We start from the raw sequence: 72,089 nt of genomic DNA, 5'->3' as shown, positions 1-72,089 counted from the left end.
CTCTTGTGTACGCGCGTTTCTGTTCAAATGCTTGTACACCAGCATATGTTCACTGTGTGTGTAACACAGCGGCGAGCACGGGATTCATCCCCAAAGCAATGGGAGTGCTACAGCCTGCATGGCTCTCTGGTGAATTTGAGTGCGCTGCTGAATGACTGTAAAGGTAGCGGAGAATAGAGTACATTCTCACGCACTTGGTCTCCTGGGCTTCTTAATATCTGCGGGCGAACACTGCACCATCTGCACTGCTCTGAACACAGAGAAAGAGGGTGGGAGGGAGAGAGAGAGAGAGAGAGAGAGAGAACATTCTCATGGAGAGATAGTAGCAATGCTGAGCAGTGACCTGCCACTCTGTTTCCAATTTCAAATGCGGAACTCCTCCTTGGGGACCCTTACCTTTTCCCTCCCCCCCTTCCCCCCCCCCCTTTTTGTCTCTCTTCTTCTCTCTCTCTTCTTGGCTTCCCTCCTTCGCTCCCTCTCGCCTTTCCATCTCATCCCATCCGCTGCTCTCAATTCGCTTTTTCAATTTCGAAAACGCTTTGAAGCCAATGCCAGCCACGAGATCCCCCCCGCTCCCCCACCGAGAAAGAACTCTGAGACTCCTTACCTTTTTTTTTTCTCCTCCCTATATTTCTCCTTTACTGTGTCATCCATCCTCCACCTGGCCCTGCCTTATTCGCTCCATTTCTTTTTTTACTGGATGTATTGTTATTGCTTGAAAAACTAGTTCCTGGACAGGGGTGAAGTAAATCTTTTGTGACCTGGTATTCCCTGCTGGGCCTCTCCCTTTCTTTCTCTCTATCTCTCTCCTTCTTTGACTTTTTTGGTTAAGCCTCTCTCAGCCGACACAGGCACCGAGCTGTAACACGAGACAGATGGAATATTGTATAAACAAAAAAAAGACTCCCCTAAAAGAGAATGGCCTTCTCCCCCATCCTCCCCCATCTCTGTTTTTCTGCCCTAGCTGCACCCTCTCTTGATCCTTTCTTCGTCAACAACCAGGTTTTTGTTTCAACTGCTTTGTAGTTTCCTCTGAGATGAGTCAGTGACCGGGGAGGGCGTTTTCTGTGAGGTCTACGTGTCCTTGTACACTGTGTCTCACAAACAGTCCTGCTTGTTCTACACATGTTCTGTCCAGTCTCAGCCGCTCCATATATTTGGTGTTTTACAGCAAATATTTCCTCACTTTGGAGTCCTTCATGCACCTACTTTGGCAGCTCTTCTCTGTGGACCAAACAATGCATAATATTTAAATGAGTTCAATATTTTGCATTGCTTCGACACAAAATACATTCAGAAAAAAACTAATTTATATTACTCAGGTGTTGTGCATTTTTTCAGCGCAGGTTCCAAGCGTTTACAATTTCCAAACTGATTTAAGGGCAGTACCACCCCTACATTCATGGGGCTATCCCAGCATGCACTGAGCAAAGGGCAGGGCTCACCCTAGAGAGGTCCCCAATTTACATTGTCACTGGGCTACATCAATATCAATGTCAAATATCAGTGGCATATTAACTTTAGGTGGATATTTATTCAAAGACAAAGACAATAACCGCTGATTCAATTTATGTGAATACATCAGTCAATGTTGATTTCTTAGTTATTTTATTTTGTTAGAAGAGGGAAAAAAGTTTATGGTTTGCTGAAACAGCAAGGCGGATAGATGGAAAGGAGTATAATTCATGGTGGCATTTACCACAGAGGAAGACCACAGCCTGCTGTCTGAGATAAGACCCACCACAGCAGCTCTTATCTCACTAACTATGTCATATATTTGCACTAAACAGATACAGTATTGTGTTTTCTGTTCTGTAAGAAGAGTGGTGATACGATCGGTGGAAAGACATAAAATAGTAAAAGGACCCTGTGTGTTTGAGGTGTGTGCAGGTAATAAAGCCCCACTGACCAAAGACTTCCCATCCACATTGGTCTATAAATTACTCCGGTGGAGGGGATGTCTATCCCATGGTCAACTTTAACAAACCTTTTTAGTTTTTAAATCTGCACAATGGGGGTGGTGATGGTGCAGTGGCTATTACACATGCCTTTGGTGTGGGAGATGTGGGTTGGACTCCCACTGTGAAACATCAACCAATGTGTCCCTGAGCAAGACACTTAACCCCTAGTTGCTCCAGAGGCGTGCACCCTCTGATAAATGTGTATATATCTACTGTATAGCACAATTGTAAGTTGCTTTGGATGAAGGTGTCAGCTAAATGACATGTAATGAAACAATGACATGCAGCATTGGATTCGCATGTAATAATTTACACATAAATAAATGCATTTTTAAACTTATCAGCCACTGTGGCCAAAGGCTCTGTTAGGGTTTCAGAGGATGTAGGACCCACTGCAGACACTGACAGGTAGTGGAGGTTTGCCAGAAGATTGAAATGAATCACAGTCCATACCAAATGGAAGGTGTCCTGATTACAGCAGGCAGAGTAACAAGCAGGTACAGGCCGAATCCACAAACTGGAACAGGAATCACAAAATACCAGGAACACCAAGAACAAAAGAGCGAGACGACACGCACTCTCACAAAGAACACGGTGAACAGCAAATACAATAATCCGTACAATAATCCGACAAGAGACAAAGACAGATCAGAGACTAAATACACAGGGTCCTGAGAAAATAAGGAACAGGTGACACTAGACTTATAGAATCATAGGATGAGGACGCATTGTATTTCACTACATTTCTCTTCAGTCAGCTTAAAGTCCAACCAAAATCACATCAATTTCTGTAGTCCAAATAATGTTGTGTTAAATTTTCCATCTAATCATCATAAATGACCTGTAACAGCAAATGTGAAAGAAAGTTAAATGAACGCTATGTCTAGTTTTTATTTAGTTTTTATCCGGCAAGTCACAAAATGATTTACGGCAAGTAGACGCGCTTATGTCCCCCCCCTGTACTTGTGTAAAGCGTCCTTGGGTTACATGAAACGCGCTATATAAATCTAAGTTATTACTATAATGTGTCTCATTGCTTTGGCTTGTGACACAGTGACAGTGATAACGTTGTTACCCGCTGTAGCTCCCGATACATCGAAAGTAGGCTGAGTATGCACCGTATGCAACAAATGAAATGCAACGATGTATCTGTGATGTATTATTTTATTGTAAATGAATGATTTCCTGTCTGACCAAAACATTCATCGCAACTATATAACCTCCTGGTAACGCTAACTCCTAGACCTTTGCAACAATGGGTGTGGTAAAAACACTACCGCTTTTGTCCAAAGGGGACGCTGAAATCATTACAAATGGAAAGTTACATATAGCCGCTTTAAATGTATTGGTAGTAGTATTAGTGAAAGGCTGAAAAAAAGGTTAAGGGGGAAATATCAGAAAATGCTACTTGTCATTTTAGCCGGCTGGTGTTTGATTGACGTGTACGGTGATTTGTTATGGCTTCCCTTATAATGTCCTACAACACCATACACAATTCAACACCACTTCACTAATTGTGTTATTTTCAGCAACAAAGAGAGGTACGTCCTTTAAAAAAGCTGAGCAAACTTTATCTCTGTAGAGAATACATATTACAGCTGTCTTCCCAGACGTCCTGCACCTCGCAGCATTCTTATTTACGCTGTGCGCTGTTCCCAGCAGAGGACACACACATTCAATTCACTTGTTTGGTACTTGTCTCCAACTGAGTGGGAGAACGGTCCTACTTCTGAATCAATGACCAATTCAATTTCATGCACCATGCTGACATTTAACCAACAGAGCCAGAAAGGTTAATGGAATTCCACATGTACGCACAGACGGCCCGTACAGTGGCTGATTGTATCACAATGCTACTTAGCAGAAAGCCAAACTAAAAGGTGGAAATCCTCCTCCAGCTAAGCCCTATATCAGCACATTCTCACACAAGGCACACTGGATGGCAGGGCATTGCATAATCATCTGTCTGTCTGTCTGTTATCTAATACTCATGTTTGGTTTTAAAATCTCTCTCTCCCTGACTCCCATTTTTCTTCTGACTGCTTTGGTAATGGTTCATTGTTATCTCACTTTGGACAGCTACAAATTCCTGGGAGTGACAACACCACTATTCTCAAGAAAGCACACCAAATACTTTTTTAAGGACAATGGCGCCTCTGCAAAACCGCCTCAGGAAGGAACTTGTTAAGTTAGCACATGTGTACATTCATAGTAGTAGATAGTCTAGCTAGCTGTCTGAATTTACCCTGCAGAGATCTGAGGACCAGGTAACCATAGTCCTCAGATTGGACAGATAGTCTAGCTAGCTGTCTGGATTTACCCTGCAGAGATCTGAGGACCAGGTAACCATAGTCCTCAGATTGGACAGATAGTCTAGCTAGCTGTCTGGATTTACCCTGCAGAGATCTGAGGACCAGGTAACCATAGTCCTCAGATTGGACAGATAGTCTAGCTAGCTGTCTGGATTTACCCTGCAGAGATCTGAGGACCAGGTAACCATAGTCCTCAGATTGGACAGATAGTCTAGCTAGCTGTCTGGATTTACCCTGCAGAGACCTGGGGAGCAGTTAACCACAGTCCACATGAATCCACCAGAGTTTAGAATGCCCATATTTTTTCATAATATGGGCGCTTTAAGACCCAGGTTCCAGAAAAGGACAAATCCTGAAGCTGTGTGCCTTCCTTAACACTAAAAACATAGCACTGCAGGCCACTTGGCAGGTTCAATAATTATGCAATAGGCCAGATGTTTTCAATGAACAAGAAGCAACCTGTCTTCCTCGCTGCCTTTCTGTTTGTTTTTCTGCTTGCGTGTCTTCCTTGTATTCAGTCTGTCTGTCTGTCTGTCACCTCCCTGCCTCTAGAAGACCTACTCTAATATGATCCAATTATACGACCAACGTCCTCCTCCGTCATTCCCCTCTCCACTCCAGCTGTTCTTTTCTCAGTGCTATAATATGGACTTTCCATAAAGTGTGAGACTCCTGAGAATGTCTCTGATCACCTGATACCCCTGAATTCAAAGCCCTCCTGTCAGCCGCTCTGCTCCCCTTCTCTGGAACTCATCACCACCCCAACTTAGAAACATTGATTAATTCCCCCCCCCATTTCAAATACCAACTCAAAACACATCTGTTTAAAACTGCCTATTCCACTCAAATGTCCATTGCTCTGCCTTTTTCTGTTGTTGTTATTGTTGTGTACTATTTTTTTTGTTGCTGTTTTTAAAATGTCTTATGTATCCCTGTACGGTGGCCTTGAATGCTGAGAAAGGCCCCTTTAAATAAAATGTATTATTATTATTATTATACCCCTATCCTGGCCTTTTTGCACTGGCTACCTGTTAAATTCAGGATCAAGTTGAAGATTTCAGTAATTACGTACAGAGCCATCACTGGTCGGTCTTCATCAGTGATCTGCTGGACCTTTATGTTGTCTGCAGAGCTTTGCTCGTACTAAACTGAAAACTAAAGGTGAGATAGCTTATGGACCGCTAATGTCACAATGTTTTAGGAGTGACAGTCTCTGTTGAAATATTTAAAAAGCAGCTAAAGATACATCACATTCTCGGTTCACATTCTCAGTTCTGTATTACTGTGTATCTTATATGTAACAAATTCTGTATTGGTTTTCAACAGGAACACAACATACATACATACATTTTGCCATCATGTCAGTGACAGAGATAGATAAAGGAAAAGAAAGAGAAGAAAATAAATAAATGTATATGTATATATATATTGCCGTCCATCTATTCTTAGCAAGAATGCACTATGTGACTCCGTCTGGTGTAAGTGCCATATAAGTAAACTTTACATACTTACATACTACTGATGTGATTTCAGCCCCAGCTCACGCCGATGGCTTGAATCACCGTAGCGAGATGGACGCGGTGTTTGCCGCCAACACTGCCGAGCCCCAGTAGCCCCAGTGATGGGAGCAGGGTGGACACTGGGTCCCGGCTACGGTAATGCATCCAGACAGCTTGTACAAAAACACAATTACCCCAACACAAGGGAGGGGTGCTCGCCCTGTTGCTCTGATCCGTGTGCTGGCTGGAGAACGTACAGGGCACAGACAATACAGTGTGAAGGGCGGGGGGGGTACACACACACAACCACATGTGCTACACACACATTAACAGAGTTACATTTAGCAATGCGTGAACACCGGTACACAAGCCAGTTTGGACAAAATAAGAGATACCACACATGATTAAAGCAGAACTTTCGCCAAAATGCAACCTAGGGTCTTTTTGTGAATGTACCCAACTCAAACTTTAGTTTAAAAGCATAATTAGGATGGAGAGTCCACCTTTAAGATTTATCGTATTCTCAGTTTTAATCAAATGGCCTTTTTAACGGGAAAAGACCCTAGGTTGCATTTTTGCGAGAGTTACGCTTTAAGGATTCAATTAAAACCAATTCATTTAACCCAAATAAATAATACTTTGAAACGCAATTAAGGCAAGCAAAACTCAAAGGACAACCCAAACCAAAAACAAGCCCTGCTGGCTGTGAGAATAGAGAGACAGAACTGTTTCTCCAGCCCTCTTAAATAAGAAACATGAGGGGAGGATTCAGGTGTGCCACACCTCTACCACTCGGACTGCATGGAGACATACCAGAGAACCCCCCACAGAGTGGGAGGGGTCGTCACAGTTGCTCATTCTATTCAACTTTTACTTAAACATACCTGTTAGTTGTTGTCAGAGTTACCAGAAACTTCAATCTCCAGTGAAGACGTTCATTTTAAACAAGCATTCCAGATAATGTTATTACATAATTAGCAAATAAAGTTTCAGATTCACCTTCCTCCTTCTCTGCGGAGCCTACGCTCCATTTCTAGGGCTTGCTTGCCCACACACATGACCTTTCTGTTTCTGTCTTGTGCTCACGCTCTATGGCTATCTCTCTCGCTTTCTGACTGAAAATAGCAAGTATTAAAGTAAGTTAATCCTTTTTTGGGAGTCTAAAGGATGAGGGTTGAGACCCAGTCCTGCTGACTTGGGCGGACTTTTTTTACATGACTTGATTGCCACCATAGTCTTGCATTGCCAGACGTATCTCCATAGCGCTGTGGAGTAAGGTCTGGCTTCCCCACACATAGGATAGGAGAAAGGAACGCTCTGTGTTGGTGGCAGTTCACAGTGGTCTTAGGCGACGCTGAGCTCTGGACGCAGCAAAAAGAGTTTCAGGAAGGAACTCATGTAGGTGGAACATTCGCACATACCCCACATACATTAGTAAATTAAGTTATCTGTTCACACTATAGAGTAACATAAGCTATTTAAATTATCTGGATACATGGTTTAACAGAATTTGCTCTTACCGCATGTACTTCTTCTAAAGCAATTCTCAAAAATCTTTAAAACTTGCCATTTTTAGCATGCAGCTTGCTAGCTCAAAGTTTGTTGTGGTTTTCTGAAGGTAGGTGAGGGGGGCAAATATGCTGGAAATTGACTTCCGTTGATCAAGGCTACTGCCCACATAATCCAGGTCATCGTATCTGTCTTTGCTTGCTTCACATGCTTCATAGTTGTAATGTCCTGCTGAATGTACTGTTCACATAGGCTGCAGATTGATATGCACTCTCTGCTTCACAAGTGTATTTAATAGCTTCATTAAGGCCAGTGGCCTTTGAGTGTCTGATTAGTGTAACACATGTTTGTAAAGAATCTGCTGCACCTGTGTGAGAAATTTCAAGTCAATCAGGCTTACGGTGTGGGGGGGGGGGGGGGCGTGGCCTTTCAAAGTTTGCATTTTGAAGTCTTAGTTACAGTGTCACCATGGGACCGATTGCGTTCATATTTCTAAAGAGGCACATGCACACCATTTCCAGTTATTCCCCCAAGTCCCGCCAAGTTGGCGCAGCAGACAACAAATTATAATAATAATGATAATAATAATAATAATGATAATATCCAAAACAGACAAACATAGAAGAGTTCTGCCGCTCTGCGTTTTGAACCCTAACAAAAGAAGTAGGTGAAAAATGCATTTAGAAATAGCACATTAGGAATATTGGACATTGGTTTAAAAAACATTCAACTTGTGAGTTTTGGTCCAACCATAGTTGTGATTGCTGTGGGGGAGAAACTGGGTTTGAGTCTGTTTATCCGGGTTCTGAGTGATCTGTAGTGCTTCCTAGAGGGAAGCAAGCAATGTATTTGTGATAACTCAAAAAACTTGAACTAGTGCTCCCAAAACAGCATAGGGCTGAATTTGAAATAATAATAAGAATTTAATGCAAGCAGTAACTGTACACAGTAATGAAAAGATGGTGTATATTGTGAAAAGGGGTCAAAGTATTTTCCAATTGACATTTGCCTGTTTGGCTAAGTAGATGCACGCTACAGTCCTGCCGGATGCACAGACAAATCCTAACCTTTGTACTCAGTGTTAATGGCTGAGGGGCAGAACAGGAGGGCTTTAGGAATATATAGGAGCTCACGCTAAAACAATAAGTAGTGGTAACAATCCTGCAGCTCAGGAGGTCAGTGGATCGATGTGCAGGGATTACATGGTGCGACGTGAATGTCGATAGGTCAAGAGACAAACTCACTAATGAAGCTGAGTTATGACTCATTCATTTGGCTGCTGGACACACACACTATCTGCTATTGTACAACTTTGTTTTCTCTCTCTCTCTCCCTTTCTCTTTGCTAGGAGGTGAGGTGGAGGTGTGCAGAGCTCTGTGCTACCTTTACCCAGCTTTTCCTTCTTAAAAAGCTTTTCTTTTCTTGTCTTTCATCACAGCGAGGTGTAGAGCTAAATGTTCTTGGAAAGTTGTTTAAGGGGTTAGATCTGGAGCAGGGTCGGGGAGGGAGGCCGTAGCCGGCCAGCATGGCCTTGCATGTGGAGAGGAGGAAGGAATGCTGTTTTGCTTCCCCATGGAATAAGGTGTGAGCCTGGAAGCAGGGTTATGGTGGAAGAAATCCTGAAAGCAGTTGGTGAACAGGTAGGATGTGAAAACCTTGGGCATGCATCATGGATGAATATGGCCATTGTAGTTTTACTAAAGAAGGAAAGTTTGGTTAGCAAGGCAGGCTTAATGGCTAGTGTTGTTTGGGTGAGGGGAGCGATGATACCCATTTTGTTGCTGTTTGCACCTGTTATGAGAGTTGTCGTATGAAACGTCCCCCGTGTATCAAGAACGAGGCTGTAATGTCATAACTATCCTGTTTTGGGGAGTCTGCAAGTGGAGATAAATCCAGTGCCCTCAGGTGTAAAGACCCACGGCTGAAGCATGTTCTTTCTTTCTGTAAACAAGTCTTTATGTATTTTGAAAAGCTCAGCCCAAACTCTAAGTGTGAGTTTCAGGGTGAAGGTTGGAGACGGTTTGTATGTTGTGTATGCCAACACGGACAGTCTTTAATGTTTTGAATGTGGAGATTCAAAAGGGCGGGAACTTAGCATAAGAGAGATTGAGGAAGAGCTGGTAGAACGAGCAAAGTAGGACTGCAGCAGAATTTGTCTGAGCTGCGTAGAGACCTTGTAGCCAATCAAAAAGGAAGCTCGGGAGGTCAAGGTTCTCCATGCTGACGGAAATGGATGCTCCCAACTCCTTTTTCTTTGGGCTAGAGAGGAAACAAGGGGAGAAGCAACACATGCAGTGTTTACGTAGATGTTGTCTTGTGTGTGAAATGCGGGAGGAGGCCGCCAAATTTGGTTGCGGTCCTTCAGCATCACAGAGGAGAACAGGAAGGACATGCAGCGGGTGGTGCAGGCAGCAGAGTGTGTCATTGGGACAACACTACGCGCCCCCCACCCCACCCCCCCTCAGAGACATATATATATAGGCCAACTCCAAAAGAAAGCCAGCTGTATCATAAAGGACCCCACTCACCTTGGACATTACCTGCCCCCCCGCCCTCTGGAAAAAAGATACAGGACAATCCGACCCAGAACCGACAGACGGAAAAACAGCTTTTTCCCCCCAGGCAGTCAAAAGCACAAACCCTCCTCTCCATCTCCTCTTTCTATAAACACTTACAATAAACCCTAAAACGTGAAAGAGCAATAACGTAAATAATAATTATGTATTTATGTGCCACCTTATTGTGTTTACTATTGAAATTCTTGTTTGTTGTTATTTTATATTTTATATTTAATTAAATTTTATATTTCTGTTTGTCTGAGATGTAACTGTCATACTGACAGCTGCTGAATTGCATTTTGTTGTTGAAAACAATGACATTAAAGATCTATTCTCATGGGGATTTAATCGTTGAAGAGTGTAATGATATGTGTACTGGAACTTTGCAGAACCTACCCTGGATCTCCATGTCCCAAAAGGACTTGCCCATATTGTTCAGGAGCTGAGTAAGGGCGTTTCCAAAATGGCCTCTGGGTGGCCCCCAGGGTGGGCGGCCTGCCAGTGGACTAATGTTCTGGGGAACAGTTGGTCTAGTACTAAGCAGATTAACAGAGACAGGGGAGCTACCGCAGAGCTGCCGTCTAGCGGTTCTATCTCTTCTGCTGATAAAAAGATATGAGTGAGATTTAACAATGTTCTAATGAGTATGTTAATAAAAGGCTGAGTCTGTTGCTCTTGTCCAAAGTGTAAAAGAGTCTTGCAAACAGACCTGTTTGGATTCAATTGTGCAGAAAGATCAAACATATTGTGGACCTGGTAGATCAATATTGGATAATCTTCACTTACTGCGGGACATGATGGACTTAGCTGTTCTGTCAACCAGAAATGTTGGCCTGCTAGCATTAGATCAAGAAAAAGCTTTTGACAGGGTGGATCATGGGTAATTGTTTGAATCGTTTTTGGTTGTGGCAAAGAATGTATTGCAAGAGTAAAAATCTTGGGTATGTTGGGGCCTCTTGTTTAGTCAAGGTGAGGGGCGGGCTGAGTAGGCCTGTCACGGTGGGGCCAGGGGTCCAGCAGGGACGCCCTCTCTCAGGGCAGTTGGATACGCTGGATATTGAACCATTACTAGCACTGGTGGTGAGAGGGGTGAGAGGGACCGAGCTGGGTTTTTTATAGCTTCTCTGCTGCTGATGACGTTTTAGTCATAGGTAAAGATAAGTAAGTTGTACAGGCTTTGGAAAGTAGCCTTCATTTATTTGAGAAAGCCTCCTACCAAATATATATTGAGCGAGGCTTTATGTGGTAAATGGAGGCAATACATGGTACCTGATTTGGACGAGAGGGGCTAAAAATTTTGGGAATACACCTGGGCTAGGAAGGATGGTTCTTAAGATCTGGGAAGAAATGCTGAAGGTTGTGAATGGAAAGCTGTTCAAGTGAAAGGTGTCTTATCGATAACAGGTGCTAATTGTTAACAACCTAGTGGCATCACCCCTGTGGCACCGACTGGCCGTCTTGGTTCCTCCTCAAGGGGTATTAGGGGGTCCAACCCCCATAGATGAGACTTGGACCCTCCCAAAAGGGAGGAAAATAATAGTTTGGGGGTACTAAAAAAATGTAATGAAATATAATATAATAAGCATATCCAAAATTGTATGTATTTAAATGCAGTATTACCATCACATGCCAACAATTTAGGAACTAATATAGAGAAATGTGATTTTCAAACCCTCACTCCCCACATTCAATGTACCACATTCAGACTATGTTCTTTGGGATGGTTCTTGGTTATCACTTATCACTTGGGTATGGAATAAACTAATTTTCTACAACCGGCTGATTCCAGTGCAGTCAGGCACTGTTCAAAGGTGCTTAATGGCAGGTGGCGCATCCCACTTGGCCAATTAAAGGAAATGTTTTGTATGCTGCGTTGGTGACGATTAGGTACCTCTGGGCTTTGAAAGATGTAAGGGAGCATCAGTGGCAGGCAGTGCTGAGAGAATGGCAGGATAGGCTACAGGTGGAGGAAAGAAAGATCAGGGGATCTGTGGTGGCGGGTTGGTGTGTGGTAGAGCAGGGAGAAGTGAGAGAGTGATGGCGATTAGCTTCGGAGCGAGTAGCGACTCTAGAGTCCGAGTGAGAGAAACAGAGTGTCTCCCCTGTTCTTTCGGACCACGCTGGGAGATCGGTAGCAGGAGAAGTTAACCCTCGCCTTGGTTTCATGACGGGAGAACCAGGAAATGAGTTGGGGGAAATCAAGGCGGTAAGCCTCTCCTCTCTAAGCGGAGCTCCTATGGCGCCATTTTGATGCTAACAAGCCATCACCCGCCGTTAGCATCCCATTGACTCCCATTCATTTTGGCGCCACTTTGACAGTGAATAACTTCACATCTGAAGTGTTTAAAGACTCTATTTGTCCGTTGTTTTTTTCTAAAGAAACACAGCAATATATAACAAGCTGCTTTACCTTGTAGCTCACGTTATGTGGTGTGGTGGGGTCGTTGGGGAGGGGGGGTTGTCTATATAAACTGTCACGTCAGGCTAATGGGGCTGCTTCGGATGAAACTGCCGTGTCATGTTTTACTGTGTGTTGTGTATGGATATGGGGGCTGGGTTGTGAGTTTCTCAGTGGGTGGTTGTGGTGTATGCAAGTGAGCGTTTGTGACTGTATGGGCCAATAATATATATCATAATTATTATAATAACCTGTGTTCATGTTAAATGTAGAGGTTGTAATTTAGCTGTAACGGTGTTTTTATAAAGGAGATGTTTCTCTAAAGAACTCCCAAAGCGTTTTATTCTTTCTCTCTTTTTCTTTGTTTCCCATTTTCTCTCTTTCTTTCCTTCTTTCTCACTGGTTCTTGCTTTGCTTTTTTCCTTCTTTCTGAGTTTTTCTTTCTTTCTTCACTTCTCACGCGCTTACTCTTTATTTGTCTGTATTCCTCTTCCTGCAGCTGTCTCCGTCACATTTCCACATTACCATCAAGCTCTCCCTCTTTTTGTTTTTATCTTCTTTCTTTCTCTCCTGAGCTCCCTCACAATGTTCTCAAGTTACTTGTAACCAAATCACAGGGTTCTCCATTTCCTTCCTGCTAATACCCACCTAATACCCCTTCCCACACACACATGCACACACACACGCACACAAACACGCACACCACACACACACACACACCAGTCTAAGCATCCACACAAAGTTCAATCTATGAACAAGCGGTCCAGATTTTCGCAGCAGCCCCCCTGTCATGTCTGTGGTACAAAGCCCTGTCATCTCAGAGCCATTGATTCCTACTGAAGGCTTATTCCTGACAGCTGATGGGGAAAATGTCATTCCAAAAGATATCACAAAATCCTCGCTATTTCTAACCAACTGCACCAAAGTTGAGAGGAGGACTCTTGAAGATTTTTTACTTATTTGACTTCTGCTATATATTTCTCAACAGACTGCAGTCTGTATGTCTACAACAGCGGCGACAATGAAATAATGTGACAGGATTGAAGCACTTTGACTTTTTTCAGAGAGATGCAATGGAGGATTGTAGGGGGAAGCTGTCATCTGTGTAATACTGGGCCAAATTGCCGCTTTTAGCACTGCTTTCATAACCACTCTCTCACTAGGCTCTAAAACACTCTAACTCTTTCATCAGCAAATGGTGAGTTTCTCTTGTTCTTAACCTTTATTTTGCCTTTCCACTCAGCAGCATTATCAGGGTCTGCTCACATAAACACCTGCCAAGATGGTGATAGAGTGGTTGAAATGTTCCTCCCTTTTAGTCGTGACCCATTTGTGTATGTTTTTGCATTAGCCTGTGTGTTTTTGCTGGCTCGTAGGATTGTGGAGTTGTGTGTCGGACTAGGAGTTTCAGGTTTATGTTACAAATTGTATGTGTGCTGTATTACCCAGAGCCCAATTTCCATGCATGCTATGAAGAGAATAAATGGACAGGCAGAGGGACAGAGAAGGACAAAATGGCATTTCCAGCTGAGATTTAAGCTTTTGTTAAGGCCATTAAAAGTGAACACAATACTTTATCCTCCAAACAGTCAGCCCACATGCTGGATTTCTCTGAAATCATAGCAAAGCAGAAGAAACAGAGGCATTTTACAGGATAATAATACGCAGACTGGAGACGAAGGAAAAGAAAAAAAACATTAGGTGTTTGCAAGTTGTTTGTAAAGTATTTCCTTGTTTCGATGGTGGTAATTTTACATTTTTAGCCAAAATCGCCTCTTTTTTCTTGCATTTGTCTCATCTGTGCGTGTGCACGTGTGCGTGATCTAAATTATGCTAGAACAGAAATTAGAAGATCAAGAGAACAAATGAACTGAATGGAGTAATGTCCACTTTAATGTTAGGTAATGATAAAGAGAAGCCAGCTGTCTTTTTTTGTGACTCACTGAAGTTGGACATTGACCTGAGCCTGGTCAACTGGGAGGCTTTGCATCCTGAAGCTTTCCATGTGTTTCTACTGGTCCCTCCCTCTAGGGGCAACCAACGCAGTCTGAAGACCAGGTGTGTCATGGTCCCTTTCAGTCCCTTTCTGATGTGTACATGTCTGGAGACAGTAACTTCAAAATAAAAGACAACACCTTTTTAAAAAAAAAAAAAAAAAAAAAAAAAAAATTGAATCGTTCTAGAGAGAATCTAAGAATCAATTTTTTTTCTTATAATGAATCAGACTTCTTTTAGCTCCTCAGCAGTAGGGTTGGGTACCGTACTACGGGAATAGTGGGCTTCAGACCGGATTAGAAAACAAAAATAGAATAGTCCAGGAAGAGAGAAAGGCACGACTTGTACAAAATCATTTGAATCCCAAAGTGACACCAAGGTAACACCGGTGACAACCAACGTTACATAACAGGGCTGGACAATATGAGCTAAAATCTAAATCACCATTTATTCAAATCACATTGTTACATTTCAATAAGGTGTGTACTGTAACTGTAACTTTCCAAAGCGGCATATTTTTTTTCAAATGAAAGACTGCATATCTTATCTTTGGGATTTTAAAAACAATTGAAGGAAACACACAGATGGACTACTAACATGTATGTTTTTTTATATTGAATCTGAGAGGTTCTGAGTTACTTTTCAATGAATTGTCCAGCCCTATTGCAATAGTACATGTCAAACAGATATATAAAATGTTTTGTTGTAGGTTATTGCTCTGATTTGTGATTTTAAATCAGGACTGGTTGCTTTTTTGACCGCACCGGTATTTACCACCAGGAAGACAAATTCTTTGAGAAGAAACAAAACCCTCCCAACGTTTCCCAATCAATGTGTGTGTGTGTGTGTGTGTGTGTGTGTGTGTGTGTGTGTGTGTGTGTTTGTGTGTGTGTGTGTGTGTGTGTGCACGTTCGGTTGAAGGCCAACCAGTGCCGCCCTGCAAGGCCCTCTGGGACTGATGGTGGACCATGCACAATAGAGTGCTGACTTGATTTCCTATTACCTGCGCTGGAGGGACTCTTTTGTCTGTGGATGGCCACCATGATGGAGTGTAATGAGAGAATCGAGGTGTTTGCGGAGGAGTAGTTCCGTGCAACAAGAGGTCCAATTTCTTCTCTCTAAATTTGTTTGTGCCCCCCCTCCCAAACCCGTTTCCTCTTTGTCTCAGCTCCTAATAGTGTCAACACATAAAGAGATAGCCAGAGAGATTATGTGTGTGTGTGTGTGTGTGTGTGTGGTGTGTGTGTGTGTGTGTGTGAGAAAGAGAAAGAGGGTGTAGGCCTACATGCAAATGTGTGTGCGTTGGTGTGTTACTTTGATTTTTCTGGTCTCTCTTGTCTCTATCGGTTTCTGAGATCAAACCACATTTTCTCATCTCCTCCTCTTTTCCACGCTATCTCCCTCTCCCTCTCTCTCTCTCTCTCTCTCTCTTCATCCTCCCACTGTCTCTGTCTCTCTCTCTTTTTCCACTCCATTCCTGTGGGGCTTCTTTGGGTGTATCTTTCCTGTTTTCCTCGCCCCCATCCAATGCAATTTTCTCTTTATCAACATTTGATTTCCACCGAGTGAGTTGTCCTCTGCACAGGCAGCAACAACAGAGACGGGGGCATGGCAGAGCAAATACTGTTTATCTAACTTCCCTCTCCTCTTTTTCCAGATCTTCGATTTCTTTTTATCTCCTTCCACCTCTCCTTTTTTTTCTCACTCCCTCTGTCTCCCTACCACACATCCTCCCGCCAAATGTGACCCCAGTGTGTGACCACATCACCATCCTTCATCAGATCAACAAGCCCCGCCCCCTCTCAGTAACTCTTGCCACCATAGAAATAATCATTGTAGCAGAATTGTCAGAGAGGCCGCCATTATAACGTGTACCATTGCCGTGGCAACGTATACACTTCAGTATGAACCAGAGTCCTTGTGTTTTCTCGACTGCAGTTCTCTTTGGATTGGGGCGCCACCTAAATCGTTCTGCAGCTGCTCGTCCTGCTCCACGCCCTGCTACACCCTGCACTGCTACAACTTTTATTTCTAGTCTTAGTTCTGAAGAAATGGACCAACAGACCCCGTTGCTCTGGACGGAGACCGGTGGAGTCTGTTAGAAGCTCTTTCCCGGTGATGCTGAGCGTTACTGCGCAGCCTCCAACTGAGCTTGAAGACGTAGATGTGACGTGAGCAACCTGTCTGAAAGCTGTAAGTCTTCTGGTAGCTGTGCAAGAGAAATCTCAGTCATTCCCAAAGTATTGTTTGGTTTTTAACTAGCATGCCTCTGGTTTTTCCTCAGTTATGATGGTTTCCTCAGCTTGGTTTCTGTTTTTAATGAATTCTTTTTTGTTGAGTTTGGATGGATGGATTGGGTTAGGGGTGACGGTGTGATACTGTGTTGTGTATATCTGTGTGTGGGGGGGGTATTGTATGAAGCACTTTGTGCTATATTTACATGTATGAAAAGATTGATTGATAGGTAGTGTAGGAATGAGAATGAGTGTGTGATATAAGATAGTCTTCCTGACTGAACTTACGCTACCGTCATTCAAATTGTTGTCATGGTAACAACATGGTAACAATGAGGGAAACATCACGGTCATGGTTAAAAGAAATCAACATTGACTGTCAGCAAATGGGAGAGAAAGTTTTGGGTGTTTTCTAAAACGAGGGACGCTGTCAGACCGGACCGGCTTCCACACATTGGCTCGGCTATTGTTCTTACATATGCATACACAACATTTTGTTATTTTACCTTTATTTAAAGAAAGAGAAAGATACTCATTGAGATTTAAAAAATCTCTTTTTTCAAGAGTGTCCTGGCCACTACAGGCAGCAGTACAACCACACATTCATACAAATACAAAATACACAAAAACACTAAAGACATAAAACCACTGAAACAGCAAATCCCTCAAAGTCAACCACAATCCTAAACACATCAGGCAAAACATCTGCAGCCAGATGTGGCTCCCTCCAAGTCAATCAACATCCTCTTAAAAGCGACCAATGAGAGCAGCTCAGTGAGCTTCATGGATTTCTGTATCTTGAACGCCTTCACCCAGCTCAGTTCTAATCTTTGGAACAGACAGAAGGAAAAGATCCTGGGAACCAAGATCATAAGTCCTGGTACTGTTTACACTGATATGGGTCAGAAGGTAGGATGGAAGGAGATCTAAAATAGCCTTGTGTATGAAGATATGCCAGTAAACTGGGGTTAGGTCACTATGCAGAGCTAGTTAGCCGGGCGTGCTAACGTTTGCAGCTGACATTAGAGACAGTGACTACACTGCTTAATTACAACATGCAAACCAATTTGGCCGGCTCATAGATGCTCTTCAGGGGAGGGGTTTAGGGAAAATTTAGGGTTTATGGTTCATTTTGATTGCTGTTTTTAGGTCTATTTGCCATCCTTGAATCCCCCCCCAACACACACACACACCCACACACACTGGCTGCTGAGCAACGGCCCTCCTTGGACTCATTCTTCCAAAAAGAAAATGTCCCTCTCTCATTTTGCTCGCCTAAAGACATCCATTGTGACAAATTCATAATTCAAAGTCCTTTTAATGATGTGATTAAAAAGTCATTTTGAGCTTCTTTGCAACCCCTCCCACTCCCACCCTGATGCACACACACGCACACACACATCACACACACTCACACACACGTTATTTTAAAATAACAAAAAAAATTCTCTATCCTCCCTTCTCACCCTCTACATCTGGTCCGCAGAATAAAAGTTTCTAATTTGCTCTTAATGAAGGCTAACTCCTAATGAGGCCCGTCTACCCCTCCCCCCGCTTTTGCTCCTCTCCTGAGCAGCTTTGACGTTTTGCGGGGGATCGTTTGTTGCCCCATGTTTGGAGACAGAAGTCCTCCAGGAGAAAGGCTAATGGTGGCTGCCCATTGGAGTTTTTGTTATTAGGCTAGGTTATGGTTTACATTTAATCAACTCTGATTTAAATTCCATCAATCCTTAGAATATAATACATTCACAGCTGCTCTGGGAGAAATTTATGAAAGAGCTGTGGTTGTTTAATGCCAGTAAATTAACTTTTGCTGTAGCTGGAAAATGCAGTGATACCGGCAAATTGCGGCTCCGTGTTGTCAATAGATTACGGTTGCTTTCACTTCTGTCTGCCCACACCCACCCAGCAGGCAATAGAAGTTTCAAAGGAAAGAAACTTTTCAATTAAAGCTCCCATGGCATGAAAATGTTAACATTAATATGAGTTCCCCCAGCCTGCCTATGGCCCCCCCAGTGACTAGAAATGGTGATAGGTGTAAACCGAGCCCTGGGTATCCTGCTCTGTCTTTGAGAAAATGAAAGCTCAGATGGGCCAATCTGGAATCTGCTCCTTATGAGGTCATAAGGGGCAAGGTTACCTCCCCTTTCTCTGCTACAGTACTAGGGGACCACTTACCTGTCTATATAAAGAGACTTCAGATACAGTATTAGGGGACCACTAAGGTCTATATCCGGGCTATTCAATTGGCGGCCCCAGGGCCGGGTCCGGCCCCTGAGGGATTTTGTACAGGCCCGTGGAGTGAAGTGTAGTTATTACATATGGGTAGTCTCATACATCGCATGACTATGGTTAATTGTACATTCTTTCGTACGGTAGGAGGCAGTAGCGGTATGCACCCCTTTCAGCCATGGTGGCAAAACAGGTAGAATATCTACCTGTTTCGGCCGGCATATATTTTGGGGAACCACACATGACCAATCAAAGCCGCCCAATTCGCGCTCTAGTGCCGCGCTCTGACTTTCTTTCAAGCCAAGCGCAAAGTTTGGCTAACAAGAAAATGTCTCTCACTACCTTAAAAAAAAGAAAAGTTGACTCAGAGAACAGGCAGTTCAACAGTGAATGGACAGAGAAATACGCGTTTATTGCCGTTGATGCGAATCCTGTGTGTTTAATCTGCAACGAGTGCCTTGCCGTGTGCAAAGAGTAAATTGAGAAGGCATTTCAAGATAACGCATGCTAACTTTGATGCTACTTTCCCTCCGGGCTCTGCTGCTCGGGGGCAGAAGATAACGGGCTTACATCTTGTTACGAGCAAAGACGTCGCATTTTGTTTCGGGCCTGTACAGATCAAGAGAGAGCACTGCGGCGTGTTACGAGTGGCATGGATATTGGGCAAAAAGAAAAAGCCGTTTACAGACTCAGAGACAGTCAAGGAGTGTATGCTGGCATCCATTGAGGAGGTGGTAACAGATGAGAAAACCCGAAAAAACATTACGATTTGATCAAGCAAATTCCAATTTCTGACACGTAAAATATGAGGAGAGTCGAGTCCCTTGCATCGGACGTTTTCGAGACGCTTTGGACAAGCTGAGGAAGGCCGAGGTGATGTCTTTGGCCGTGGATGAGTCGACTGATAACAGTGATGTTGCACAGCTGGCCTCTATGTGCGATTTTTGATGGGGAATGTTTTCGTGAGGATCTGCTTGGTCTAATTCCCATGGAGGGGCACACTACCGGTGAGATTATCTTCACTAAAATTGCTTCATTCTTTGAGGAGAACAACTTGGATTTGGCACCGTCAACATGTTTTATTTTTTAGAAGGAAAAAGCGTGTGTTGTATTAAGTTTCCATTTAGCTGCATTTCTATTTTCAACCAGTGGAGAACGGGGACAGTTTGATATTTCTGAGGATTATTTCCCTCTTTACTTGTAACACTGAAATGTATCTCTTCATTGTCAATTGAGGATAATGAGCTGTAAATTTTGTACAGTTATGTGCAATTAAGTGGATGTTTTCTGTTAGTTAACTGCATTTCTCTAATTGTCTGTCTCTGATTTTCAACATTGTATTGTCTTTTGAATGGAACAATGTCATGGACCTGTGTGTCTTAGTGTACCACAATATGCATACGTTGTTCTGCATTTACAAATAGAATATATTGACTCCTTCAGTATGTTGTTGTAATTTCTTTATTTGTTACTATATTACTCATATTCTCCGGCCCCTTATTTTGCCTCAGTTTCATGAACTGGCCCCAATTCCAAATTAATTGAATAGCCTGGTCTATATAAAGAGACTTCAGGTACAGTGTTAGGGACCACTAAGGTCTATATAAAAGAGACTTCAGATACAGTATTAGGGACCACTAAGGTCTATATAAAGACTTCAGATACAGTATTAGGGACCACTAAGGTCTATATAAAGAGACTTCAGATACAGTATTAGGGACCACTAAGTTCTATATAAAAGAGACTTCAGATACAGTATTAGGGACCACTGAGGTCTATATAAAAGAGACTTTAGATACAGTATTAGGGACCACTAAGGTCTATATAAAAGAGACTTCAGATACAGTATTAGGGGACCACTAAGGTCTATATAAAGAGACTTCAGATACAGTATTAGGGGACCACTAAGGTCTATATAAAAGAGACTTCAGATACAGTATTAGGGGACCACTAAGGTCTATATAAAAGAGACTTCAGATACAGTATTAGGGACCACTAAGGTCTATATAAAGACTTCAGATACAGTATTAGGGGACCACTAAGGTCTATATAAAAGAGACTTCAGATACAGTATTAGGGGACCACTAAGGTCTATATAAAAGAGACTTCAGGTACAGTATTAGGGGACCACTAAGGTCTATATAAAAGAGACTTCAGATCCAGTATTATGTGACCCCTAAGGTCTATATACTGTCTGGATGTGTGTCTGTCTAGGTCGGTTGTTCAGGTTTCCGTAAACCGTCAAATGTAGACATATTTTGTGACGGTTCTTATTGAGTTGGCTGCTTACAGTAAATAAATAGGACTGAAACTACATAGACAGACTCTTTCTTCTTGCATGAAACTATTTTTGTGCAGTTATTACATCCATCCTGTCTTTTTTACTCTTTTAGCTACTGTCTGCTACATTACAGAATGACTCTTGTTGACACACACATAACCGTGATGTTGTCAGAAGAGCCACAGCTTCACACTTCACTTTGATTAGCATACAACCCTTCATATGAATCAAGGCCACAACCTATATGTATGTATGTGTATGCTAATGACAAATCTTTCAAATTAACACTATTAAGACAATATATTGTGTCACAATGGTGTCAGCAGACATATCACAGCCCAGTGAACAAAACCAATAAAAAGCTAGACTATCTATAGTGTATATTTCACAGTTGACAAGAACTATGCTGTGTGTGTGTGTGTGTGTGTGTGTGTGTGTGTGTGTGTGTGTGTGTGTGTGTGTGTGTGTGTGTGTTGTGTGTTGCGTGTGCGTGTGTGTGTGTGTGCGCGCTAAGGTCAGGCACCTAGGTTTGGATGAAGCAGTCAGGGCAAATTTTTTAGATTGGGAATTCATCAGCTTCTCTTATCACAAACCAGCCTCCTGACTGTCACTTGTGAATGGTGTGTGTGTGTTTGTGTTTGTGTGTGTGTGTGTGTGTGTGTGTGTGTGTGTATACATAAGGGTGTAACAATGTGCATCACTATCTAAGGTAGCATCAGTCCCTGCAGCCTACTGTACAATTGTATTTCTATATTTCTGTATCGCTTTTCCATCTGTGTGTATCTCTGTGAATATGAGTGGCTGTGTGTTGAGAAACAGATCCGTGGGCACAGTAGCTATTATGGAGCCGACAGAGCCAGGGAACTCCATTAATAAAACAGGCCGAGGCAGCCGGAGGTGGGTCCCTCGATAGCTGGCCTGGCTTTTTTCCACTGTGTGTGTGTGTGTGTGTGTGCGTGTGTGATAAAAGCAGATCTGTCATTGAGGGAAGACCACATTGGGTTGGTTGAAATAATACAGTTACTGCAACCCCCTGCTACCAGCACCACCCTGCTGTCCCTGTGTGGTCCTCTGACTCATCTTGCACACTCTCTCTCTCCACACACACACACACACACACACACACACACACACACACACACACACACAGAGTGACTGGTCATATGCCAGCTGCTGGCAGAGGTGTGTTTGTATCTAAAGAAAGATTGTGGTTTGCCAGTGTGGTAGAGAAGGTCTGTGTGGGCATGTCAAGGTGAATTGTGTGTGTGTGTGTGTGTGTGTGTGTGTGTGTGTGTGGGTGGGTGTGAGAGAGAAAGAAGTGGACAGTTGTGTATTTGTGTGTTTCCTGCATCCAGTCTTGCTGAGGGGTTAAAATAAGACGAACCAGGAAAGGGATGAGGAAACAATCCATCCTGCAGGATGTAGCGCAAAGGACGAACACACACACACACACACACACACACACACACACACACACACACACACTCACACATACGTTGAAGCACACATGGAAACTGTGCGTGTGCCCAAAAACTTGGACTCACAATATCTTCTCCCGCTTCCCACCCACACATCAACAAAGACATTTATTCCTGTCTTCCCATAATGATCAATAGATGTCGAGACGCGCATATAACGTACGCTAACACAAAAACACATTGCTTTGTAACTCTGACTTTCACCCTCTCTCCACTGCCAAAAACAATGTAGCAACTTGTCCGACATAAGAGGTGAGCATCGGGCCGTGATGGAGCACTGCAAAACAACACCATTAAAATAAATGGTCAGGCTGTCACAGCATCAATTACCTAAACTGACAGCCTCTCTCTCTCTCACACACACACAGATCAAGCTGACTTTATTCCTCCTCCATCTAAACTCAACTGCTCATTCTCCACCTCCTCCCACCTCCCCATTGGTCCTCTCTCTTTCTCTCTCTCTCTCTCTCTCACTCTTTCTTTCTCTCTTTCTCCATTTTATTTTATCCTCTATGGTTTGCTCATTATCTCTCTCAGGGAACAGTTGTGTCTGTCTGATCAATCCCTCCTGTCTTTTTCCTTTATCTTTCCCTCCTTTACTCGTCTTTTTTCCCTCTTTCAATCTCCAACACGCCCATTTGGCCTTAGACATGGACTAATTGCTATCACAGCTTATCAGACCGCTGCTTTGGCCCCACTGTTCTGGTCTGGCCTGCCCGCTGCGTGTGTTTCTGTCTATATGTGAGTGTGTGTGTGTGTGAGAGAGTTGCTTGGTTGGTGGGAAATAGCCTCAGTCATGGTTGAAGTGATGGTGCCAAATCTAAACATGGGTTTTTAAAGATGAAGGCCACAGTAGAAGCAGCACCTGGTGCCAGCTGTTTTACCCTCTCTCTCTCTCTCTCTCTCTCTCTCTCTCTCTCTCCTTATCTCACACTCTCTTTGGCCTCCAGTTTCATGGCGGTACTGTAGAGGTAACAGTTCTGAAGTGTACGTTCACTCTGGTCTCATAGGTGTGTTATGAATATTCCACCTGATCCCAATCTGGATCATAATACTCATATTTTAAATAAACAGAAAATTCTCTGTATGCGTAGAAATGAAGGGGAAAGTTTCAGGGCTTTACTCGCAGTTAGAAGTGGGCGGGCTCACTTTGATCACACAGTGCTTTGCACCAATAAGAGTCTGGGGCACAGCATCGCAACTACAATTGCATAAATATCCTGCATATTACATCGCATTTAAAAAAAAAAGTGCCGCATAATCAAGGAGTTTTACCCGCAACAATCACAAAAAAACTCTGAATACAGTAGTAGAAAAGTAGCAAATCCTCACTTTGGACAGGAACATTAAATGTGATTGTATCTTATTTAGTAGTAAATATGGAATGGTATACTGTATAGTAATATTGGTGTTTTAGGCGCAGTGTTCCCCATCAGAGCTGTAGTTACACATCTGTTTGTCTTCTTGTCTGGAGGCTAATGGATCTCAATGGTGGAGATGTTCATGACATCAGTAGCTGATTTAGCTGGTACAGCACAGACACACACTTTTTTGTTATTTAACCTTTTCAGTCCTATTACTGCCGTCTTTGCACATAGTGTTGCTGGTCTTCCCTCTTGGACCACACCATGAAACCAGAGGACCACGTCTTTCTGTCTGTCTCTCCAGTAACCCCGTCCTCTACCAGCTGCAGCTTTTACTGTACTCATTCAACATGATGTAGTCAGCAGCACAATGTGTGTTTGTGTGTGAGCTTGTGTGACGGTGACCTAATTGCAGGGAGCTGGGGTTGGCCGTTTCCTCTGTTTATTTTCTTGTCATTAGCAGTGCACAGAGGGGAAAGGCAGTTCCTACTCTTGGTCATTTGGAGAGTCAGTTGACCGGGCCTTTCCATCTCACTGGAGACAAGGTTAGAGGAAGCAAACTAAAAGCCCTCTTTACTGGGATTAGAAAAACAGGCTAATAGGCTAATAAAATATTAGCCACGCTCCTCTCTTAAATCACTTGTTGCTTTTCGCTGAGGCCCAATACCAGGCGGGAGTGTGTTGGAGTTATCTCACAATATACTCTATATGTTTTTAAATCCTTAAATGTGTTCTAATAAGACTGAAAAGACATCTTAAATGTGTTGTAAATCTGAAATATAGTTTTTTTTAAGGTGTTGTAGGTAGGATTGTGAAGATCAACAACTTCTCAGTCCATTGACAGTGATTGACAAACTTAATTACATTCTTATATTATTATAAGTAATAACGTATCATAACATAAAACATAATTTGTTAGGGCTAAAGATATGTGAAAATGCATCAGAACCCATGAATTTTTTTATGTTTTATTGTGCTTTGGTGTAACAAAAAGCGCCCCCTACAAAAGAAGTAGCCCCTGCAGTGCGTTGTTATCCATAGATAGATGTATGAAATGTGGTAGGAATATGTATCACGTCCAGACTTAAAAAAGCCTCTTACAGCAACCCAGGAAGTCAGCCAATGTATTGTGCATTTTCTTGACGTTTTAGAAAATTTGGTATCCACCTGCTCAGCAGATACACACTCACACACATTTACACTCCGATGGGGCAGCATCGGGGGGGCAACTCGAACCACCAACCTTCTGATTGGCAGGCGCCCCATTGTACTTTAACAAACTCCTACAGATTCATCACAGCTGTCTTAAAAATTGGTCAGCACAATCTAGACATTAATGTTGATGTTTAATTTTTAATTTACTTCTTCTTTTATTCTAAAACTAATGTGTTATGCTCTAATTGGCCTTGGAAGAAACACTCAAATACTATTTTCGGCATACGCTAGTTAGCTTGACATGCTAATGATCGCGGGTTACATTATAGCAGGCTGATTTAAATAGATCAAACTAACTGAGAAAACGTTAGGAGATAAGGAAAATAAGGAAAATCAAGTGCTTGACAGGCCTGCTGTGCCTATACAGTTGCTGAGCGATGATTGGAAAATCCCTGTGTGGGGGGGATAGATAACAAACTCTTGCTCAGATGATGAAACACGTTGTAAACAACCCCACCATGGCCAATGATGGCCAACATCAAGAAAATACAGCCCAAGTAGAAGCACAAATTACTTCAGGAAGCAACTTTAAATTAGGAAAAGACTCCTCACATGCTTCCATGCTAGCAGGAATAAATGAAAACTGTCGACTCGCACCAAGATCATCTGCAAATGATACACAAAGAGGACTCTCTGTGGACAGGACTAGAATTATCAGGCTACAAGTTTGCTGAAAATTGCTGGATAATTGGGGCCCTCTCAGGTTGAGGGGGGAAGTCATTGACATGGTTGAATAACAATTGAAGGGCTTTTCCACTGAAAATACAATTTTCTTTCTGGGTTAGCTGGTGCCTGTTAAGTGGCATGAATGAATAGTGAAAATGAGGGCTTGGAATAAATGTGCTTACAGATATGATTATCATCATTTAGTTGGGTGGTTACTAACATAAGCTTATGTTTCCTGTAGTTGCAGGCTAAATACTTTTGAGAAGTGTATGATTAAGTGTAAGATTTTGCTAAAATCATTAATCGAACATGGCAGACAGTGTCAACCAGCACAACGCCCTGGAGGAAAATATGCATCAAGCTTTGGTTTTTAAATTATTTGACATGTATGTGCCGGCTGCATTTTGATCAAGTGTTTCTGAGCAGTGTGCATTTCCAGTGGGACTGAAATCGGATCTGGACTCACTCAACGTTAGACGGGCACACCAGGTGCCGGTGGCACCAGCTCTTCTGAGATGTATGAATCACTTTATTAAAACATGTTGCACAACACAACTACTTCTTATGTAACGATGTGTTGCTGCTGAATACATACACAGTAAATATATACACAGTCTGTCACGGTCACACAGCTAGCTGAACCAACTGACAAAACTAATTAGCTTGCTAATACATGAACCGGTTTACATTACATTATGTAAAATGGGAATATGTTTAATTATATTTCACAAAAAGAACACATTTTGCTTAGGTTAATACAATCTGATATTTCTTATAACAAAAAACATCTGTCTGCAAGAAGTGATTGTTTCAGTTGACAATGTTAACTTAGCAGTGCATAACAACAGTTGTTGTGTAGTGTACCTGCACGTGATTGGCCAATAAACTTTCAATCAGAGCCCTGGTTGGTTGACAATTTTCATGGCAAAAAAAGAATTACTCATGATTCCATTTTATCCTTGTTCCATCTTTACCTTCTTGACTATTGTTTCATATCCCTGCTGACTTCCCTCCATTTCCTCTTTTTCCCCTTGACCTCCCCTGTCTTTCCTGCCTTTCTACTCTTTATTCACTTCCCCAAAAACTCAGTTCTCAATCTTTTCCCCGCTTTGTCACCATAGACGGTAAAAATATGATAGACACAGCTTCCGGGTCTGAAAATGAGCCTACTTCTCACTTCATTTCTTATCTTAATAAACATTTTCATAACGACGTTACGGTTTCAATGTTCTTCAATAGATCATGATCATTTCGTTAATCACTGTCCCATTTTAAAAAAAATCAACAATAATGCAGGAGATGCTTCAGCGTGGCTGTCGCCGTCCGAGTCGAGTGCAAATAAATAATTTCCCTCTTCTGTCATTGTTTGGAATGAGAAAAGTTTATTATTTTATGGATTTCACAAATTTTAGTATGACAAGTTTAGCAATGCTAACCATGGCACCGTGCACATTAACTCGTTTTGTGGTGTTGTCCATGTTTCTGTCTTAAACTTTCACTTTGTCCAAGTTGATCGTAACATTTTGGTCGCCTAAAAAGGTCTTGTTCAGAGTTCTGCCAACCAAGCTAGCTACCACTAGCGTTAACTGGTAACTTAAGGAAAAGATTGCCAATTTAGTGTGTATTGCCATCCATGCAGATTAATGGACGTCAGCATATCCTGCTCCATCCGCTCGTCCAAAAATGTGTTACGTCCGGTTTCAAAAACCAAGATGGCAACAGCCAAATTGCCAAATGTTAGCCTTTAAAACAGTAGACCACACACTGGTGAGTGACGTCATGGCTGCTTTGTCCATCCATTTTTCTATCCTCTACTGCTTACCAGCCAAATATCTTTCAATCACCCCTTACTATCCATCTTGCATCTCTATTCCTTATTTCCTTATTCTTATTCTTTCCTGGCCATTCTTCCTCCCCCCCCCCCCCCCCCCCCCCCCATGCGTCACATTTTGGCTTCCTGTCTTTGTCAGTCTGAGCTTCCAGGAATTGATTTGGAGGAAGTCTTGCTTTCCGGACTTGATGACACCTCACCTACTCTCAGCTGTTTCACTCCCAATCCAAATCGAGCCAATATGGAATCCAAGGAAGAGGCTGTACATGCTGCATGTTAAAGGAATAGTTCAACATTTCGGGAAATACACTGATTCACTTTCCTGCAGAGTTACATGGGAAGATCGATGCCACTCACTAGTCTGTCAATGATGCCACAGCCGGCAGCTGCTTAGCTTAGCACAGAGACTGGAAACTGGGGGAAACAGCCTGGCTCTGTCAAACCGATCGGCACAGTGTTTTTTTCACAGGGGTGTGTGTGTTGTGTTTTTAGTACTTCTTGACCAGGCACAGTGACTTCCTGGAGTTTGGAGGTTACCAGGCGGAGCCTGAGGTGGAGCCATCTGGGAATTTACTGCAGTGACACTTGTAACACTGCAATTTACTTGTTGTTTTTAAAAGGTCCCATGGCACCTTGCCCCTTATGAGGTCATAAGGAGCAAGGTTACGTTCCCTTTATCTGCTTTGCCCACCCAGAGAATTTGGCCCCCCATGAGAGAGAGACAATATGGCTTTCAAACGAGCAACGTGGCAGTTGGTTTAACGTGTTGGGCGTATAGGTCCCGGCACCGGGATTATCTTCGCCGTTTTTCGGAAGTGCTGACTTCCGTCATAAATTGCAAGCATTAAACCGTCATAAACACGCTCAAGTCATACATCGTTAGAAAGCTAAGTCTCATGATTCCATCGAGCCCACACACAAGCAATAAGGTGACTCACAACGGTTACAATCATGTTCTGAAGTACAGCAAGACAGACATATTCGAGTCTAAATTGAGTGTGCTTTCCTACCTGTCTGCTCGTGTCTTTAATCACAGCGGTGGAAAGATCGCCGAAAACGTGGTATCCTCCTTCGTAAACATGTAAAACTATTAGAATATCCAAGCCTTGTAATCCATAATTATCTGGTCCCCTCACAATCTTGTAGTTTCTGGCCAAGTTTCGACATTCAAAAATCTAGGTAGTGCATCATTTCTCGGTTTTGATGGCGTGTAACTTTTTCCCTGTGCGCGCTAGAAATCATGTCGACACATCATTGTAATCTGTGGTGCCAGCACGTTCGAATGAACCTGGTTGCCAACCAATAGCATGATTCTATCAAAAGATACACTCAAACTAAACCAACCCTATCGTTCAGCTCCCATTGGGCCCTCGTGGGAAAGAATGACAGTTGAAGCCACCAATTAGAAGGACCGGCCATAAAACTGGCATCGCTGTGTAGCTAGTAAAAAGACGAGTTGAATGGTACCAGACTGGCCAACAAAAACCTATCCCTGAGTTCACTCCAGCTGTCTGAAAGCCAAAAATAAGGCTGTCTATGGCATTTCACCATTTCATCAAATTATGATTACTTATTCCTATAAATCTATGTATCTACTTATTTTAGGAATGTGTGTGAGTGATGTGGATGTGTTTTTGTATTTCAGAAGTTATGTATTTAGCACTTTTTGGGCTTTTTAGAAATAAGAAATTAGACAACGCACAGACATATCTGTAGAAAAACATTCATATAAAATCCATTTTATAAGCAATTTTCTTCTGGATTTTTTCTGTTCAAAGTTGAGACATGTGGCTAGGGTACTATTTTAGTATATAGCAGTTGTAATATGCTTACAGTAGTGATTTTTATTAATTTTTTAGATGATTTACTTGGACGGAAATAGAAATTCTGTGTTCTAACCTCTGTAGCTCTGTGTCAATAAGGCCTAGTGTCACAATGCCACTAGAAACAACAAGCTGAGAGTGTTAGCTTCACAATGAACTCAGGGTCATCACAGAGGGCCAAAGCAATGTGGAAACTGCAGCATGTTTTAGGGGGAAAATTTAGGCGAGGAAAATCATATATTTCCAGTGTGCTTCAAAGAGGTTAAGGCCACACCCCCAGCCTCGTCGATCTTGTCAAAAAACGATGTCTCATGGCTTCTTCTCCCAGTGTGGGGTCTGAACACGTCTGAGGCTGTTGATGTGGTCTGATCATGAAGAATCAAACAGATCCTAGTACAGACAAACCAGCTCTTCCAAGCTGACCCTGTTGAACTGAAAGTGGACACGTAGTTAAAAAACATTCAGAGGTGGCCGACCATTCATATTTATTGTATAATGAGAGAAGTATCAATCTCCTCATCTAATTCTCTGTACAAAGCAAATGAGCAAAACTTCCCAAAATGTCAGACCTTTAACCGGGTATGATGGGTAAATAAAGGTAGGCGAGTTGATATTTCCAACACCTGCCTCTCACATTTAAAATAGAGTCTGCATGTAGAATACCATTATTATTTATCTTGAATTTGCAACACATTCTCAGTTTTTCCTGTTTGAACATGCGTATATTACCCCTGTTTAACCCACCATGACTTTTATGACCTGGGAGTTTTCAAACTGGGAAAGTAATTAATTGTGAAGTATATTTCATTAAGTGTCTCCCTTAATATTCAAACTGTTTCATCAAAGTGTCATTGTTTTGCAAGTAAAGATCTGAAGATGCTTCAGCTAATTAACTTTAATGACGCTCCGTAATAAGGTTTAATTGTCATGCCCGCAATCAATTTGTCAGAGTAGGTATTGTAGTCTTTGTTCTAACGGCAGAGGGTCTATATATGGAAAGAAACGGCACACTGAGTGAAAATGTGGAGCACACGCACGCACGCACGCACGCACACACACACACACACACACACACACACACACACACACACACACACACACACACACTGGCCATATGTTTATAATCTCATCTTCTCTCTTAGCAAGCTCTTGTAGGGCAGATCTCGTAGGGCAGTTCGATAGTTCCTAAAAACTGGAATCTGATCTTGCACACTGACTCGCAGGCATGCTAGTAATCATCAGTCTAAAGAGCTTAGCTAAGCTGCTTTTAACACATGATCAGTGCTACAGCGAGCTGAGAGAAGCAACCACACACCCACTTCCAGCAGTTCATCCAATTCCCAACTCAAATGCTGTACTGCCAACTCCTAACAAGCAACACCATCACGTATCATTCAGCCCACTCTACATCTCCTGCAGTAAGGTAGGAGCACGTTACCATTGTTTTAGTGTAGTTCAACAAGTCGTCAAACAAGTGGATCTGCCATACTCCTCAAGGCAGCAAACAATTCAAATATAACTTCATATGTGAGGAAATGACTTGGTGATAGCGATGAACGTAGCTTTACTTGTGCCTATTATCTGTGTTTTTTTCCAGGCCATGTTGCATATCTTAAGAGGATTACATTTTAAACTCACAACAAGGGAAGATTACCCAGCAGCACAACCCAAATATGAAGACTAATCTGTTCCCTAGCATAACCCGTCAGCGGGATGCAGGTGAAAGGGTCCAGGGTGATGTTTTCTCCAAACATCTTTACTGAGCCGACACAACAACACCTTTGGGTCACACAGCCCTTTCTTTCTAATGAAAAATAGATGTAGCAAATAAAATATAGATGCCCCTGAAATGGTACAAGTGTTTATTACAAACAAGTCTTGTCGACCAACATGAAGCAGCCTTTGAATAAAACTGATAAATAATAAAAAAAAAATAACGATAAGATGTTACACATATGGACAGGAACATTTTAAATATATTTTTGAGACAGCATGGTGCACACCCTCGCCTGTTCCCATCCTTTCATTCTCATTCTCGAGCTCTGGCTCATCAAATTTGTGTAAGTAGGTATTTTGGTGACACTGTACTTGAAGTGTTCTACATAAGAGTGACATGACACTGTCATGAACACATGACACTTACATGACATGGTCATGACACAGTCAATAACAACAATAACAGTAACCATAACCTGTCATGACAAAACCAAATGACACTTACTAAAAAAGCGTTCAGTCATAACCGTTTATGACTTGTTTTTAATGTTTTATGACACATTCATGACAGTGTCATGTCACTGTTATGTAGAAAACTTCAAGTAAAGTTTAACTGGTATTTTCAACCTCAACAGAAGCTCTTGGGTCCATCTTTGTTTTTGTTGTAACTGAACTTAATCTGCCCTTTTTCCCCTGACATACAGGTATTCACATATTCCCCATACTGCTTTTCACACCATTGCAGAATTAATTCAGTCTTCTAACGTCTTTTTTTACTTTGGTCTTACCATGCATATTGTTTTGTGTTACATTTTGTGGTGGTGTGCCAGCTGTTGTTTCTCTGTGTATCGAGGCGTACTCCACCCCATCTGCCCTGGTTGGAAAGCTCTTTGGATCCTGTTATGCTGTTTTAAATGTGCTATGTAAACAATAAAGATACATTGTAATTTCTATTTTTTCAGGCTAACATGGTTAAAATATCTGTTTAAAAAATAACACAATTTTTACTTGACCTTACCAATAATGAATTAAGTTGGTAAGCCAATCAAACTGGTCTCTAAAAGGTTCATTTTTGGCGATACCAATCCTAGTTTCCCACAATGAGAAATTGTAGTATGTACAATTACAATTTGAAATTCAGTCAAATTCATCTTTCCGTCTGTCTGTCTGAGGACAGATTTTGTCACGGCAATAGTGTCCCAACCATGCAATAGGTGCAATATGAAGTCATAAAACTGTACGGGTGTAGTTTAGATCAAAGTGATAGCTCAGTTCGAGGTAGGGAGGGGCAAGTGCCCCGGAAGGAAATGGATAGAAAGTAGGGTGTGTGAACCCAAGGGCTTCACTGGACTTCACCTTGACTGGACTGGACTTCCTTCCTTTGACACTCTGAGCTGCTCTCACCTTTATCTTTCCATGTGTGTGCATCCTGTCCCAGGAATGCCTGTTACTAACCCAGTTCTGGGGAGTTTACTCCCCGGACATGGGGATCCATATGCTATGTTATGTTATTACTAGAATAGTTGGTACTTTAAACTTTATGTATATGCGCTTTTTGGTCTCATTCAAAGTTGTAGCACAGCAAAATTGCAATTGGACTAACGAGAGAAAAAACTACAAAACCACGGAATTAAAAAAAATTAGCAATAGACGTAGAGTTGCATGGAGGAAACCAAGAGCTGTTTAAAAGGATTTAAGACCTAGAACACAATACTTTTTGTTAGAATTTCAGACTTTTTAAGGCCTAACATTTTGATTTTGAAATGTTAGACTTTTTAAGACCCTTCGGAAACCTGATAAAACTCCCCAGTGAAGGCCACGACCGGAGGGGAAAACAATGACACCCTGTGACACTAAAGTAGCACAAGTACTGATTTTGCAGTTACAGTGTTATCAAAGCAGACCTTGGCTCAGTGCAACAGCAGGGGAAGTGCCGTGACCTTGGCACGGTGACACTAGACTGGTATCTTAAGTGGGATATCCCGGGTCAAATGTCACCCAGCGCTGGCAGGATATCCTTCCCGTCCACCGCCCTCACAGTAGTCTACTTGATCACGTTTAATTCTCTTTTCAATGTTTAAAGCCTGACCGATTTCAATTCTTTCCACTATTGTCTCATGTGTCACATAACGGTATGAGGCACATTGCTCCACTTGTTTCAGGATAAAGCAAACTGAACAAGTGAAAAGGTCTCAGCCCAGTGGCACATATTTTCAAACCATTTCACAAAAATCCAATTGTATGACTTCTACATTAAATATCTTGAGATGTGAGATGAATACTTTTTCATTCCCAGTCCCATCTGGATCATGGGGCCTAAGCCTTGAGAACTGAGAAATGCTGACACAGTGTTGCGTGTGTGTGGGCAGAAGTGTGTACTTTCTTATCAGCATGCAATACTTGCAATTTCTTCTTTTTTCCACCTCTTCATCAAGAAATAGTCCAGATCTCTGTGATCCAGGCTATGTGCTGGCCATAGTAATGGACAGAGATAGGGGCTCAGCCAAAACTTAAGGAGGTCGGGGCAGGTTTTCTTCCCTGTTTACAGCAGTTATTTCCACTATTTTTAGACATTTGATTATATAAATCTGTACATCATCTGGGAAAAACATGATAGTTGCAAAGGAAATACTGCATGGGATTATCATAAAGTGGGGTTATCTGTAAGTGGGTGACTTTTGGGTGCCCACAGAACCCATGTTTATTCAGATATGATGGGGTGGGAGGTCAGGGGTCCCCTTTAAATGCCAGTATTTCCATAATCATACCAACCTTTGGAGCATTATTTCCACCCATCCCAACAAGTTAGCACAACATGGAACCAATGGAATTCTTAGATTTTATATATTTGATATGATACCAATATATTTATATTTGTTCTATATTTAAAACAGAGCCCACTACAGCCTCTGACAGTCAGACTAAATGTTTCGGGTTTTTTTGAGAAAACATTTTGGTCTAGGGCCCTCGAAGCTCCCCACCTCTGGCTCCACCCCTGGACAGAGATAGCTTTGCCTCCTCCAATCACGGGCCTGTCTGCTGTTGTTTTTTGTCTTTACTCTACAACCCTATGGATGACATGGACTCAACTGCCAATTCTGAGTCCTGATAACTGTCTTTCATTCTGTCCAATTCTTCCTTTCCTGGACAGACACAGCGGCCTATGATTACAGCAAGCGGCCGTAAATCACCACAACTCTGTCCCCAAACACACTCCCATGGAGCTACTGTTCTGCTCACCATTGCAATAACCTTTATTGCCATGAAATATGGAGCCTACATTCATAACTGCCATCAGCAGAAAACAGAAAGGGCCAGAAAGAAGGCATTAAATATTGAAGTGTAGACCATTAGGAGTTTCCTTTCTGCATTCTGATGCGCCATTACTCTCCATGACAGACTGTGAGCCAATCCCTTTCCCTTTGCCCAACGCATTTCCTGAAAGTCTGCCGGATGACGAAATCATCGCATTTAATGAGCTCTCAGTCGCAGCCCTCAGGATCCCGGCTCGGGAAACTCTTTCACTTCAACTAGGAAAAGTGTTTGAAATGTTAGGATTACACTATGACCAGCAGGGGTGGGGAAAAAGTTGTAAAATGTCCTTTTCATCTACGCACTGTAGTATAATACTGTAAGCCTGACGTAAACAATCCTTCTATGGGCCAATCAGTGCTAAATACCCTACACTATGTCACCTTGTTTTGACCTGCAATTGCATATTCACAAGTGGCCAACAAAAGGCAGCTTTATTGAGGTGCAATCTAATTTTGATGATTTGTAAACAACTCTTGACCCTGACAGACTGACAACAGCACTTTAAACCTGCTGAGTAGAGGCTTCACGTATTGCAAGCTGGCCGGAAGGGAACGTTTTCTTCATTGTCTGTGAGTTAGTCTAGAAGTGCCAGCACAAAAGCACTTAACATGCAATAAGCTCAACTTTTTTAATGTCTCTCAATAGCTTGGATGTATGTGTGCATCTATTTAGATAAAGGGTATACTGTATCTGTATGACTGGGGACATTTAAAATTCACTCAGACTAAAATATGCAGTGTGATCGCTCCCATGCAATGCAAAAATAATGAGAAGACAGAGTTTGAGCTAAATTCCGTTCATTATAAAACAGTAGGGGGGGAAGTTCATGGTGGTTTCTGTACAGATTGTCCCGCTTTTCTCCGCTCCAAATCTCAAAGGGTCAAGACTATAGGTGAGGGCTGCGGAACTAATATGGATATGATGACCTTCTCAGACTCGTATCACCCATAAAACTTATGTAAATCGGTAGTTTCTGTACTTAAGGAGAGCCGACAAAGTGACACATTCTCTGCACTGGAGTAGAACACCAAAATAAAAGTAATACAAGTCAAACTACTAACAAGTAGTATTAACAGCATAATGGTATTTGTTAAAATGTTGTATAACAGTAGCACACTAGAAGTGGAGAAGAATTAGAAAGTCAGCAAACCGAAGCAGTAATGACATGCTTATCTAAGATTTGCTATATAGATTGTATCAATTTTTAGTGGATTTTACATTTTATGTAAAAAATACACTGTTACAAATACATTTCAAGGATGGTATCATCACAAAAAATTTGCACACAATAGAGCTACAGTCAGTGGCGCTTACCCAGTGCTAGAGCCAGCTCGCGGTGCCCCGCCCTCCTTTTCCATTGCAGATGTAGCAGAGCGTGGCTGGGCGTCACATCCAACATCGAAGGTGTGTTGGTTTGGATTCTCGGCATTTGGCTGTTTGCCAGAAGACAAATGTTGTTCCAAAAGAAGCTGGAGGCAACAAAAAAAAAAACGGACAGCCCCCCCCCCCCCCCCCCCCCAGTCATTGACAATGAGGACACAGTGATTAGTGACGATTCTCTCCGACCAATCAGTAGTCTGCAGCTCGCTTGGAACCTCGACTGAGGTGGTACTAAAAAAAGTTCTTGTTAAGGGGTACCAGGACTTTTTTTCATAATGGGAAACCAAAAAAGGCGAGTAGAGTCGAGGTGAGGCCTACCATGAAATAGAAAAATGTCTTAAAGGGTTAAAACGCTAACAAAGTGCCTGTTGCTAGCTAAAACCACCAGATTAAAGCAAGAATTATTTTTCACGTTTCTGAAAACATTTTCAACAATTTCGTCAGATTTTGAGAGACTCTAGTCACGCTCATCCCTCTCTTCGTTTCCGGGTTAGCACTCCACCAATCAGATTGGTTATTTGAGTCCAAGCATGTCGGGTCGGCCAACAGAAGGCCGGCGGCCCCTCCGACAGACGACAGCATGGAACAGACACGAGTCACCGACCTCGCCAGACTGGCCGATGGCCGATTGTTAACCTACAGAAATATAGTTAGCCTAAAACTGACAATTTGGACATTTGACTAATTTGGTAACAAAATGCATGCTGCATACGTAACGTTAGCGTAGTGTGAGGATCCCACGGTCGTCCCGTCTTCCTGCTGATTCCTCTTGTCTGCATCCACCTGTATCCAAGGCTCAATTTTTTGGTTCAGCAGCTTCCTAAATCTTAGTTATGGCTTCTTTTTAGGCACTTTTCTGTTGTTTGCTTGCAGATGGAATTGACAAGGAGGCACCTTCACGCAACACAAGTCAACGGAGACCTGAGAGCTGTTTCCCCTCCAGTGGGGGCGGGACTTAAATGTGCTTTGTCTCCATAGGTTGGGGTGAGACTTTCATTTTATGCTTTGAAATTTGAGGGTGGAACCAATTTTCAACTAAACAACAACTTGTTTGCTTTCTCACGTCGAGATGTAATTTCATGGATAGGGAGAAGCACCTCTTTGCACCTACAGGCATGCATGTATCTTTTTATTGAATCATGAGAGGAAAATTATCCATTCATGTTTCTTAACAGAGGCACTGCTGGCTAAAAAAGTATATATAAAATATAATAAGGAGGTAATGAAAAAGAAATGGCAAAGAGTGAAAGTGAGGCAGGGAGACAGATAGAAGTTAAGGACAGAGAGAGAAAGACAAGCAAAATTAGAAATGCAGGGGCAGACGACTCTGAAGCCGGAGAGAAGGGAGAAGCCGGAGAGAAAGATACCTAGAGCAATTTCCATGTTGGTACACAGTGCCGTATCCCTGCAATGCAGACAGCTCTGCGGGCCAAACAGTGTTTTATTCATGCAAAAGCGTGACAAAAAAAAGTGCTAGGACTCAAGGCTGCTCAGGCTGTTGCTCAATTATTCATCAGAGAGAGAGAAATGTATCCTGATTGAAGTTGCTTTGAACTTAGGGCATCATTTTTCACAGCTGTTTTTTTCTTGTCTTTTTTTCAGCTGTGTGTAATGCGCCGCCAAACAGGGCTGTATCTCCCAACCCTCCCCCCCACTGGTACTTTAACTGTTAATTTATACCAATCTCAATTATTTATAATGCAAAAACCTATTCATGCTAAATTAAGCCCACATAATGCCTTAATAGTCAAAGAGCTGTATCCTGCTGCTTGTGCATAATGTGTTTTGACATGCTAGGAAATTCCATTTTTTGTCTTTGACATGTTGTGACGGTCACGTCAGATGACGATGCCGTGTTATCATTGTGGCTAGTGTTATAATATCTCTGTCATGTTTTTTTGATTTTGTGCCGTGGCCATAGACTGTATAAAAGAAGTGGATGTGAATGTCTGGGTTTCTAGTCTTAACGACTACTCAAAGCACTTTAGACACTACAGGCACCCTTCACACACTGGCACACAAAAAGAATATGGTGTTTTTTGAAAATGAAACCATGGAAACCTATTCTGGTACAACCTCAAAATACCATTATGAACCTAAAAATGAGCAGAATATGAGGTTCTCAAGGGGAACTTAAAGGTCACATTGCACTTTATGTTTATTTTATTTATTTTTTTTTTTTTACATTAATATGTACGTTCCCCCAGCCTGTCCATGGCCCCCCAGTGGCTAGAAATGGTGATAGGTGTGAATGGAGCCCTGGGTATCCTGCTCTGTCTTTGAGAAAATAAAAGCTCAGATGGGCCGATCTGGAATCTGCTCCTTATGAGGTCTTACTTAGGCCTATATAAAAGAGACTTCAGATACAGTATTAGGGGACCACTAAGGTCTATATAAAAGAGGCTTCAGATACAGTATTAGGGACCACTAAGGTCTATATAAAAGAGGCTTCAGATACAGTATTAGGGGACCACTAAGGTCTATATAAAAGAGGCTTCAGATACAGTATTAGGGACCACTAAGGTCTATATAAAATAGGCTTCAGATACAGTATTAGGGGACCACTAAGGTCTATATAAAAGAGACTTCAGATACAGTATTAGGGGACCACTAAGGTCTATATAAAAGAAACTTCAGATACAGTATTAGGGATCACTAAGGTCTATATAAAGAGACTTCAGATACAGTATTAGGGGACCACTAAGGCCTATATAAAAGAGACTTCAGATACAGTATTAGGGACCACTAAGGTCTATATAAAAGAGACTTCAGATACAGTATTAGGGGACCACTAAGGTCTATATAAAAGAGACTTCAGATCCAGTATTAGGGGACCACTAAGGTCTGTATAAAAGCATCCAAAGAGAACCATGTCATGGGACCTTTAACTAGTGGTTTGGTGCCTAAACAGAACTGTCATGTTGCAGAGAAGAGAGGCAAAGCGCAGCTCAGGTATATGAAGAGTCAGCAGCATCAAGGTCAAAGTTGAAATAATTTGATATTCTGTTCCGTGTAGTCCCTGCTCTCCCCATGGCGTGTCAGAGGACTGTATTTATGGAGCATGCTTACTTGTATACACCTCACTGTGGCTGAATTACAGCCCACACAGTATAGATTCCTTGGTTTGTTGCAGCGGCTTAACACTCATTTATTTCATTCTATTTCTTTTTCCACACACACACACTTTTCATGTACATTTCTGCTTGCCAAGGGTAATCTGAACCCATTTTACCCAACTGACATACTCTGACACTATGCTGCTCTGAGTGTCAAACTACAGCTCTGTGGAACACGATGCCAGTATCAAACATGCCTTCCCTTTTTCATTGACCACTTTTTTCCTTCTATTTCTTTATATCCTCTCCTCCTCTCTCTTTAACTCTGGTACGATTCAGCTCTCTCATTTTCCGTCCCTTTCCCCTCTCCTTTTTCTTCTAATTCTCTGTCTATTCCCTATCTTTCCCAAGACAGGCTTTGCGGCTGGTTCAGCATGCCGGATCTTATTTCAGTGTCAAATAAAAGTCCCCGGCAAGTTCTGTCCCAGCGGTGGAATAAAAGCAGGACGCTTGGTGCCGTGTCACTTGGAGGTGAATGACACAGATTTCCTCCACTGGCGCTCGGGCAGTCGCGAGGCCTCCAATTAAAAGGCTATTCACACACTTGTGGGCTGCAGCCTTCTCTTCCATTTCCACTGTTATGTTTGTGATGTGTTTATTTTGTGTGAGGGTTGAACAGTCCTCACAGACACAGACCAATGGAAAACACCCTTCAAGTCAAAGGCAGCTCACGCTCGTGTTTAGATTTCAGGTTAAATCAGGATTACATTGAGGGTAGGGAATAGAAAGAAACCGAGCTTTAACACTGACAGTGTTTACAGCAGGGAGGTTGATTTTCTCTATGATGTATGAACCTTTACCCTGCATATCTTACACAAACCTCCTGTTTTATTCTGTGTTTCTATGGAGTGGAGACATATCTTACTCAGGGGCGTCCGGCTGGGGGGGGAAAGGGGACTGAGGACCCAGGGCCCTCATGTGACAAGGGGCCAGTACCTTAATTCAATAGCTGCGTGGCTTGACCATCGTTTATATCTTGTAGGAGTGACTCTGAATGGTCCATCATTCGATCTAAGGAGCCTGATTTCACTGTCAATCTCACAGTCCAATCATCATTGTGTCTTAAAATGTGGTTATGAAACAAAGGACCATTCAATTCAGGCTATATTTTGGTTCTGATTGGCTGATTTTACATAGAACTGCTTGGTTTGTCCCAATAAATATGAGATACAGCCTGTACAGTCCATGATATCAGCCTATTAATCTTAAAATACTCATAATCAGAAGTGCGGGTACCTAGAACTGGTGAGTACTGGCCCATTTCAGACACTGGTGTATTGTGCATGTCTCTTTCTGACATGCATGTTGTTAAAGCTGCATGTGTCCCTTCTGTCAGAGTTCCTTCTTGTTGCAGACTTGCATCTTGTTCCCGGTCTTGACTGCTGAGATATCTCCCATGCATTGACCAGATTTCCAACATGAAGGCACTCCGTGTAAAATATTTATTTGCTGCCAGGAAGTAAACAAGTGCTCGTTGCTTTCTTGCTTGTTGGGACCAATCAAAAGTTTGGGCAAATAACATGAAAGCGTAATCCGGCGTGTGGCCTGTGGGGGTGGGCGGAGTGTTAGTTTTTAAGTTTGCATGTGTATGCTGTATGTGTTTATTCATTTTCCTCTCGTCCGCTTGTTTCTGCTGAAAACCAGCGTGCAGAAAAGTGTTTTGACGTACTGCGTGTGTAATGAACTTGCATCAAAAGAGCTCACCGTGTACCCCCCCCCCCACCCCCACCCCCACCCCCCAGGTCCCAGGAGCCGCGGGCATCGGCTGCTGCATTTGTTTCTGTGAAATGAAGGAACAAAAATGGCAATTTTACTCCGCAATCATCATGAAAACATGCCCTATTGGTAATATTCAATTCCCAGCCTCATTTTTTTTAAAACACACGCTCATATCTCCCCAGACTGAGAAGCACCACAAAGAGACTCCTCGTGTTTAATATATAGCTTGTTGTTTATTTAATTTGCTCGCATCGCAGTTTTCTGTTATCAGGGGAACACTCAATTGAAAGGGGTTACTGTTTTATTCTGTGGGATATGCTAGTGTCTTAACACTGTGGTGCTAGTTTTATCTCAACAGAGCCTGCCTCATTAGCATATTCCATCATGTTAAACAAATAGAAGACAATGAGAGCCTTAGGGACGAGGGACAAACATGTTGCCCGCATACAAAGAGATCAATCTGTTTCCAGTGGCTTCCAAAGGCCTGTTGTTGGAGGAGCCCCTCATTGGCTATGCATTAGAGATTGATGGAGTTCCTCTGTTGTCAGACTGACTTTAACCATCACAGTGCACGCTCTAATACTGTGTGAGCAGTACTGTGTGTTCTTATTGGCGAATAGAATAATTAACAAATTTGCCAATACAAAATAAAAGAATTAAAAAAGTGGCTGCACATAAGACATCAATAGTTTTTACTCATTTCTATGTTGAAACAATATCCCGGCGTTGTCATTGCCGACTCAAAAAGTCTTCTTTAGCGTGTCGGTCAGAGACAAGGGGGTTTCAGCTAGTAACATAATCCCTTCTGAGGGCTGACGCGCTTTGTCGGGGGGTCAGTTTCTGATGCTCTGTGTCAGGACCCTTGGTGTCATTGTTTTCTTTCCAGGATAAAATCACAAAGTTAGGGTAAGGAAAAGATCCTGGGTGGGGTTAAAAATAGTTTCACTGACACGTGGGACCAGAACGGGACAGTTGGGCTTATTAAATTATTCCAAGTGGGGTTGCATAATGTACAATAAAGTGCAACACATTCTAGCTCCCATTGTGTGAAACATGGCCGCTTGGCCAGGTGCCTTAGGCGATGTTATTGACGCTAAATGTCTCCTTCAGCGTTAATTCTAAACGCGTTTTATCTAAACAGGCTGCGTCGGGACTATTGTCGTCACGTTTACGCAGTTAGATTCAGGAAAAGATCATAGGTGGGCTGATATGTGGTGGGCGGAGCTAATATTGGTACCAACGTTGGTATTGATATTGATTAATACCAGTGTAATGAGATCTATGTCTGCTGGATGTCTTAATAAGCAACTGTTTGCTAATAACTTTGCCCTATCAAATTTATTGCTGATAATATGGTAAAGCTGTACCAAAATATTAGTTATTAGAGGAGGACCATCTGCCTATGTACAGTATGTATGCACATAATGATATCAAATTTTAACGCTTGTGTTGTCTTCCCGTTAACCATGAACCATTGTTATCACTTTTTCGGACATTTTTGTCCCTTTTTCAATGTTGTGGGTGCTTTTTTTGATGTTTTTTCCAGAGTTATTTGATATTTTTAATGTTGACATTTCCAGCGCTTATTTTGAAGGCCCATTATTTGTGACAAAAAAACTGAAAATAGGTCTAATTTGACCCAAGGACAACATGAGGGTTAAGTTATTAAAGAAAAAAATCTATTTTAAGCTAATGAAAAACACAACCAGTCGGGTGATTATACACTAATGAATACCTTATGTCCTGTATATTATATTCCATTTCTGTGTCTAGATCCATTTAACTTAAGTGTTAAAGGAACACACCACTGTTTGTTGAGATAGATTTTATCACGGTCTCCTCCAGCTGGAGATGGGGGGGGCAACACATTTTGTCTCTTGCGTGCATTGATTAAGTCCGGTGCAACACCAGCAGCACCGCCGCTTGTTAGCTTAGCATAGTATAGTAGCATAGTGAATGGAATCCTATGTTGGCAGTTAGCATGTTGTCATTACAGGATTGTGTTAGTACAGGATTATGTATCAAGTATTGAATGGAGGAAAACTTTGAAAAAACCTTTAGATGGACAATAATTGGAGATCAGTGGAGTTTATTTTTGATAGTTTATTTTTTTTTGTGTGTGCTTTGTCCTGCATACGCTTTTACTTTGCAATCATTGTGATCATATAACTAAACAACACTGCAGTTGTGACCCAGACCCTCTGCTGTTGTCATGGATACAACCAGTTTCAATGCAACACAAACTTCTGCAGTCGGGACTTTGAGTTGCCAGGGATAGTTGGCGGGGCGGAACTTGTCCTGGCCCTTGGAACGGTTTCCTCTGGTTGCATCACTGCGTGTCTTTGCACTCAATCAGACACCCTGAAACATGCAAACATATACAAAGCCTGCCAAAGTGATGTCTCTGAAGCCCGAAGACAACAGAGAAACTGCGAAGAAAGCGATCTTCTTTATGATGCTCGCGGGTGCTTTTAAAAATGTTCCATAATTGCTGTTATTTTTACACACTTCGTCCGTTGTTTTTCCTGCACATTCACTAAAGCTTTCGTTTTCATTCGCTGCGCGGCACTTTGATATCAGAACTCATTCAAATTGTCCCGCAGAGATCTAAACAAATTAGAGAAAAAAGATTCAGAGTAATAAATAACAGTGATACAGGTCTATGAACGGTTTCTGCTCCGCACACAGAGAGCGCTGCAGGCTCCGCAGCCACAGGCAATCTCTCTTTTAAATTCTAAATAAAGAAAATAGGGATCCTTCGCCTTGCACTTGAAGTTGATAGATTTAGAAACATCCAAAAAGATAAAAGGTTGTGCGAACTATGTAAATTAAAAGAAGTTGAGAATAAATCCCATATTCTTATACAGTATATTGTCCTTATTATTATGATTAATAGGTCTGTTCAAAATCCTAAATTGTTTTGGCGTACTCATGACAACAAAATGTGGGCTGGGCATTTTTTCTTTTATGCTTGACACAATAATAAAATATTATTCATTCATCCATTCATAATGGGAGAAGGAGATGCAAACAGGAAAGGAAGAGGAAGGAGGAAGGAAGGAAGAAAGGAAGGAAGGAAGGGGGAGAGAGTAAGAACCAGACACAAACAGAGTTGAGGAGGGGTGATGGGGAGTAAAGAAAAAGGTGTAGGTGTGTGTGTGTGTGTGTGTTGGGGGGGTAGTTGATTTCTAGGGTTGTGCCTCCCTTGCAGTTGAGATGGGTGGAGACAAATAGACAGGGAGGCGTTTGATGTTGAGACGGGCTTTTCTTCACTGAGCTCCCATATCTGATGACAGAGGGAGGGTGGATGGGGGGGGGGGGTAGGTGTGCAGGAGACTGAGGAACAAGAGAGTAACAAGGTTGTAAATATTACATGGAGAAAATGAGAAATTGAGCAGGATAGAATGAGAGCAGAGAATAAAAAAAACAAGAGGCGGTAACAAAGAGCGACAGAAAGAGAGGGAGAAAGGGAGGTGAGGCGAGAAGAAGATGATTTTTGTGAAAGAAATGACAGAGAGTGCAATTTGGCGGCGAGGAGAGAGCGAAACACAGACAGCTATTCAAATTCCAGGATGCATTTAGCACACGCTTGCCTCAACCTGATTGAATTTTAAATTCCGTCACAGAGTATGTTTTATTAGCATGCCAGTATACGTAGAAGAGCCTTATAATTCTCTGTCTGCCTACAGAGAATTTAGCTCAGCACTTCATGAAATAACACTTTACACGTTTGCCAAGCAATCATGGGTGGGAGCTTCAGGGCTGTTGCAAATGGTTACAATTAAACATATTAATAGGGCTCAGATTACACTACCATCCACGTAATCACATTGCTTACAGTGCTTATCTGGTGTGATGGCTTTCTGCAAAGCAGCTCTCCACCTCAGCTGTTATTACCCAGCGCGCACCAGGAGCTAATCTTTAGTCATTACACTATCACACAATATCTGTTGCTGGCGCTAAAGTCAATGAACGCCAATTAGGCATCCTTAAGAGAGAAGCTTTTTCTTCTATATGCTTGCGTGGTGTGTATCGGTGTGTATGAGGTGCAGGCTGGGGTTCTGCAGCCCATCTCCAGTGGAGATATGAGATGAGTGGCAGCATGGAGCTCTGAGAAAAGAAAAAAAAGGAAACAAATTTCTCTCCGACTTCAAAGTTCAAGAGGGCAGGCCTTATCTGGCCAATGACTTTTGTCTTACATTTTTCACGGTGGACACAACCCACCATGGCCCTGTGAGAATACTCCTCGTAAAAGATGTGCTTCAAAATGTGGGTAATATACATTGTAGCACCTGTAATATATCATTCTGTTTCTAGTCTGGACCATCCACACACTGTGGAGGGGAGGAGGGTCTGGCTAGTCCACACGGCATTCTGGCATGGGAGGAGGATGGGCTCTGGTCTCTCACAATGCAGACTTTTCTGTTTGACGTACAATGTAAAAAAACTACAATAATATATTTATACAATCCATTACAGTACTGTGTACTACTTCCTATACTGGGCAGAGATGGGGACTTGAGTTAGAGACTGGAGTCCCACTGAATGCCCAGAATCCACTAGAAGACTTTGGAAGAGACTTTGGAAAGACTAAAGTCTGACACCATCTCACATCAGCCCATCGGTGCTGACATCAGGAGGGCTAAAAACACATCTCTTCCTAATACACTTTGGATTAACATGAAGAAAGAAAAGAGAGAAGAAAATAATAATAATAATAATAATAATAATAATTCTTGAAACTGCACTTTCACATCTCTTTGTAGTTTTGCTCATTTAAAGCTAATGTACTTGCACTCACTACTTGTTGTTTGCAGATTGTACCTTCAGGGTTGAAAGCATTTAATTGGAAGTTGCTTTGGATAAAAGCGTCAGCTAAATGATATGTAATGTAATGTAACATCTAAAGACTATCATCTAACGTTTATGTAAAGACTGGGATCTTGGAGGGTCACAAATTGAATATTCTATATCCCTGATGTTTCACTTCCAGGATTGCTATGTTGCCGCCAGAAACTCTGCCAGATTTCACTCATTTAGGCCGGATGTCTGTTGCGTTGAGCTTTCTTTGTGTTGTGATTCTAATCTGCGGCTGATTTCTGAGGACTATGGTTACCTGGTCCTCAGGTCTCTGCAGGGTAAATCCAGACAGCTAGCTAGACTATCTGTCCAATCTGAGGACTATGGTTACCTGGTCCTCAGATCTCTGCAGGGTGAATCCAGACAGCTAGCTAGACTATCTGTCCAATCTGAGGACTATGGTTACCTGGTCCTCAGATCTCTGCAGGGTAAATCCAGACAGCTAGCTAGGCTATCTGTCCAATCTGAGGACTATGGTTACCTGGTCCTCAGATCTCTGCAGGGTAAATCCAGACAGCTAGCTAGACTATCTGTCCAATCTGAGGACTATGGTTACCTGGTCCTCAGATCTCTGCAGGGTAAATCCAGACAGCTAGCTAGACTATCTGTCCAATCTGAGGACTATGGTTACCTGGTCCTCAGATCTCTGCAGGGTAAATCCAGACAGCTAGCTAGACTATCTGTCCAATCTGAGGACTATTGTTACCTGGTCCTCAGATCTCTGCAGGGTAAATCTAGACAGCTAGCTAGACTATCTGTCCAATCTGAGTTTTCTGTTGACAACTAAAACTACTTCTGAACGTACACATGTTCCACCAAAACAACTTCCATCCTGAGACTATTTAGCAGAGGCACTGTGGCTCCGTACGGAGCTTAGCCCCGCCCACAACGATTGTGATTGCTTTAAAGAAATGCCAATAAACCAGAACAACCTTTTTCTCCCATCCCAGAATGCTGTGTGAACTAGCCAGACCCTCCTTGGGGAGGGAACGTTAATTACGGCGGTTTGAGGTATAACATGTTGTGTATTTGTTCTTATGGCCCCACAGGGCCGGCACAGGCAAGATCTGTCATTATGATTCAGCAACAGACAAGCGAGTCCTTTCTTCTTCAGTACCTCAATATTTGCTCTGTATTATATGTTATGAGGCAAACTACTGTCAGTATTCTGTCATATTGCAATAGCCTGTTTACAGTGATTATATACCGAACAACTTATCACAGCTGATATTGTATTCTGATTGATAGAGGAGTCATAATAACATATTCCTTGCTTTGAATTCCTTGTATCTGGCTATGCAGTGTTGTCAGCAGCCTGGATTGAAGGCAGCATGTGATACAACACGAGAGACTTGACTTGAACCCTAGCTGGGAGTTTTGTTAGCGTCTCTGATACTGGACTATACAATACTACACATGTACTATACTGTACAATAACTTGCTTTACCTAGCTTACCTCTGGTCTGACTCTCACACTGCCAGACGGATCACCACAGCGCTCTGGAGTCATGCTCAATTTATGCTTCTGCGTTTGTACCTACAATACGTACTAGAGGGTGACACGGGATTCAGTTGTTGCTCCAATCCCATCCCGAGACCACCAAAATACTCCTGGCATGTCCCAGTCATGTGACTGCCCTGAGAGAAAGACTCCCAGATCCCGTCCTGCTCCCTAACCTAACTAATGTTAAGATACACACTTTAAAACAGTCAGATGTCATCAGACTACTATCTAACTAGTATTAATACAGGCTTCAAACAGTCAGACTACTCCCTAAATAGTATTAATACACGCTTTAAACAGTCCGATATCGTCAGACTACTACCTGACAAGTATTAATACACGCTTTAAACAGTCCGATATCGTCAGACTACTACCTGACTAGTATTAATACACGCTTTAAACAGTCAGATATCGTCATTCTACTACCTGACTAGTATTAATACACGCTTTAAACAGTCCGATATCGTCAGACTACTACCTGACTAGTATTATTACACGCTTTAAACAGTCCGATATCGTCATTCTACTACCTGACTAGTATTAATACACGCTTTAAACAGTCCGATATTGTCATTCTACTACCTGACTAGTATTAATACACGCTTTAAACAGTCCGATATCGTCATTCTACTACCTGACTAGTATTAATACACACTTTAAACAGTCCGATATCGTCATTCTACTACCTGACTAGTATTAATACACACTTTAAACAGTCAGATATCGTCATTCTACTACCTGACTAGTATTAATACACGCTTTAAACAGTTAGATATCGTCATTCTACTACCTGACTAGTATTAATACACGCTTTAAACAGTCCGATATCGTCATTCTACTACCTGACTAGTATTAATACACGCTTTAAACAGTCCGATGTTGTCAGACTACTACCTGACTAGTATTAATACACGCTTTAAACAGTCCGATATTGTCATTCTACTACCTGACTAGTATTAATACACGCTTTAAAACAGTCCGATATCGTCATTCTAACTACCTGACTAGTATTAATACACGCTTTAAAAAAGTCCGATATCGTCAGACTAACTACCTGACTAGTATTAATACACGCTTTAAAAACAGTCCATATCGTCATTCTACTACCTGACTAGTATTAATACACGCTTTAAACAGTCCGATATCGTCATTCTACTACCTGACTAGTATTAATACACGCTTTAAACAGTCCGATATCGTCATTCTACTACCTGACTAGTATTAATACACGCTTTAAACAGTCAGATATCGTCATTCTACTACCTGACTAGTATTAATACACGCTTTAAACAGTCCGATATCGTCATTCTACTACCTGACTAGTATTAATACACGCTTTAAACAGTCCGATATCGTCATTCTACTACCTGACTAGTATTAATACACGCTTTAAACAGTCAGATATCGTCATTCTACTACCTGACTAGTATTAATACACGCTTTAAACAGTCCGATATCGTCATTCTACACCTGACAGTATATACACGCTTTAACAGTCCGATATCGCATCACTACCTGACTATATTAATACACGCTTTAAACAGTCCGATATCGTCATTCTACTACCTGACTAGTATTAATACACGCTTTAAACAGTCCGATATCGTCATTCTACTACCTGACTAGTATTAATACACGCTTTAAACAGTCCGATATCGTCAGACTACTACCTGACTAGTATTAATACACGCTTTAAACAGTCCGATATCAGGCCACTTAGTGTCCCCAGGCGGCGTAGCAACAATGAAGGAGTTTCAGTGTTGCCGGGTCGACCTGACAGGACTTCAGAACCAAAGATAGCGATCTGTTACTGCATTTTGCAGCTGAGTTAACCACACACACACACACACACACACACACACACACACACACACACACACACACACACACACACACCACACACACAGGCCTATTTTATTTTATTTTCAAATCTGTATTATGTGTCAAAATGTTGACTGATTTGGTAAGTTGCCATGTGATAGGTGGGATAATTTAGAGCAAACTGGTCATTATAGCAAATATTTGCCATAATAACCAGCTACATTATCCCTTACCTATACTACTGTTTTATAAATGCTCTGTATTAGGTCCTGTATTATACTGTGGAACTAAAATATACTACAGGGTGTACTGCTCTGTGATACCTGTCTGTTTTGTTTAGTTTGATGTCTTACACCATACTACACTTATATTAAACCTAAATACATGCATTTTGTTGTTCAGCTGACAGGTTCTGTTCTGCATAGCACACCATATTATAAGAACATGGTTGTCATGGTTGTGCAGCTGTGCCTCAGTATGATGATATGATGTCTGTCTCTGGCTTCAGTGCTGCTGTCTATCTCTTTGTCTGTCTGGAGGCAAGTCACACAATCTATTCATTAGCCACCTTCGTGCTGCCTGATAGGCCAATTGTTTCCCACTGATGCACTGTGGGGGTGATCCACACCAGGGGCGAGCGGCTTTTGATACACCGGAGACGAGCAGATAGCAGACATGTTGAGAACAGCATCCACGCTCTTTTTTTTCCAAAATGAAGAGTCAGATCTGTCGAATAAAACAGTACAAGTCCGTGCGGGGCTTTGAAGGCCAAAGGCAGTCAGCTCCACGCTCATCAGGCTGGTGCTGACAGCAGCAGCGGGCTAATGGGCTCATCTGCGAAACATATTGACAGCGCAGCGTGCTTCACTTCCGCGCCACTCCAGTCAAAGACAGCATTGTGCTTTATTAGAGGTGAGATGTGACAGTTTGAGCACTGCAGTCTTGCAATACCATGTTTCCTTACTCATCTGAGGGAAAAAAGTAAACTTCAGTGTTCACAGAATTATTTTGCACCCAGAAGGACGTAGTGAAAGAGCTTTTCCCTGCCTCAGATCACTATTTTGCATGTTGTTAGGATGATGGCTGCTGGAGAACAAAAGGGAAAGCACAGCAAAGGTTTTTCAGTCTAAACAACACTGTAACTATACAGCTACTGGGCCGTTTGTGCTCCACGGATGCCAAACCTCCTTCTGTGGTGTCTGTGTTTTTCTTTTGTTAATTTAAGGTTACATACAGGAAATAATATCTCAAATATGTTTGTTGGGTCCTTGTCGACCAGGCAAATTATTGTTTTTTCTGGGTCAAAATGTTTGATAAAAACGTTTTGGTCATCTTTTTCGACATTTTTCTCACTTTTCCCAACATTTTTGACACTTTTGTTAATTTTTTTTTTTTTTTTTTTGGCAGTTTTTCCGATGTTTTTTTTCTGCGCTTTTTTTGGCTTGAACCTTTTTCCGATATTCTTGTCACTTTTTTCAACGTTCTTTCATTAATTATTTTTTTTCCCAATGCAATACTTTTGAATAAAACACCCCAAATCAGTTAAAGTAGTTAACTGACCCTTAATTTTACTTGGAAAGAGCGTTGTATGGAACCATCCACGTTATCTTTGTAACATTTTGGTTGAAAGAAACTCAAATTTCGGATTTTAGAAACTTTTAAAAATGGGTCAAAGTTGACCAGAGAACAACTGGAGGGTTCATGTTTTCACCAAAGCATTTTTGTTGTTATGGCCTTTAAACCTCACACAGACTCATTCTCGTCCTCTCTGTTGTCTCATCACAGGTCACCAGCACATGCCTGAGGTAGTGTCATTTGGCAAAGCAAACCAAAAAATTCACTTATCAAATTCAAGAAAGCGGAGCAAATTTCATTAGGCGCTCCCTGAATCCTGGCGTTGTTTACTAACCAGTTATGGATTTAGCAAGCCAACATGGATCATCAGGATTACGTGACAAGACAACTCAAATTATTCATTATCTTCCAAGTCCTATTTGAAGATGACAAAAAACCAATTATGAATCATGGTAACAAGCGAGAACTGTTTTCCTCACTGTGCCCAAGGTCGCATTGCCAATTAATGTGTGCAGAGCTGTGGGGGGGGGAGGCCTATGGGGAAGGCCGACCACTTCTCCTCCAGCTGTCATCTCCCATGTTCTTTCATTATTGACGCTAATCAGGTGTCCACTGTTGGCTTGGGACGTCTCTGTTGTGTTTGTCTCTCTTTGTCTGGGGTTCATAGACACCGTCTATAGAGTCCAGGGTGAAAAGGTAAGGCAACGGTCATTTATTGTCACATTCAGGTGAAGAATTTCGTTCTCCTTCTCATTAACCCCTCCCTGGAGGGAGCAGTGGGCAGAACTTCCCAACTTGATTCCTTTTTTAATGAAATATGTTGTAAAAAATTAAACATTGATCATGGACATTTCTTAAGATTACTTTACTACCAGTCACATGATGCAGAACGTGATGTAGTTCAGAAAGTTGCTTTTTTACACCCAGCATTAATTTTTTTAAACTAAACTGAAGTAAAAGTCTGGTGTTTATTAGACCCAAACATTACCTCAACGCATAATTTGGCGGAATTATACCAATCATTACTTCCTGCTTTGCTCTTGTCATGATGACTACGACCATCATAAACGTGAATAAGAATTGTTATTGCTGCTTCAATAAAATACTTATGGGTAGTGATGGGTATCGTTCAAAAATGTTTGATGCCGGTATGCAGATACCAATGCTGTGACTTCGATACCTGTTCCTGAATGATGACTTTTTTCGATACTAATATCATGAAATCCCTTTTACCAAAATCAAATGTAAACATTACACATCCCGGCACAAATCATTTAATTTATTTTTCAGCTGCTTCTATGGGACATGAGCCGCGTCAACGAAGCGTTTTCCATTCCTGTCTCTAGACCCCAGTCCAGACCAAAGACTTCCGACTCTCGGGCATTTTGGAGCTGGATATATTGTTTGTTTCATCTAAATATGAATGTGGGTAACGTCCCTCTCTCTAGACCACATGTCGTTACCGGGCTTTCGGGCGGTCGTTGAGGCTCTGTCTAAAACTCTGCCATTTCTACCAGCTGTTTGGAAAGTAAAAACAAAATAAATTGTGGATCATTTTTAATGTCGAGCTTATAGTTTCTAGCTTAGACTTCACCAGCTGACTTCTCTATTGACATCCCTTACATTCTAAATCCAGCCTCTGGAGACTCGACCAACCGAGTCGCAGCGACACCATCAGCTGGTTTGAGTCGAGCTGAGAGGGGACGGTTCAGACCGCTGAAACCTTTCCCTGCAACCTCCCAAACGGTTTCATCTTGTTGCAAGTCTTTGTTCCGAACTGGGCTTAAGAACCAGACGTTAGAACGTTAGCATGCTGCATGCCTATTGGCTCTCTGGCGCTGAAAGGATTTACTCCTTAGGTATTGAAATTTGGTATTTAATGACGAGACATTTGTTGATAGTCGATACTATGGCGGTAATTCGGTCGGTGCCTAAAAAGTATTGAATTGGGTACCCAGCCCTTTATACTTCTTTTTTCATAAAACATTATTTTCACCTGGTCTATATGAATACACAGTAATATAGCTTTGATAGCCTACTTATGTGGGGGTTTTTACTATTAAAACAGGTGTGCCAATACTGTCTCATACTTCACCGTGGAGGCATGGGACAAAAAACAAGTGATCTTCAAGAATTCAAGCTAATACTGCGTGAGTAATTAACACAAATGATCATTTTAAGGAGGGGGGGGGTGGGGGGCATTTTGTTGACTGAATGAACTGTGACGTTGAGGCAAAAAGTCTGCCCTGAAGTGTCTTTCAACAAGGCACTGACCCTGTCCCTGCTCCAGTCAATCTGTACTGTCCTGTTGCAGCCCGTGTCCTCAGAGATGTGGACAATGCCCACCAAGGGACCAAGGAAATCTTGTTGGGTCTGTGTAACACAAGCCGCGAGAAATCACACAAGCAAGTCTCAGTGCCTGCAGAGTTGGAGGGAAAACCACTTTCATCAATAAAACACGAGTGGGTTAGTGGTCAATTGGCTGTGTTTTATTGAAATATATTTAGGACTGATTGAAGCGCATTCACAGGGAAACCATCACTACTCACATGAATGACAAACTTCTGTTAATCTTTCTCTCTTTCCCACTTTCATTTGATTTAACTTTTTCTCTCTCTCCAGATGCAGTCCTATACAGAGTCATGTAATTACTCTCTTTTGCATTGGAGTTGATTTCCGTCGGCACTCTGGCAGGAGCCGAACAGCTCGGTGACGCTGTTAAGATGACACGTCTATAATTTACTCAATGTGAAGAGCACACTCAACTTCCTGTTGACTCACTCCATGCGGGAATGGAATGGTGAAAGAACGAGGGTCCTGCCCCCTACAACTGTGGGAAAAGTTGTTGAAATGACTTGAAGATAAATAGATTGATACATTGCTGAAGACTTTTGTAGACTTTGGTGGCTTTTAATAAGCTTTTATGCTCGTAAATAAATGAAAAACTTTGTTTTTACAGCAACTACATAAACTAGAATAAAAGGTCTTTCTTATGCTCTCCTACATCCCCCCCCCCCCCCCCCCCCCCCCCCCCCCCTTGGTGAACAACAAGCGTTTTTATTGTTGGAGCTATAGAGTTCAAAGGCCAGGAGAAGAGTTTTTCCTAAAAGCTGTGGAAGTTGCAGCTCCATGGTCTCTCATTTTCCCCGTATGACCTGAATGCACCCATGAGAACGCACCGGGCGGGGCGGGTCTTTGCTCCTTCCTCTCTTCCTGTTCCCCGGTCGTGCAGCAGCCACACCTCGGGCTCCTCTCCCCTTCTCTCTGATCGCTGGCCCGCACCCCCCCCCCCTCCCATCCCCCTCCCCCGCTCTGCCCCCAACCCCCCCCCCCCCTCCCTGTTTTGTTTTTTGCCGCTTGATTGCTCTTACCGAGCTGCAAGTCTCAACCTTTTTTCTTTTGTAGATGGGGGGTGTCGTGATGAATTTTACAAGACCTGCATACAGTAAGTGGGCAGGATAGAGACACACTCGTATACACAGAGAATGAGTGTGTGTGAGACAGAGAAGGGGGGAGTGCAAGCGACTGTGAAGTTAATTAGAACATCCTGTGTGTCTCTCTCTCTCTCTCTCTCTCTCTCTCTCTCTCTCTCTCTCTCTGCCTCCCTCTCCTCTATCTCTGAGAGGCTTTGATGTGGCTTAGTGCCTGGAAACTTAATGAAAAATGTATAATAGCCTTTCCGTTGACAGTCTCTCTCCTCTTTTCTTTCCTCTCCCTCCCCCTACTCTCCCCTCCTACCTTGGTCCTGCCTCCATGACACGGTGCTTTTATGCTACATGGGGCAAGTTTCCCAACGTGATTGAGAGGAGCTCTCAAGCATGGACTAGATCCATGCTAAGCTGGCTAAACTACATTTCCATTTCCAAATGAATCCCCCTCACCAGCATTTTCAGGTCCCTCTGTGTACAGGTCCGGTACCCAGTACAGGCCTTATGATGGGTTTCCATCATTTTAATTAATAATAATTTAAATCCCGGTGGCTCACTGAAGCCACTGATTGAGCTTTTCAGTTTGAAAAACTTTTACAAATGTGAGTTCAGTAGAAAGCAACACAATTAACAAATTAAATATCCTTGTTAGGTCTGCACGATATTGGAAAAAACTGACATTGCGGTATTCTTTGTACCTGCGATATATATTGCGATGTGAAAAAAAGACACATTTTTACAAGATGACATATTGTACATATCTCTATTTGGAAATAATAACGCATCCTCGACTACTGGGGTGATTTCTTAAACTGGTTGGCTGAAATGACACCATTGTATTCATATAAAACTATCAATCCATATTTATTATGATATTAATCATGTATGAATGTTGCTTCCTCTAAATTCCAGGTCGTGGCCGACTAGCGGGGCCTGCTTGTTTGATTGATAAACTGATCAACATTGACTGTGATTGGTGGTTGGCTGTTCATGTACAGCCTCCATGTCACGCACTATTAACACACGGTGTATCCAACAACACTTCTATCAGTGTAAATTAATTTGTTAGATTTTGCTAAATTGCTGTTGTTGTTGAGCGTTACATATCTAGCTTCGCGGCTCTGACCATTGGTGGGGGCGGAGCCCTGGATTCTTCAAGCTTTAGCCCGGCTGCTAGCAGCTTTCTGGCAACTCTGTGGTTAAAAAATGGCCCGGCGACATCGTGATAAGTAACTTTGCATTAATCAGGGGATTTAGTTTCCCTTTGCAGCGAACATAAAACACGGCCTACTGTAGCTTCAGCACCTATTGAAAGTAATGTGTACCCTGTGTCAGCGCTTACGGTGCTTCTCTTCACACGGGAGAGCCTCACTTCCCATTCCAAACCCTAAAACCCCCAAACGCTACGTCCAAGGTTGTAACAATGGTTCAACATTAAGGGGGGGGGGGTTGCAATCTCCATTTTTGAGCCACATGTGAGAAATTTTGTAATGTCAAACACATATTTTTCTGCATTTTGATGATTTTTTTTCTTTAACAGTTTGTGCCTTCCAGGTATGGTGCAAAATAATTTATTTAAGTAAAGGAAATTATAATAGGTTCCTGAGGGGTTGCACTGTCCAGTTTTATTAATAGGCCAGTGCAACCCATCCCCCCCCCCCGTAATCTACCCTGCCCCCTGGTTTTCTTGCCTAAACTTAAATGTAATCTGCACCGAAAATGATCGGCAGCTCTCCTAATTTTGGGTAAACCACCAACTACCGATGACCTGACGGAGCCCAGAGCTAGTGCTAGCATGCTAGCTCGTTCTCAATGGCTAAACACTGCTCCAACAGCCACTAGTTGACCAGAATCTCCAAAAGAACTACTTCCTGTCCCTGTTGTGTCCCTGGTCTAGAAGAAGTCTCCCAGCTGATCCTGCCTTGGACTGACCAAAGCTGGAGAAAGGGTTATCTAGCTGATGGGATCTTAACTAGCTACTGAGCATGTGCAGCTCCCTACAAAGATAGAATAGAAGTGAGATGTCTCACTCTGGAGATAAAACAGAGACCTAAACACACAGGGTGAAAACAGGATCTGCAGCAATGTGCAGTACAACAAAAATATGGTGTTTTTGAAAATGAAACCATGGAAACCTATTCTGGTACAACCTCAAAATGCAATTATGAACCTGAAAATGAGCAGAATATGGGCTTCTTAACAACTGTACTCTAATGCTGCGCTGAACAAATGTCACGTTTTGTCACAGAGCTCTCTGTTTCCACCTCCACCCTCGGTTTTTACCCTTCTGTTTTGACCCTCCCAATCCCCCCTTACTGCCTCCCTCCCTCCCTCCTTCCTCCCTCGGCGGTCGCTTTCTGCCAGTCAGCACATCCCCGGGCAGGGAGGGGTGTTTGATCCGAGCCTCTTCAACTCTCCCTCTTTTTCTTTCTTTCTTTCTTTCTTTCTTTCTTTCTTTCACTCGCTCTTAGTCTGTGTTTCCCTTCAGCCGCTCACTCACAGTTGATTCGTCACTCTCACACAGAAACGGTCTCTATTACTTACCGTCAAGTCCAAGTTCAAAGATGACATTCTCTGACTTTACTAAGGCCCATCAATTTGACTCAGCGGAGCCGCTGCAGTGGGGAAATGAAAAGAGAGAGAGAAAAAAGTTCTGGTGTCATGGGAGGTATATGAGTGACATCACAAAGCAAAGAGGAGTTGGTTTCAAGTGTAATCCATCACCGCCGATCAGCATCATGGGGCTAATAACATGCTTTGGCCATGCTGAGCGTTAAAACGGGGTGTGATGAGCAATCATTCCCCCTCGACTTTTTCCACTTCTCACACATCACTTTTTCATCGAATGGTGGATTCCCCCCCCCCCCCCCCCCCCGCTCATTAGCCATCCTCCACATTTGCGGTTGCAGCTTCCCCACTGTAGCTGTCATCTCTCATTTAAATCAGCATCCCCATCTGTATCCCCTCCTCATTTCATTCCTTCATTAAAGATAGAACTCAATTTTTGCCTCTCCCTGTTTGTCGTCCCTACGGCGGCTACACTACATTCCCGAGCGCGCTTTGAGCTTTTAGACACGTGTTATGATAAGCACACGGCAAACACGTTTGATAAGCACCTTTTCTCCCACTCTACCTCTCTTCTTCTCCCAGGATTTAGGGAGCTGAATATTTGTTAGCAGATTTGTTTGCAGATTCATCTGCCCTCGTTCGGGGCTTGTCTCGGTTTGTTACCGAGCGCTTCATCCCGCTGCCTCTCTCACAAAGAAGGAGAGGGGACATTAAGTTTCTAGATGTTTCTCTCTGCTCCAACCAGCTGCCTGAGCTCCCTTAATCCCCATCCCCATATGAAAAGTCCCCTGCACGACTCTCACCTTATTTCGGTGAAGGTAGGGGGAAAGAGTGGCATTTGTGCAGAATCGGTTGCTGGCAAATGGATGGGACTTATGGAACATTACCTCACCGACACAGACAGCTTAATTCGTATGAGTGGAAAGAACATCTTTTTCTCTCATTCTGTGTTTTTATTCCCCTCTTACAACCCCTCCTTCCCTTTCAATGGTGCCTTCCCTGCTCTCTCCGTCTCTCTCTTTTCCTCTCCTGGGACCCTTCCTCCATCATACTTAACTCTTCTTCAAAGCCATCTACTCAGCTCATCCCCCCCCCGTCCACCCTCCAGTCCCCCGCCATCGCTCTGCGCCTCTCTCTCATTACTATTTGGTTTTTTACGAGCTGGATGTCCTCTGTCTCCTTGATGCCCTCATCCACCATTTCAAAAGTTAGAGTAGAACACACACAAACACCCCCCCCCTCTCCCTGCCGTGTCTTCATCGGGTTGAGCAGAAGGTCTTAGTCATCAGCAGTCCATTAGGGCACAATGGCAGCAGTTGTGTTGCTGCTGCGCCGAGAGAGTGCAATGTGCTCCGAGCACAGGCGAACTGCTGGCTGCGCCGACACCCCCAGCAGACAGGCAGTCCCGCTCTTTCCACTCATGGTGCGCTGCTGAATACGGTGGCTCTGTGTCCTTTGCCAGTGGAATGATATGCCTCATTCTTCCACATCTCAGTTTATTGGCACGTTAAAATAGGAAAGTAAAACCTCACAATCTCAGTAAATAATTCACGCTCGTGTTAACTGGTTTGACATTTTCACTGTGCACCAACGAAGGAGCAACTGTCTCAAAAGTTATCATCAGACAGTCTGTGGAATGACAGATACAGACTGGAGCTGAGGAATAAGACTATATGACTTGTTATCAACATTAAAGTTAGAACACCTTTGATATTTTTTACATGAGAGATGTGTTTTTGCCCTTGCTTTCCTCATCGGTGTGAAGTTGATAGTCAGCTCACAGCAACATTGGAACATGTGATATATGATGATAGTTGTTGCCAGCCACTGGAAATCAAATATCATCAAATAACAGCAGCACAGTCAGAAAGAAGCTGATTAGCTGAGCAGCGTGTGGTGATTTGGTCAGCTCACCACTTTGGTTCAAAATGATATTCAACAATGCTAATAAACTACTGGATGGATCATGGTGACTTTGTGTACAGACATTCATGGTCCCCAGAGGATGAATCCTGGATGAAAACTGTTGAACAGTGGCAATAGTAGTCACAATAAAGATAATGGAGCAGAGACTAGAAATAGTAGTTGCAGTAGTTCATGGTGTAGCAGGGCACAGCAGAGCGTTGCAGGACGTGGAGCAGGACCACAGTGATAAACGCAACCATGATTTTGGTTTGACCATGGAGACGAGAGAGACCGCTAGCTTGACCATAGTCAGAAATATTTACTAGCTAAAAAGAAAAATCCATCAACTGATTCTACCAGAACAAACAAACTATAGCTGTGAAAATGCCCTGCGATGGTGAACATAGTAAGAACATGTTAGCGTTACCATTGTGAGAATGCTAGCATGTTGACATCAAAGCCTCAAAGAGCGTCTTGCATGGCTGCAGTCTCTTGCACCTACACAGTTTCCACTGCATGGTAGGGCTCTTCTCAAATTGACTTGACTCACTTTTTGGGTTGCAGTACTTTTCTCTTTTCGTTTTCCACTGCGGATAGTGCCCCCTCAGTGTTGGTAGGTTTCTCACCATAGTAACGGCGTGTGAAACTGCCCTGATATCATGGGTAACGCAACACTCGCTGAATCCTTTCAACAACAACCAAATAGAGGAACGTCATTAATTGAACGGCGTAGTGTCTGTCGTTATGCAGGGCTGCCATTTTTAAAAGTCTGGGCCGAATGAACAATCAAACTGTGATTGCTACTGATGGTAGCTTGGCTATTTAAAAATCACGGGTTTGAACAAGATGTCCCGTGTCGCGCTAGTGACGATTCTCAATCCGTGGTCTGAGTGTTATAACTCCACCTTCTAGTATCGGCTCATCGCTTGGAACCTCGCCTGAGGTACCTGAGGTACCTGAGGTACCAGGTACCGTCCACAACTGTAGTCAGTGGAAAACCACCAAGCAGTATCAGTCTTGTTGAGTAATTAAGAAGGTTTTATGCTATAAGCTATATGCACAGAGCAGAGGGATCGACTGCATTGCTAATAGAAAGCTGCAGCCTGTGCTACTTTGACTCCACTGTGGTTGTCTGCTTAGTTTTTAATATACAACACTTGGCAAATGTGCCATAAAGAGATGCATTGCAGTACTGAATGGCAGCGATAGCCACAGGAGTCATAAGGTCTTTCAGTAAAATAGCTGGCTGTGGTCATTGAATCTTTACGTACCATTTCACTCCATTGCTATTGATGGGATGTTACTTGATGGTGTTAAAAGCAGAGTTTTCTAATTGCAGTGAGGAACTGACTGAGCACAGGACAGGACGCTTAATTCTATGATTATGCGTTGCAAGCACTTTAGTTTTTAGTTTATGGGCTTTTATACATGTTTTGCTCTTTTAGAATTGTATTTTTACAGCAAATAAACGTGTGTGAAAATGTGCATGCAATAATAAATTGCTCTATCTTAAGTGCTGTCCTATCAGTGATGCCCAGACAGGAGTATGGGAGTCGTGTTTGTTTATACATTTGACATATTTGGAAGATCAGCTGCCTGCAAAGAATGTGATTAAAAGAAATTTTGGCCAACACTGCCGGCAACAAATGGTTGTGTTTGTGTGTGTGTTGAGGAAAGTATTCCTTTCAGGCATCACCTTGCTTAAGCAGCTATAATTTACTACCTTGGACTTGATGCCTCCAGCACAAGTGCATTGTGGGAGCAACGGTTTTGTACTGCACTTTTTTAGAAGTCTTTACATTCATTCTTAGAAATTCTCCTCTGGAAATAGGAAGGGAAGTTCAACGTGACTTTGTCAGACACAAGTACGCTTGTGGTGGGCATTTCAGCTTTTTCAACATGTTCATCAGTTCAGGCCGTCTAATCGGAAATAAACCTCTGAGAGACAATGCCAAAGTAGCACTTAAAAACCTCCAAACTGAAGCTCTCACTCCATTATCAGACACACAGGTCACAGATGGCCACAGATAATAAGCTCTTTAACGCCTGTTATTGTTTTGGCTTTATCCCTTTCCTTCACACATTTTTGTTGACAAAATGGCAATCTGGTTCCAATCAGCACTATGCACTGACAGACAACCGACTCAGGAATATGAGACAACCAACAGGAACCACACCTCGCCCATCCGAGCATCAGCTGATGCTAATGAGCCTGTCCCATCCGTAAGCAAACATCTTATCAACTTTGTACTCTCAAATATGGATATTGTTACACAAACCGGCATCAATTTGTGTGAGTTGACACCCAAATAAGATAAACAGAAAATTGGCACGCCAGATGCTGCCCGAAAATGCACGCATTCATGTTACAATCACAACTAACTCCTGTCACAGGTGCTAGTGTTACCTGCTGATTGAGTTTCACAATTGACAAATGCATAGTTCTTTTCTCCCTATTTCTCTCGCTACATACCTGAAGGGGAGAGATGTCTGAAAATGAGAGACATTGCGACAGAGACAAGACGTCTTTCAGCAATAAGCTTTATTCTCACTCTGTGTGTGTGTGGGGGGGGGGGGGGGGCGTGCGTGCGCATGCGTGTGTGCAATAGTGCATGTATACCTCATCAATGTTTTTATTTGTACTCAATGATTTTCAGACAAAGGAGAGGCAAAGAGAGAAGAATCATATGCTGCTGTTTTCCTCACCACATGTCTCATGTGTTTGTGCATCTCCGGGTTCGCTGTTTGCCTGGAATTTCTTTTTCATTTCAGTGGCAGTGCCTTGCAGACTGCACTAACCTTTTGAAATGGCACCGGCTGTTCAGTTCCCTGGCAAGAACTCAAAAAGAATGAAGTGTGCCGCCAATGAGGCTGGCCTGCTCCCCTCGGTCTGAATTACTCTGTTTTGGTCAATCACTCTATCCCTGTTTACGCAGCACTCAATTTGCCATGATTGATTCTGCACCGTGCACACACCCGCGTCTTGAATTCAGGACAGGACTTTGGAAATTGTCAGCCATCGATTCTCAATTTGCCTGGTCCCGATGGCAAAATTTGTCTCCGCATTCTGGTCAAGGGGGTGCAGCTTAATTAGTTTTAAGATTTGTTCCACTTGGACACAAATGACAGTTAATGGTTCTTGTGGGACTTTGCACACAGTCTGTCGTGCTATTGGAATGGCATGTAGCCCAGCTGTGAATGCAAGATGTCTTAGTTTTTACAATGAATTGATTAAGTTGCCAGAAGGCTCCATTTGAAGGAAACCTATTATTTTATTCCCGACAAAGCATTTAACGAGATATGCCTCAGGCTGGCTAAAACATAACATAACCCCTTTTTTACTTTAACAACATACACTTAAATTGTAGTCATTTAGTTAAAGCACTTGCATCAGCTGGATCTTGATAAAACAATTGCAACAGAAGTAGAATTCTAGATTTGTCAAACTAAAGGGGAACTAACAGGTAGTGCAGGGATAGGAGAAACTGATTATATGCAAGACATGTACCTGTATCCACAGCTACAGGGACATCAGTTGTCAATCAGGTGGAGGGAATTACTTATTGCAGTCATACTTTTTCTAAATACAGACCCTCACTTTTGCACCAATATATATCATTGGCCACCCACCCAAACCTCTGCGGTCTGTCCTGAGACTAGCCCTCCTAACAGTTGACCCCCTGCTGACAAAATGACAGATGGGATGTAGGCTTTCTGACCTCAACAAGCGAGCACAGGTACACCTCAAAACCATGCCACAATCAGTCTTTTCGTCCTGCACAGTTCTATAGTTCTGGAGGACATGGTCTGGGTTGGCGCAAGAGGAAAGTGTGTCGAAAGGTGACTGCAGCGTTGGGTGTTTGGCGAGAACAAAGTGTGTGTGTGTGTGTGTGTGTGTGGTGTATGAGTGGGGGGGGGGGGGGGGGGGGGGGGGGCGACAGTGGAAGCTCTGCTTCTCTTCCTTACCTTGACACCCTGATCTGTCTCCTTCTCTGTTCTCTCTCTTTGCGCAGGCCTCTTGTGTCCTCCGTCACTCATTCATCCTCAGTTGTTGTGGCTCTCTTTCTGTCGTCAAATCCCTCTCTTTCTCTTGCTTATCCCAGCTCTTTTTCCATCTGGTCTGGTTTTGTGGATCTCGTTCCTCCTTCCTCACTCATCTCCCTTCCCCATGTCTCTCTCCTTCCCTTTCTGCCTTTCTTTATGTCGTTTTGGCCGCAGTCCCATTTCCCCAATTGGCTTAGTGGCAGTCTAATCATTCTCCGACACCCCTGCTGTCGTCTCTTCTATGTGAGCGCCTGCCGCTGCTCTAATCCCATGATCAGTAAATACCCTTTTTCAGCGCACACCATTTCTCAGCATCTCACTGCCTTCCTAGTGTATACTTCTCCACAGAGCATACTGATGGTCCTTCCACTTCCTCCAGGCAAGCACAGCGTAGAATGATTTTGAGTGCAGCAAAAGTGAAAGATTGACTAGGAAACTCTGATGGACCAAAAAACTTTCTGCATTTGTTCAGCTGTCCACTCTGGCACCATTTCATCAGTTTGGTGGTGAACTGTGAACAAGAAATTGAGTAATTTTCCTAAAACCCACCACCATTTTGTTCAGCTGTCTGCTGACTCCATTGCAGGACGGTATTAATGATAATATTGCTCTTTAACCTGCAGCTTTCATTATGATTTGATAGATTTATGTAACTACAGCCTTGCCAAACACAACTTCCACACTGTACAAATACGTCCACCCTAAAAAGTTGTGAAAGTCAGTGACTCAGTTAGTCAGTTTAGGGTCAGAACATTCACTTATTCATATAGCAATTCAGTCAACTTCTTGAAAGAGATTTTTTTGCGGATTTATGCCTCATTGTACCTTGTTTAAGAAAACTGAATGTTTTAAAAATTCTTGTTTTTTCCAATATCTGCACATGGCAACTACAGTGTGGTTAAGGTAAGGCAACAATCGTGGTTAAGCTAAATCAACTATGGGTAATGTATTTTTAGGGTTAGGCAACTCAAATATGTTGAAGGAGAGGCTCACTGTTTTTTCAAGTCTGTCTTAAAACAATACTCTCAAGCCCATATGTAGATTGAAATAGATTTCGCTTGCTGTAATCATTCCTCCTGTTCATAACAACCATGCTTACTATGGAAGAAATAAGGACTAAAGTCCACAACCCTTCTGACCTTGTTCTACCGGCGGGTAAACGCAGACCTCCATGTACAGGCGCCATACATCTGCATGTACGCCTTGGTTTACCAAGTACCACCAAACACTGAACAAGACATTTTGACCAAAATGAAAGGTGACCAAAATGTTCCAATTAACTTTGACTGAAGCGAAACAACACAGTGACAGCCAAAGTTAAAGACAAAAACATGGAAAGCACCTAAAAACAAGTTCATGGCTATTTTAATGTACACAGTGCCGTGGTTAGCATTGTTACCCCTCTGTCCTGATTGACAGGTTAGTGTGTGTATATTTAAAAATAAATGGAACCATTTGTTTGTAAGGGTTCATGGTTAATGTGGCTAGGGAAAGGGAAGTTTTGGGTCCCCTGCTGGAGCTGCTGCCCCTGGTTACCTGACCCCGCTGGATGGATGGATGGATGGATGGATGGATGGATGGATGGATGGATTGAATGAACATCATGGTGTATTTTAGATTTTATTTTAGCCTATTAGTATTACTTCACTAATTACTATTAGGATTCTAATCATTTCAGACATTAAGAAAGTCACAAGGCTAGATTAGAAGAAGCAACCACGCCCCCCGCCCCCTGGTTCCCATAATCCAGTCAAGTAGACATAAACTCGTCTTTCTTACCCACTAAGGAGCTAATCACTAATCAGTGACTAATTTATTTAGCTGCACCTGTAGCGCTCCACCTCCAGCTCCTGGTACTGATGCCAGCATGGCCAGCAGCAGCACTAAGCCTCCGTTCACAATCAGCGTGATGATGGCCAACTGAGGGGTAATATGGCTGAAGGATTACAGGGTTCAGCCCTGTAATCGGGCATTAATCCCAGAAGAAGCTATGCCAAAAAAATCTAATCTACGTTTCATCAACGGTGCTTTCTGTCTGCAAGACTCCTCTTGTTATAGTGACATGAACTTGTTGCAACTGCAAATTGTATTCATGTTTGAATTGAAATGTTTCCTTACTCTGATTTTACATATCTACATAAAAGGCTGTGTAGGTGGTACAGCCAGGGTGTAATTTGCTGGGGGGTGCATGGGATTGCCCCCTTTTTGATCTACATATCCCTGCCTTTGCTGAATTACTGTAGGCTACAGTGCTGTAATGTGAACATTTCTTGGTGCGATAGAAGGATAACATTCAAGCTATAGTTGCTGGTTGTATTTAGCTGCTACAGAGCTCCAGTACGCCAGCTACCAGCAGCAGTTGTTTACCTTCAGCTTTCTTTGTGTTGGCTTTCTAACCTCTGGTGGATTTCTGAGGACTATGGTTACCTGGTCCTCAGATCTCTGCAGGGTAAATCCAGACAGCTAGCTAGACTATCTGTCTAATCTGAGGACTATGGTTACCTGGTCCTCAGATCTCTGCAGGGTAAATCCAGACAGCTAGCTAGACTATCTGTCCAATCTGAGGACTATGGTTACCTGGTCCTCAGATCTCTGCAGGGTAAATCCAGACAGCTAGCTAGACTATCTGTCCAATCTGAGGACTATGGTTACCTGGTCCTCAGATCTCTGCAGGGTAAATCCAGTCAGCTAGCTAGACTATCTGTCCAATCTGAGGACTATGGTTACCTGGTCCTCAGATCTCTGCAGGGTAAATCCAGACAGCTAGCTAGACTATCTGTCCAATCTGAGGACTATGTTTACCTGGTCCTCAGATCTCTGCAGGGTGAATCCAGACAGCTAGCTAGACTATCTGTCCAATCTGAGGACTATAGTTACCTGGTCCTCAGATCTCTGCAGGGTGATCCAGACAGCTAGCTAGACTATCTGTCCAATCTGAGGACTATGGTTACCTGGTCCTCAGATCTCTGCAGGGTGAATCCAGACAGTTAGCTAGACTATCTGTCCAATCTGAGTTTTCTGTTGACAACTAAAACGACTTCTGAGCGTACACATGTTCCACCAACACAACTTCCTTCCAGAGGATATGCAGAGGCACCATTGCTCTGTCCAGTGCTTATATGACGGTTGTGATTGGTTTAAACCAGAGTAGGTTTTTTTTCCCATCCATGAATGCCGTGTGGACTAGCCAGACCCTCCTCTGCAATGCTGTGGAGGAAGGTCTGGCAAAGCTTTCTATTCCTGTTGTTGCCTTCTTGTTACACATCAGACACAACCCAGACGTAAAGGTCGACCAGGCAACATGCAACACTACAAAAACAACTCCAACAGCATACAAAGCCATCTCAAAAAACAGCCTGAATCATAAAAGAGCCATTTCTTATCCTGCATCAAAATCTGACTTCTGTAGCCGTCAAAGTTTTATCATACCAGTAATCTTTTATCACCTAACACTGAAGTCTTTCTTTTATTCTTTGTTCTCTCTTTTTTAATTGGTGGTATCCTTGTTGTGATGTTGGTTGCATTGTTCTGTGATTTGTCTTGATGTTCATAGTGATACTGACTAATGGGTATCCTCAACAATAATTAATAAACTGATGGTCTTTGTATGTAGACGTACCTTAGAAAGTAGCAGTATGATGACCCATGAAATTGTGTAGTAATAAATAGTAGATAATAGTATCATATTTAATTAAAGTCATAAGACACTGAAATGTATTTGTTTTACATTGTTTTCAAATTTTCATGGAAAACATTCTAATATTTTCTTTTAGTGATTCATAAAGATATGTATTTAATACTCCGAATTTATTTAATCAAATTCCTTGAATCCACCTAGATTTACCAAGGCGTACAGTACTGTTGTGTTTCCACTAATAACCAACCACAACAGACTGTAAAACAGTAAGCAAAAAACATGTTCATATTTATCAGTACAAGTTTGAACTGTGCCAGCTTTCCCAGAATTAGCTTGATGATCAGTTAGTTCAGCTGTCAGCTCTGACTCCAGAGACAGACTTAAAAATGAAGTGCAGCAGCAGAGGCCCAGATATCCTGACTTTTACAGTCCTCCAAAAAAAACCTGGGTCCTACAATTCCCATAATGCAAATCAGCAGTGTCTTTCATTACACCCTTACAGCCCCCTGAGTGCCCACTTCTTGAAAACACAAAATTTCCAGTTTGAAATGCAAACGTTTGGTTAAAGGTTTTAACCCTCCACCCCAAACCGAGATAACCCTGATGACATCTTCAGGCTCATTTTGGCTTTGGAAGAAGCTTTACAAAGATTATACATTGTGTAAAAAGGAGTGCCTCCTTTTAATTAAGATTATTGCTAACAGGAAATAAGTAATTCTACCAAAGAAATCCTGAATTTGTTCCACTGCATCAGTTTGGTGGTGGTAATTACAAGGCAGCATCGGGTGATTATAGTGCACTTTGACCTGTTCACTTGAAATCGTTATGATTTGCAAAATTTACGCAGTAACAGTATTGCCAAAAACAACCTCCACATTGCTTAAAAATGTCCACCCTAAAAAGTCATCACATTTCCTGGAAATCAAAATGAGTTGATTTGTTGTCAGGGTGAGATCGTTTTACTTGATTCTAATGCAAGTCTGTCAACATATTCAAGAGTTTTCTTGTTAACTTGTGCCTCATTAAGTCTTGTTCAAAAAGACTGACACTTGATGACTGAATGACTGTTCACATGTTCCAGCACTTAAATGGATAACACTATCTGCAGACTAACATTCCTGTAAACCAACCTCTTCTCTCTTCCAACTCAACCAATACTGACGCTTGGTCAGTGGCTCTTAGCATCAGATGCTGACACGCAAAGCCGCCTTTACCGCCTGTGCGTGACCCATTGCAGCAGTTTGACTGCGGTGCTGTAAGATGACAAAGTATGAAGAGCAAACACAGGACTTTCACCTAGGAGACCGGGGTTTTTTGTCCCTTTCTTGTCCTGCGTGTCACTAAAACATACATTACACAATGTTCTCCTAACCCTAAATCTCCGTTGTTGTTCCCCATCCATGTCAGTTAAACGTATTTCTAACCCCACCCACAATCTTTCCCTTAACTAAGTGGTTATACCCTGCATGTTGAAAAATGATGCAAAATTGGTACCGCCCCAGAGCCTTAAAAGGGATGCACCACCAGCGAGTTGAACATGTTCGCCAAAGGGCTACTACCTAAAGTGTGAAAGATCGCCGCAGACGGGCTTACATTTGGAATAAGTTGAATACCCCCTGCATCTGACTTAGATGACCAAAGATCAGCTTGTGACGAGCTGGGAGTGACACTGTGTTGTGTAAACCGAGTTTGTGATCGTGCACCATGCAGCGGAGGAGAGCTGGCAGCCAGTGTGGCGCATCAGCTTGACTCCCCTCGAGGAACAGACCCAGTATCAACTTATCAACTCCAAATCTAAGCCTTGATCACCAGGAGTGAAATGTTCAACTGAACTGTGATCAGTCAGGCTCTGGAGGCCACTTATGACTACTATCCCCTACTATTCATCAAAGTGACGGTCAGTGAAGTGGACTCAACAGGGCTGCCACTCCCCAAGAGGGCCTGGATCTGTCTGTTTGTTTCTGGACTCCTGAGACAGAATGACTGGCAAGACTTTATGTTTGTGTATTCCTCATGTAATTCACAGAAGCATTCGTCACAACAACACTCCATCAGTTCAGTAACTATCAGTTGTCAGTGCGCGGCTGCCATGGCAGCAGTTGCGGGGGCAGCAGAGAGTTGTGAGCAACACAAACGCTTCGTTGGTTCCTACAGTGTTAATCAGCTGTATGGATGCACACCTCCCCACCCACTCCTCCACTCACTTCAAGACAGTGATTAACAGATCCATTACCCCCCAAAATACATTTCACATGGTAGATGACATTTGTTTCTAGATGCTGTTTTTGCACTGTTGACTGCATTCCGTATGTCTGTGTTTTGGTCAGCTTTTTGATACATAGAATACATAAACTCATTTTAAACTCTGCATAGTTTGAGTTTTCACTCTTCCATCACTGCATCATGACACTGGACACTCACATGTGCGCCATACTTGTTTTTAGTCACAAATAATCACGGACTGAAGTGAGCTTTGTCTTTATTAAACGAGTATGGCAATATGAAAGTTATAGTCACATTTCAATTTAAATAGTTTTTTAATCAATAAATAAAATTCTTCTCAATAAAATAAGCCCTCCTGGGCTGGCTGCCTCAACACATACCGAGGTGGTTGCTCTGGAATGTTGGGGACATTAGCCTACACTAGCAGCTAGCATAGGCTATTACTTTTGCTTAACGCTACAGGGGTGGTTTGGACTCACCATTGACCCCCAATAATACAAACACAATAACTGACTGGGGCAGCGGTACCCAGCTAATCCAGGGTTCTCTTTGAAGAAAGCATAGAGTCATAAACATGGACTTTTTATCTCCTGTGGAGTCCTGAGCCCAGGTGCTCCCAGTCAGACTCATCAGCAGATACAGTACCTTGAACACAGTCACACGGTCACACAACAAGTAGACACACACAGCTAGCAAGGGCCCTCACAATAGATAAGGGCTGTCTGACAGCCTAGTGTACATTTCAAGGGGTCCTTTTTTTAAGTACCCATTTAAAACCGGCTTTGTGCCATGGCAAACTAATTAATGCAGTGCTGCTTGTTTTTTTGAGTAATTGTTGTATAGCTTGTATAGCTCATCTTTAAACAGTTAAAGCACTGTATGCTTATTAATATGAATTAGATAAGAGATCCATCTCCCATGTCTGCACAATGAATATTAAAACACCACTAGCAGCCTGTTAGCTTGTCTCTGTCAAACAGTCCAAATGAAATGCTTACCAGCCCCTCTGAAACTCACTAATTAACCAATGTTACATTTGTTTAAGTTTCAAGCTAACGCTAGCGGTAGCCAGCAAGCTTGGTTGGCACAACAATGAACTAGATTTTTTTTAGGTGACCAAAATGTTCCAGTGAAAACACACAGGGAGAGGGTCTAAACTACACAGGGCAATGGATACGTATTGCTGAGTCTCTGTCCCGCCTGACAGCTCGGTGTGTAGCCGAAGTTAGAAAGAATCTTCTCAACATCTGCTCAACAAATCAATATGTTCGCAGAGTAGCTGCTCACTTGAATCTTTTACAATGCTGGAACTTACTTTTCTTTCTTATTGATCTCCAGTTATGTAGGCTATCACCCCAGAATATCAGTTATGCTTTTCATTACACGAATCACCTTGGATAAACTCTTATCAATGTATGGCGTGTAGCCTAGTGTGGATCAATCTGTGTGTCAGACCAACTGAGAACTGGTTTCTAACAGAGTGGCTGGATGTAACCGCCTGTCCCTCCACTAACTCCAGAATGCAGATGGAAAGCCTTCGAGCCATCCTCCAGGTGCATTTGTGCTGGTGAGATTATAAACCTCATGACAAATCAATGAATCTGTAAGCATGCCCGCGTCTGCACTTTATTTTTTAGTTTAGTTTATAATGGCCGTGTCCATGTTTATGGTACTTTAAAAATAGCATTGTTAGCATAGTGTCTAAATGTGATTATTAGTTTTTATAAGGAAATTGGAAAAAACGAAGTTTCTAAAAGGTGGCACACAGCTCTGTTGGATTATCTGAAAATTCGAACTACAAAGATACACACACAAATATACACAGAGACACAGAGAAATCACATGGCTTTTCCAATTCATAAAAAACTGTCAATATGACAACAAAGAAGCAAAAGGCAACAAATAATGAGAATGCGGCTGGATTTACGAGATGCAATGCCAAAAAGTACAATCACTACAGCGAAATAACTCCCTGCCTCCTACTACGAACTTCAGAGGCACAAAAGTTGCCTTTTTTTTTTTACTATGCATGTTTCATTTATGTTCTCCCCCCACCCCCCAAAAAATCATCTTTCTATATTATGTATTGTTCTGATGTCCTTATCTTGTCATTTGGGTGCATTTGGAAGAATCAACTTTTTAGTTGTACCCAGGCCAAATTGATTCTACTAAATGAATGTAATTAAACCGATTACAAAAGTCAAATGAACTGGATTCCATTAAAGTGGTAAATGGAGGAAGAGAGAAGCGCTAAGATAACCGGAAAATGTCAAAACAGAAATAGAAACATAGAAAGAGGGAAATAATAATGACTGTTGACAAGGGTGTTTAGGGTTCCAGCACCCTATTTTTGGCCCAAATGCCACGAAGCTGAGTCATGGTGTCACCCTAACAGACAAATCAGTGTGTGAGTTGACCCTGCCCTGTCTTCAGCACATCCACACACAACCACTTCTGAGGCGTTACCATAAATCACGAGGAAAGTGGTCATAATGCTGATTGACGGTTTCACTCGGGGGATTTTCCCAACATTCCCACTTTCACTTTAATCACAAATCATCACCGTATCATTAAAACAATTCAAGACGGTTCAATAATCATATGTAGGACACGTAACCCCAAATAAGCTACTGAAAGCTTAGTGGACGCGGCCCAATAACAAACATACAACAGCGAGTACACAGACACTAAAAAACTCAATTCACTATAGACACAGCACAGACAGATACCACAAGATACACACGATCCTAGTACACATGTAACACTTAATAAATAATCAACAATCATATGTTATGAGCTATTTTTCCTTCAGATTTTTCTTAAAGCTGGAGACAGAATGCAACAATTTCAAGCTTTCATTAAGCCTTTGAAGTACTTTCAAAGGCTCTATATACCATTTGAGTCTCAAAGAAGTTGTATTTTTACATGGGATAATGTGCTTACCTTGCCTATTAGGTGTGTGTGACAGCCGCGACGTGATGGACAAATGGTTCATCCAATCACCTGCCAGGTATTTTTTGAAAGTGCCCTTTCCCAAACACTTTACAATCACGGCTTCTCAGATGGTTCCACGTAACAATCCATCTGACACGTCATGTAAATTATATTACGGATCAATAGTTGTTACACTTTAGTTTTTGTACGGGTTAACACGGAGCTGCACAGCACACACGACGACAGACAATGATCTGAAATCAAATTTAGCGACATGAGTGAAACAAAGCAGCAGCGTGGTCCCGAGGCCGAACAGGGACACCATAGTAGTGGAAGGAAGTATTTATTAGTGTCTGGCAAGTAATAGAATTAACCACATTGCACCCTTTAAAACATCCTGTTCAGTTTATCATATATGAGAGTCAGGCTCTTTTTTTATCTTTTCATCCCTCTAACATTTTCTTGGCACAGATGATTGACTGACGTAGAAAGTTACATTTGTCGTCTTAACTGTCAGACTGGCACTATATTTACACTTCCACCATTTCTGCAGGCTGTCACACACACACACACACACACACACACATCAAACTGTGCACTGCTTTCTTTTTTTTCTCTTATTTAAAGACATGTTGGAACCTGCTGGAGATCCCCCGGTGATCTTTGACAACCACCAGTTTTATTTTTGGGTCATCGTGTAAAAGGATGTTAACTCCCCAAGTTTAGATGACGTCAGGAGGATGGAGATAAATTCTGTGTGCCCAAAAAGTGTGTTTTTGTGGACCCACATGCACTCCCCACATGACCTAAACATAGTGCTTTCATTGAGTATTGTGGACATGTAGCAGCACAGCTTGTGGTTTTATCTGAGACAGACCTATCCCTGTATGAATACTGTGCATCCCATGTGTAAGATACTGTCTGAAAATACACTTAAAGAACTAAAGAGCATTTGTGCGTGTAAATATTTTTTAATGAACAATAAATG

General features: G+C 42.4%; 1 long non-coding RNA gene across 1 annotated transcript; it reads left to right on the top strand.

Annotated features, from left to right (window-relative positions):
* The first annotated feature begins 34,704 nt into the window (after positions 1–34,704).
* Positions 34,705–55,090, top strand: LOC116689410 (uncharacterized). The gene is made up of 3 exons (XR_004331983.1): positions 34,705–34,714; positions 37,878–37,885; positions 54,950–55,090. It is a non-coding gene; the product is annotated as an uncharacterized LOC116689410 (long non-coding RNA).
* The last annotated feature ends 16,999 nt before the right edge of the window (positions 55,091–72,089 follow it).

Source organism: Etheostoma spectabile, chromosome 5 (assembly GCF_008692095.1).
Source record: "Etheostoma spectabile isolate EspeVRDwgs_2016 chromosome 5, UIUC_Espe_1.0, whole genome shotgun sequence".
NCBI lineage: Eukaryota > Metazoa > Chordata > Actinopteri > Perciformes > Percidae > Etheostoma > Etheostoma spectabile.
Note: the sequence above shows the minus strand (reverse complement) of the source record. Positions and strands in the feature narration are given on the sequence as shown.